Source organism: Pinus tabuliformis, chromosome 4_2 (assembly GCF_031772625.1).
Source record: "Pinus tabuliformis cultivar Carrire ecotype Pingquan chromosome 4_2, CPIR1, whole genome shotgun sequence".
Lineage (NCBI taxonomy): Eukaryota > Viridiplantae > Streptophyta > Pinopsida > Pinales > Pinaceae > Pinus > Pinus tabuliformis.
The window spans coordinates 304,709,263-304,781,351 of record NC_142304.1 but is presented as its reverse complement, the minus strand read 5'-3'; positions in this window follow the sequence as shown (position 1 = coordinate 304,781,351).

Genomic DNA, 72,089 nt, shown 5'->3' with positions numbered 1-72,089 from the left:
TAAGTTGTAATCCTTTTAATTCTCATATTTATAACAATTTTAGTACATGTGAGATAGAATTGCGATACTTGTGAGTTTGCCATTGCAATCATGTCTGACTGAATATTTGTGATTCTCGGTAGACAAACATGTTTCTAGCGAAGTCATCGTGTTTATAGACATGTAAATCCTAGATAAGGAATTGCAAAATTTTAAGAATATTGTGTGAAATTATATGCAGGGCAAGTTGATTGACATGCATTTTGATAGCACTGGCAAAATTTGTGGTGCACATATTCAAACATGTGAGAAAATTTTAAGCTTCTTTTTTAGTTTTGACTGTTTTACATCTTTGTAACTGACTTCACCATTCCTTTTTGCACTATTTAATCTGAAATAGGTTTGTGTGAGGTACTAGGATAATGAAGAGAGGTCATTTAGTGGGACTATACCCTAATGTGTGAACTGTGATTTAACATAATCCTTTTTTCTGCTCGACAGGTTTGCTCGAGAAGGTGACGAGCACATGATCATATTGTTTGAGTTTGGTTGAATTTATTTGATTTGATATTGTATGCTTTAGAAGCTACAATGCGATAAACTACCTATTTGTATTGTACAGTCAATAGTAGTGCAACGGTTACAAGGCAAACGATCTAATCATATATTTTATCAGCTTTTTGTTGGGGCTTCTCCCGCTCATAGAGGTATACAAATAAAAATCAATTCTTTTATGCAATTTTGCTTCTTGTCAGTTTGTTTTAGCAATAATTTTGTTCCATATATAAGCTATTGTTTCTCTTCATAGCTTGTATTGTAATAACATTCTTAATTTTTCTTTTTCACTGGGTATTAGGCATGTTGCATAATAACCTCACTCTACATAGCACTAAAGTAGGCAGCATGCATTCATTCAATATGATGGCATCATTTTTATACAGTAGCAAATTGGCCATCAATAATTCATGAATTGCATCTACCAACCTTCAACATCCTCTATGAATTATAAATATCTTTGCTTCTTTGCAGAATTTTTCATTCCTATCTATGATTTACTCTTCTCAAGACTCCATTGTGTTTCTGAAGCCAACACTCTATTTGCAATATTTGTTTGATTTACTTACTAGACACTAGTGCAAGATGATGTATTTTCTTTCACATATGATTATATTGACATTATGTTGATTGAAAGCAATTAGGAAAAAATCTTAGTTGCTTAAGTGTTCATCTAATTCAGTCTCCAAGACCGACTAAAATCAGTTCTAAAAGGTGCTCCTCACAAACATATCTACCATAGTTTTTGACTGAGATTTTTAATTTTTAGATGTCCCTACTACTTCTGATCTGTCCAATTAACAGCCAGTGGAGAAGTTGTTGAAACTAATTATCTACATATTACAATTGAATACTTAAAACATGGCATAGGTTTCTTGTTTTGTTAATAGTAAATTTTATTGAATGAGGTGGCATGCCTCAATTTTCAAGTGACACAGAGTTCACATATTCTTGTATTTTGTTGAATTCACACTTGAAACATGTTTAGAAATTTTCTTTGAAGATTTTTTCCTTTTTATTAAAAGGCTACTATGGTTTTGAGAAATGTAATATTATTCTCACAATATTATCTTGATTGACGAAATGTCTGACATGAAAGATTCTGCTTCTGAAATATTTTAACAGAAACATTTTTTTTTTGTTTATTTATCATAGAGGGGCTCTTTTTTTAATTATTAAAGGGCCTAAGATGAATTGGATAGCCACATCTTACATGTATTCTCCAAAATAAAAAATATAGTTCTGAAATGTCTGGGTTATCCTTTGTCAAAAGCGTACAAAAATTGTAGATGTAGAACTATACAGTTAAAAAACCTTGAATTCACTGAACTCAGAAAAACAATATCAGAATAAGTGATTACAATTTCAAATCCAGGTCTATGATCCCTGGGTGTTGGTTTCCTTTTCTTGTGTTAGGTGAGGATACAAAATAGAATCCTGTACAGATGCATTAAAGGCCAGAGAATGCATCCTCGAAGGAAGGGTGTGAAATTTGAAAATGTCCATGACATGCTTCAGTTGTTAGTTTTCACATCTCAGCTAAGAAATTTCTATCCCATGAGCCAAGAATGTATGTAGAATTAGTCCAATTTACTTCCCATAAACTCTCAATGTTTGAAGAATTAACCTAATTTGCTTATCATTAAGCTGAGAGGACCATTCTATAGCACAATTTGATGTGTAAGGATGTCTATCTATGATCAAAGTTTAAATTTTACATGTATGCAAAAATAAAAATTAAAAACATTTGCAAGCTAAGAAATTAAATCCCTCTGAGCTCATCTTAGATCCATATTTAAAATTGACCTATGCTAGTTAAGTTCCAGCTGAATGTCTTGGTTATTCATTAGCTGGAAAAATTCATTCCATGTTGCACAACTTTCTCGTCTCAGCGCAAGTAGACATGATCAATGATTCAGGGTGTCCCCCTATGGAAGCCTTGTGCCACATTGAATAGATGGAAAAGGAAGAACACAAATTGAACTAGAAATCCTTCATCATTCAAGGTGAGGTGGGGACTAAAGGGGCAAGACTGAGCTAATGCAAGAGAGAGTGGAAGTTGACCTTAGGGTCTAGGAAAGGAATTGAGACGGGGCAGTCGGAACTTGGCTAAGTACACAACCGAGGAAGGAAGAGGCCTAGATCAGACTAACAAATTGGGGGGCCTTGAAGGCCAGAAAACCTGACCATCCCTTAGGGAGAAGGAAATATCAGAGTAAAACCCATATAGAGTGTACAACTTAACCATTTGAAATCCCACCTTGAATAATGATCGAGGGCATTATCTATTCTTCTTCGGAGTGTTTGGTTGGAATTTGGGTCAAATAATTTTTGAGGAGATAATATTTTTTTGGTTTTGTTGTTTGACTTTTTTTAAATGTATAGTAAATTAAAAAATATGACTGAATAATCTCCAAAAACCTAAAACACATAAACTACAACATTAAAAGGAATTGTATAAGTGCATCGGTGGTATGATTAAGTAACTTCTGGTCCTCTGATTAAAGGCAAGCTTGGAGTTTGATGTTGTAGAGAATGTTTTCCATTTTTAAACGTAAAGTTTTGAAATGTTAAAAGTGACTAGTTTTGAATGTATGTGATAGGTGAAAAAAATTTGAAACTGTAGATTTGAGCTATAAGTATTTAAGTTGCTATTAAAAAAATTCAATGAGTGCTTCAAACAGAGGTGAATTTAGATGATTTGTTGGGGTGCAATGCCTATTTCTTGTCACGTATAAGTATTTACGTTGTCTGTAATAAATTTTAAAGAGTGCTTTAAACAGAGGTGAAGTTAGATGATTTGTTCAGGTGCAATGCCTATTTCTTGTCACCATTCCTTGGTGGAATGATGAAGTTAGATGATTTGTTTGGGTTCAATGCCTATTTCTTATCACGATTCCTTATGGGATTGATTGGAAATGAGATTCCTTGGAATTTGATGTTTTCCAGGATTCTAAATTGGATACCAAAGAAGTGGTAAGTTATTTCAATGAAAAGTCTTAACTTCATTTGTCATTGTTTGATATGTTTGCATTTGTATAGGTTTTTCTAGTATAAATATTATGTTTTATGCTTAGTTCAAGGATTTTTATTCCAATATGTATAATAATAATTTGTATTTTCTATAGTTGTCACGCTCAACACTTCTATATTAAGTGGTAAGTAATAGGTATAGAGCTCATTAAATTTTATTTTTCGAATTTAGTCTTTCCTTGATGTTGCTGAGAAGTCAAAGCACACATATATTATTCTAAGCACTTTTATGCTTGTACAGGTCACCTCCCATATGTCTTTCCATATGTACCTTGTACCTTGTTACCTACAAACTTTCAAGTAAATTGTTACCTTACATATAAAGAATTATCAACCACTGAGACAAAAATCAATGTTTCACCTGCCAAAGGTCCCAATGTTCAATCAAAAGCAATACCCATAGCAACAACTCCACCTCCAGCACTTCTCCTAGATCTTCTTGTTTATTTGATAGGTTTAGGCAATGCACTTGTCCCTAGAGATTAGTGAGCATTAGGCTTTTGGTGGGTATTAGATAGTCAATTCCATTTCATTTTGTAAAGAACAAATGGAAAAAATTGGCTTTATTGTTGTTAGATGTGAATTTTATTTACTGAGCGTCAACTTGATTAAAGCAACTTGTGATATTTGGTTAATGCTTTGTATAGGCCTCCATTGCCTGTTTTACTTGCATCATCAATATGTCAAGGCCTTGAGATCAATGGGAAACTTATATGATGTGATGGTCAAACTTTTTACAGCTTGAAATTTTAGAATAACTATTTTGGTCTTGCCGCTATTGGACCTCTACTGTTGCAGTTCATAAAATGTGAAAATAGTTGAGTTATTAGTTCTATATATTATAAATATTGCTAGTTTAATAGGATGTAGATGCACATCTATTTTGATTCCTTTTTCTAATTTTCATTCCTAGTAAATTAGGTGCCACCATTGTAGCCTGGGAGCTTAGCACACACACTGCTGCCAATGTTATTGCTTCAAAAGATATCTCCTCAATTGGTAAATGCTCTTTTGTAGGTGGAAGTAAAAAACAATCAACAACTTGTTTTATATTTTAATGATAATATTCCATTTGAAGTTTTCTTCACCGACGATGGTAGGATGGAGCGTGCAATGTTTCTGGAGGTAATAATGAATGTTAGGATCTAAATTTTAAGCTTTGCAATTTTTCTTCATTGAGGATGGCATGATGGAGTGTGCAACATTACTAGAGGTAATAATGAATGCTAAGACTATTCCCTCTCTGCCACTTTGCTTGTGCCCTCGACTCTGTTGGATTTTTAGGACTTTTGGGTCAGAAGGACTGGGTAGGATGGACATGTCCAAGAGATAAAAAGGGGAAGAGGAAGAGCACATAGACGGTGAGCTTGTTCTCTCCATTAATAAGCTGCAGGAAATCTAGGATGAGCTAGAGAGGGTAAGTTCTCATGCACTCTAAAAATTGCTTTTTGGGGTTATTTTATTTTATTTGTTTATTTTTAAATTGGTTTTCTTCTTATCTTTTTTGAAAACCTTTTTCCCATTCCTTTCTCTGTATTTTTTATTTATTTATTGGTGCATCTGTGGATTGATTGAATTTTTGCTTGTTCGTGGGCTGCTTGAGAATGATTTTTTATAGCCCTTAAGAATGTGTTTGAGGGAAAGAATGATTTGTTTTTAGTAAACCCACAATTCATCTTCGTATTCTTTCAGTCTTTTGGATATGGAAATTTTTATTGGTTTACATATGTTGTTTTTCTAATAGTGTCGGGGAAATTGTTTCAAGGAAAAATTGAAACTAGAACATCCTCAAACTAGTTATTTTAGTTTTTTTTCCATATCCATTTATTGTTTGGGCATGAGTTGGTAAATCTCGGGGTTCAACAAATGTAATATTTTGCGCGATAGTTCTTGATCAGTTACAGTCTTCCTGTTTACAATTAGGTTCATAATGACTTGGTGACCTGAGGTTCTCTCAATCTAGTATGCTGCACTCCTAAATCCCTTTTGGTCTTAATTACAGTCTACATGTTTATGATAAGGTCATAATGGCCTAGTCACCTAGGGTACTCTCGACCTAGTCACTGCCCCCAAAGGATCTAACAAGGTTGCTGGACTTAATAGCAAAAGCTCACAATTCTATTCGGCACCTGCCCTTAGGGAAGGGTAGACCTACCTTACCTATAAGTTTGTTGAGAGTTGGGTTATTCTTACATTCATTATTTTATTATTTGTTGGAAATATTTATTGGAGGAATTAGTGGATAGAGTTTAAGTTGGATTCTAGGTGACAAGCAGAGTATTCCTACATTAAGTATTTGTAATTTCATAGTTTCGTTCACATTGAGGAAGAACCAGATTCATTGTATCACTTTTGTTTTCCCTTTCCCCACTTACATAGTGACGTTGTAGCTCTAGATTTATGTTTTCCTTCCACTTTTGCTATCTGATATTGAATCTAAAGTTTCTAGTACCTAGCAAAGTCTTTTTCTCTTCTATCATAAGATGCACGTGTGTGTAAACCTATGTAGTTGATGAAATAAGTTTGGAGTGGATTGAACTAGTGAGATTTTTCTGTGGTGGTGGTGATGAATCATGTTTTTCAACTGAGCATAACATGTCTATATGATATAATGCAGAAACATGGAAAACAAAGTGAAATTTTCATAGGGTGCATTGAGCTGCTCTCTTTTTGCTATTCATCTCTAGTTGTGTTGAATGTTAGAAATGGATTTCAAGTGAAAAATGCTTTTTCTTTCATGAGAGTACATAAATCAATCTCCAAATGAATTGAAAATGTCCTAGTGCACTTTGGCTTGTTCTATCACTAGTCTTACATCGGATGTTTGTATTCAGGTCATTGAGGTTATTATTATTTTTAGTTATTATATCATGTCCAATTGTGTGGGGCCTTCCAATGGGTAAATTGTACTTGGGTATTATGGACAATTGAGTCCTCAATTATTTTTTGTGCTTTTCCTTTGACTACAGGGTCTTTAACATTCATTACTGCTTTATCCGTTGGCCATTTTCTTCTGGTAGATTTGATGGGTGATGGCACTATGTTTTCTAATCTATTTATTTTATTGAGATACATGTGTTTGATAGGCTAGGAAATGTCTGCTCTGATCCAAGAGGTATTTTAAGGTGAATGTTATATGATTTTTTGTAAATTTTGCTTGACAAAGTAAGTGCTTCTAATCGATTGTAGAATCTTTAAAGATATCTGAAGGGTAGACATATTTAATTTCCAATTGTTTTTTTTGAAGGAAAATGTAAGTGTCTGTTTAAAATTTTGAAAATAAAAAATTCATAGCAAAATTTTGCACTTCAAATGACTTATCATCTCCATCTATCGTTTATAAAGAAGAAAAGAAGGCAACTTGCTTGCCATTTTTCACTCTACCTTTGTTGAAATATACATTTTTTTGTTTGAAATTTATTGTGTAGCTGCAATTTTTTTTTGTTTGTTTTAAATCAATGACTATAAATGTAATTTTAAAGATTTCCATAACTCTTCACATAATTTTTTAAAGTGTGCTAGCTCAATGGAAGAGCGTCTGCTTTACAAGTAGGAGGTTGGTGGTTCGATTTCACTGTTGGCTAACATGAATTAATCAATGATTTTGTATTTTATCTTTAATTAAATGTTTTTTATATCTATTTATTTCAATGGTTAGATATTTATGGATCCATTGTTTTATATTGTCTATAAAGAGACAAAAGTGATTTTTAAATAAAAATTTTATCGTCTATAAAGAGACAATAGCTAGTATTAAAGACATATTGTCTCTATTCCGAGTGTTGTCTTTAGAGAGACAAAAATGAAATTGTCTTATAAGAAACAATAATGGTTGTGTTATATACTATCTATATAGAGAAAACATTTTTAAGACAATAATCTTTAAAACAATAATCTTTAAGACAATATTTTTTAAGACAATAATCTTTAAGACACTATTGTTTAAGACACTAATCTTTAAGAAATAATTTTTGAGACACCCGCTTAAAGACAATATTTAAGACAATACACAATTCTTTTTTGTCTTAAGTTAAGACAGTTTACCCAAAAATTGTCTCAAATATTGTCTTAAAACCCTCCTTTATGTAGTAGTGTGAATGATATTTGCTGATGACTGTGTTGAATGCCACTACAGGAGCGAGATTTCCCTTTAATGGATTGAATCGCTCCAACCAGGAAGAAGAAGTTTGCAAATGTGGACATTGGCCTTGTTAATATTCACATCCACAGATGGATACCTTGCCCCATATATATCTCTTTTATTATGCAGATATTGCCACTTTGAGATAATCTTAATTGATGCTTGTTTCATTAATTTTAAAAGTTGTAAGAACAACATTGTATGGCACTATGATAGAGATCAATGGTATTATTTTTCTCAGCATTGAATCACAATTTCATTGTATCAACAATGTCCTGTCATTGTCAAACCAGTTGAATCTGACACAGTAAATGGGCCCCACCTCCAAGATTTTTGATGCACATATTCGCTTATTGCTAGGCAAAGAATTATTGCAGTTGTTAAACCCATTGTGCTATTGTAGCTTTTTTATAAGCATTGAGGATTCCAACATTAAGATTGTAGTTTGCACCTAACAATCCATTGTATAAGTAATTAATTGTTTTGAAATATAGTATTATGTTATTTTTTTAATGCAAACAAGAATATTATTTTATTTGAGTGTGAAATATTTTATGTTTTTGGCTTGAACATATTGAACAATTTTATATCTTTTTTCTCTAAAGTGTTGATATTAATAAAACAATTCCCATACACATTGAGGATTCAACATTTAATTATATTATTTAAGAACATCATAGTATTTTCTAACTAATATGTGTCTCATCTCTATAGAAGTAAAAGAATTAGTTTGTGACTCTAATATATTATTTTTGGAAGATCATTACAAAACCCCTTTTCTTTTGTACAAAAGAAACTACAAATAATAGTAACCAAGATCTGAAGGCTGTACAAACAAGTTAAAAGAGTTAACTTTAAACATAATGGAATATAAATTTTTGATGAAATCTTTGTTTTTATTTATTTTTGCTTTGATTTATGCATATTTAAACTAAGTTGTGATAGCTACAATGTAGTATCGATTGAGGACATCTTTATTAAAATATTTTATTTACTAACATCAAGTAAACAAAAAATAATAAATGATAAATACATCAAAAGATATTACATTCTTTTACCTAAGTATAATTGTCTTATCGTTACAGGATAATGTATATACAATTCATTTTTTTATTAGTTTTTATTTTTATTTAACTATATTTAAATTAAACAATTATATAACATTTTTTAATAAAAAAAATATAATATTAAAATTAGAAAAATATTTTTTCAATGTAATTCTAAATTCATTACATATAAAACATTGTAATTTTCCATTACATATAAAATATTGTAATTTTTTTATATATAATTAAAATAATAAATTTTATTTTAATAATAATTTAAAATTTAATAATTTTAAAATAACAAAAGTACAAAAATTAATAAAATATAATTTATAACGAAATTTACGAAAAAATCTCCCCTTTGAAAAGTAGAGTGTCATTAAGGAATGAAATAATACTGTGTCAAAAATATACTTTTATGTGATTTAGTAGATGATTTTCAAGATTTAAGTTATTATTTACGTTTTATGTGATTTAGTAGATGATTTTCAAGATTTAAGTTATTATTTACGAGACTCCATTTTGCGAAGAAAAAGTTATTTTTATCTTACTTTATAAACCAAATTATTTAATTTAACAATAAATTTTTTGAATGTAATATTAAGATTTTTTTTGGTTATGGTTATATTTTAAATTAGATTAGTAAGATATTAAGAAAAAAATAAATTTCCTAAACAAAACATTATTATGAAATACATTATAATATTGTGAGGTTGAAAAACTACAAATAAACTAAAATGATAATAAATTTCTCGTCGTTCTGTAACTTATAGGAAATTGAATATGGGTGGGGAGATTTCAAACCAAGCACCAAAATAATTTTAACTAGTATTTGCACCAGATGTTGCAAAAGAAACGCCGTAAGGCATAAATTGAAGAACGCAAATACAACAAAAAAATACTTTCATAAACAATAAAAATAATTATAATGAATTTATTATTAGATATTCCTATATATTGCACTATATATTAGCGCCACTAATAGTTTCCCGTTCTTAATGTAACCTTTCACCATTATGGTCACTATAATATCAAACACAATATGCGTCTCTTAACCGAAAACCATTATGAAAGTCAAAATACTTATATGTCCCATATCCCATATAATCCATAATATACTTTGATCACTCTTGGAGAATTTCAAACCCTTCCAAAATGAAACTTCTAACCACTATTACCATTAACATAGTGAAGGTAAAGAAGAATCAAGTGTCGCTCTTCAAATTCAATCTCGCGAGAAGCGGATATAAAAAATGCTGACTATTATGTAGATGATATTTTCACTATTGACATTGACCCCAAAACCCTTTTATGGGAGAAACCTATGGTAATTATGTTGATGGGTACTCATTATTCTCCCATTAGATGGTATAATGGTGGCCTACATTTTGTAAATAATTTAAGGTCTACCTGTCTGCCGCTGGGATAGAGGGATTCCAACAAAACAATGAAATGAGAAAGTAGGGTTTGGGCTAGACAAGAATGGAGCCACGCTAATATGGGCCTTAGATTTGGAGTGAGGCATCACAACTGTTTGTTCATCCCAAACACAACCGAGAAGAATGAAAGAACATCGAGTTTCTGCAAACCATTTCTGCAACGAATTGGTAACCACCTTAATCGAACGACTGAAACTTTTGCAATTGTCTAACATATAATCTTGTGACGCACAAGATGACAGGTGTGTAGAGAGGGGAGTTGATTTCAGAGGGAAACGCATTACCGCATAATTAACCAATTATGATTTTAAATAATAAATAAAGTAAATTTAGTTTTTTATAACTTTAAATTAAAATTATGTCAATTTTATTATGATTTTATATTTTAAAATAAAATAAAATTTATATGTTTTTTTATTATCAAAATATGTTTTACATAACTTTTAGGTGAGTTGGATATGTGTTTCATGGCAAAGGGATTAAGGGGAAAGCTCCTAAAAACTCCGCAAAAATATTGCTCAAACCCTAATAGCTCAATAACTCTTTATCTTGCTCTTCCTATGGTGAATGTTAAATGATTATTGTTATAGCCTTTTCCCCATATTTTCAATTAAAAAAATAATTAAAAAAACTTTTTCATATATATATATATATATATAAACTATGATTGATGGAATTGTAATTGAAAATAGAGGAAAAGCAATAAAATTCAAATTAAAAAGTAGTGTATATATATATATATATATATATATATATATATATATATATATATATATATATATATGTATACACTACTTTTTAATTTGAATTTTATTGCTTTTCCTCTATTTTCAATTACAATTCCATCAATCATAGTTTTTTTTCTTGTTAATTTTTAGTTGGACTTTATTTTTTCTCTTTACCTTTCTATAATTTTCTTTTTCGAAAGCAACAAATATACAATAAAACTTGCATTTCAATTAATATAATTAAAATAGTAAAAACACAATTCTAAAGATAATAAATTAATAAAATTAAACAAAATTTGAGTGTAATTTTCTCTTGTTTTTCTTATATATACCCATCTCATTCTTCATTCTACTCAAATCTTAAACACCTCTTGCCATTATTTTCTACACTCAAATATCAGAGATTTGGAAAATGATAACTTCTAGAAAAAATATGAGGGTTCCTCCAAACAAATGTCCTATAGGCACGTCTTGTATTACAAATCAGTGTGATATCATTTTCTGTTGCACAAGTGACCTTAATAAGCTCACTTGTTTTAATATTATATGAGCTACTACTATGTATTGCACATTAATAAAAGTATTACTATTAATTTACATAATATTTATTTGTATAGTGATTTTTCATCAACATAGTTTGTTTTATAGAAAGTTATAACTCTGATTTAAAAGATCGCATTGTGGACATTGGAAATTTCATGGGACAACCATGGGTTGATTGTAGATTTTTTCCAGTCATCTTTTGCATTATACATTGGTGAGATCATGCATATTTTTTTTGGAAATTTAATTGCATAAATTCCAACCATCTATTTCCTCAAATATTTTTTTTTATTATCTTTTGCATCTTCTTTGACTTGGAAATCATATCATTTATGATGGAAATTTTATAGAATAACATGCTAGAAATTGTATGGGACTTTTGCAAATTTCATTTATTTTTAATCTTTACTATAATTGCACTGTTTTCCTTTTCCATTAGGGGATAATGTCTTATTTAGTGCATAAAATAGAGATTTCCAACTTAATATTTCAAAATTTTCACTTTGGCAAATATAATTCATTGAAAATTTAAAATGTTACAAAAATGGTGGTATCATTTCTATTTTCTCCATCTATCCATCAACAAATCTTATTTTGCTCATTCACACCAATTGAGATAGGGTCCATCTTATTTCAATTGATGAATGCCATCATGAATAAGTTCACAATTAAAAAATATATTCATTGTAGCTTTTTTGCATCCAAATATGATGCATCATAAAAATAGTAATGGCAACATTTTATCTGGAAGTGAGATTCAATTGTAAAATTTCATAAAAATAGCAATGGCAACATTTTATCTAGAAGGGAGATTCAATTTCACTTAAGTCGAATGAGTTATCAACAACTTCTTGTTGAGATTATAACTTATACATGTTTAAATTATCTGCCAAGGATATCCTTGGGATAATACATTAGCTTTCAAGCATTAAGATAGCAATTACTTTGCACCCAAAAAACAATTCTATATGTAACATGGGTATTTAATTGTTGTCTGATGTAGTATTAGGTTATTTTCTTATTCAAGCAAACACGATTACCCCATTGAGTATTAAATAATTTTATGCTTTTTTCTTGAACATATTGAACAATTTGATATTTCTATCTTAAATGTGTTGATATCAGTAAAAGAGCTCCCATATATATTGATGATTCCAACATTAATATAGTAGTTACTTTTCACCCAAGAAATGATTGTATAAGTAAAATTAGTCATTAATTTTTCTAAGATATAGTATTATGTTATTTTCTTATGCAAATAAGCATGATTATCGTTTTTTTTAACTAAACACATAGAGATTTGTACTTAAAAAATCCGGATTGCAAGGCCAAAAACTTTACATATTCTAATCTTCTTTGAGGGTTTGAGATTGATCATAAAGGCTCAGTCCGAACCCTAAAACCAATTCCCCATGAAAAAAATACTTCAATCCCTTTCCAAATAAATATTTTCCAAAAAACCCCAAAATACAAACACATTTACATTCCATTTATTAATTTGATCTAGCTTGACTTCTTGTTTTTCTTGGAGATATTTTTTTCTTTTCTTCCCAACTTGAATCCAACCCTCATTTTCTTCAAATTCTGTTGGATGGTTCTTCGAGAACTATACAATATTTTCCTTGAAATATTCCAGATTCTGGTGGATCGTTCTTCGACAACTATATCGTATTTTCCTTGAAATATTCCTGGTCTGCCTGACCTGACCAATATTTTTCCTTTTCAATGAGATTCCTTATGATTTTAGGAGAATCCGTTTTCCATGAGGATTTGCTGCTTTTATGCTAACATTACATTCAAGCAATGAAGGATCGACATTATCAAGAGAACTTTCTTTCTTAGTTTCTATTACCGCCAGTGTTGTTTCTTTGTCTAGATATTCTTCCTTCTTGTATTTTAATTCTTTCTTGCCATAAATCTCTTCTTCTTTGAATACCATATAATGGTCATCTTGTGCACCTTCCCACCATTTGGGACTTCGGGGATTTTTCTCATCTATGCTTGGGGAAATTTTTAATTACATTCATGACATAATTTACATCGAAATGATATATTCTCATAGTCAATATTTTGGACCCAAACATAGTTTGGAGCCATCAAATTAATCTCCTCGAGAAAACCCTTGGTGCAATCCATCTTCACACAAATTTAAGCATAAGTAATCTTGAATTCTTTTTATTTTTATTTTTTTTAATGTTTCAAAGTAACTTGGATAGAATTTTCCCAATGAGTTCCCAATGGGGGAAAGTGACTTTTGATTTTAGATATGGAAGGGAAGATTGGACAATCTTACTCAAACTAGGGCTGAAAAAATTGATGCCATTACTGGATCAAAAGTGGGAAGTGTTGCATGTAGAGGTCAAATCTCTCCCAAGGGGATTCCCCATAGGGTAAATATTTAGCTTGTCCATCAAAAGGGGATTCCATGTCTTAGAGATCCATTTATGCAGATTGACTAGCCGGGACCATAACCCATTAAATCTGCAAACCAAACCATTCTTAGAAAATTATTTTTCATAGTCCAAAGCTTCCTCATCCATAGGAACATTAAGGGAAGAAATTTATCGCACTATCGGAAGACCAAATCCAAACTTCAACATGGAAATGTACAACACCTAATAAGAGCTAGCTTGACCGACAACCATACCTACAAAGTAAAAAATATTTATTTTCCACATCACACGAATTCATCGTTGAACGATCTGCATTAGAGATATGCAAAAAAATCCATGTAAATAGAGAAAAAGTTATGCGAATAACGTTTTCATAGCCCCTTCCATCTTTTTCCTCTTGAGGTATAAATTCCTGATTGAGTAAGGATGATTATCTTATTGAGTATTGAGCATATTATGTTTTTCACTTGAACATGTTGAACAATTTTATATTTCTTTCTTGAAGGTGTTGATATTAGTGAAAGAGCCCCCATATACATTGAGGATTCAACATTTAATTATATTATGTAAGACATCATTGTATTTTCTAACTAATATGTTTTCGGTCTATACACAAGTAAAAGATTTGGTTTGTGACTCTAACATATTATTTTTCTAAGAACATTATAAAAAGCCTTTTTTTTTTACGAGAGATACTAAAAGTTAACATGGAGTTAACTTTAAACATAATGGAATATAAACTATCTATGAAATTTTTCTTTATTGTTTTTTTCTTTTTCTATATTTAAAATAAGTGGTGATAACTATAATGTAACATTGTTTGGTCACATCTTTATTAAAATATTTTATTTACTAACTTCAAGTAAACATAAAAGAACAAAGATAATAAATGATAAATGCATCAATGGTTATTACGTTCTTTTGCCTAAACACAATTATCTTGTTATTACAAAATAAGATATATGCAACTTTCTTTTTTTTATTGTTGTTTATTTTAATTTAGTTATATTTAAATCAAGCAATTATATAACATTTTCTTTAATAAAAAATTAAAATGAGAAATTTTTTTTTTTCAATTTAAAAATAAATTGATTACATATATAAAATATTGTAATTAAAATAGTATTTATTTTTATTTTAACAATAATTTAAAATTTAATAAATTTTAAAATAACAAAAATATAAAATTTAATAAAATATAATTTAACTAAATTTATTGAGAATTTTTCCCCGCCCCGAAAAGTATAGTGTAACTAAATTTATTTAGAATTTTTTCCCCTCCCTGAAAAGTAAAGTGTAACTAAATTTATTTCGAATTTTTCCCCTCCCCGAAAAGTACAGTGTGTTATGAATGAAATAATACTCTATTAAAAATTGACTTTTATATGGTTTAGTAGATGATTTGATTTTCAAGGTCTAAGTTCAAGATCTAAGTTGTGATTTGTGAGACTCTTATATGTTATTTTTATCTTATCTTATATATATAATTATTTAATTTAGGTTTATTTTTAAATTAGGAATAATAATGTTTTTTAAAATCATATTAAGATTTTTTGGTTGTGGTTATAGTCGAAATTAAATTAATAATATATTAACAAAAAAATATTAAACAAAATATTATCATGAAATAAATTATACCATTGTAATGTTAAATTCCAAGTAGAAAACTTATAAATGAACTAAAACTATCATAAATTTCTCATTTTCATGTTACTCATAAAGAATTGAATATGGATGGGGAGATAACAACCATTCTGCCCAACTACCAAAATAACCTCAATTAACAAATTATAATTTTATATACTTAAAAATTAAATTTAAAATTTTGTAACTTCAAACTAAAATTATGTCAATTTTATTATGATTTTATATCTTTAAGAATATATATATCAAAATATATTCTATATAACCTTTAGGTGAGTTGGATATGTGTTTCATGGAAAAGGGAATAAGGGGAGAGCTCCGAGGAACTCTCTAAAAATACCGTTAAAACCCTAAATGTTCAACAACTTTTTGCCACCATCTAGGAAGAAATTATGAATCTTAATTATTTTACAAAATAAAACCTTAGAATCTAATTACGCTAGTTAAATTTCACAAAAATAAAAAGACATCGAAATAAACTTTAAACTATTTAGATATAGTCTCAAACTTCAAATTTAACCAAAATTAAACTAACTCAGTCATATATAGGTTAAATGATTGTTGAATCTAGAAGATATTGATGCGAGTAAGAAATACAACTAAGAATAAAGTTGAAAGAAAGCTTAAAACTAGACTACATTCCTGGAAAAAACAGTTGATATGTAATTCCATCCATGTTCAACTTTTATATATATATATATATATATATATATATATATATATAATAAATAAAAAACGTATGCTATAATAGAAAGAGCAAATGAATATACATGTTTTACTTTCATTCTCAACCATAATTAAAATATTTAGAGAAAAGTAACTAAAAAAAGTATTTTTACTTTTAGAGAGAATTTTACTTTTTAAGTGACTTAACTAATTTTTTAAATAAAATCATTTAATTTTTAATATCAAATTAATAAGTAACATTTAAAAAAGATTATTAATAATAAAAAATCAATGTGACTTATAAATAAAATATTTTGATATAGATGGTTAATTAATACTGGAGTGTATTTAAAAATATATTATTAACAAAAAAAATTCATTTTAATATGGTCAATATAACCCATGAATAAAATATTTCACTAAAAATAGTTAAATTTGTATATATTATATATATGATTAAACAAAACTATATATACATTACATACAACAATTGAAAAAAAAAAAAATTTTATGGGTAAAATATTTAAAGCAATTTCATTCTTGTCCTTTTTTAAATCTACATTTTTGTCAATTTTATTTAAAATAATGCAAAGATATATTTGAATTACAATTTTAAAACATATAATGTATACCATCTAAATTTTCAAAACATTCCATCAATTTTTAATGTACTTCGAAAGAAAAATGAAAATTTAAAATGCAAACTACTTTTAAAATAATTTTTTTCATTAAAAAATTGTACATCTTAATAAAATTGGATCGCTGTAAAATCTTAATAAATATGTAATTATCATATATATGTACGGCGCCTAGCCACAAGTTTAAGGGACACTGCCTAAAGAACACCAACTGCAAAACTGAGGGATTTGAGGATGGCAGCTGCCACCGCACCCATTTGCTGGAGACCAAATGTTTATGGAGAGCAAACCCTGGTAACATCATTCTCCGCCGTTTTTCTTTTCACGAGTTCAGAATGTTAAGTTCATTCTCCCCCATCTTTTCTTTCCGTTCAGTGTGTTGCCTCCTCCGTTAATAGCAATCAACATAACGTGATTCTCCGTCACGTGACGTGAGATTACCATGTTACAAAATTCCATGTAATAAATATCGCGTAATTAGGTAATTAGCAATGTGGCTCGAAGTTAGGGTAACAGGACACTAGCGTCCAGTACAATTAACCCAGTGCATTCAACAACACCTAATAACAGTAGAATTTAGCTTGGTCCGGAGGACAATGAACGTGGTGGCGGACAGACTGGCCAATGAAGGGACTGCTAGGTTGCATATGTTTATGGAAGTGGCATGGTCAGAACTCCACGAGGGACAACTAAGCGATGATGGCCGAAAGTTGGTGGAAAAGGACAACTCCACGACGACCGACATTGAGTATAATGCAGTGGCAGGCTAGGGCTCCGGCAGAGCTCCATCTGCTCACACGATCGGTTAAATCTTGTATTATGAAAAGGAGAGGAATAACAAAACAAGGTATAACAAGGGACACACGAGAGAATTGCATGGACAAGGCGTAGGCTAAACAATGTGAAATTCTGAACACCTCCATCAAGGTGTGTCATGCAGGGTGGTTCAAAAATCATAAGGAGGAGTGAGAGAGGTGGGCAGGTACAATAAACGCAGAAATATACGAGGGGTGGAAAATGGTGATGATGAGCCTGTTAAATTTGCTGAGAATGGTGAATGAAAGGGAGGTATGGAGCAGGCTCGCACAAGAGGACAATCCTATGGCAGGCAGATCATAGTTTAGCTGTGAAGGCTTTAAATTCTTGGCTAGATGCCTTCTCTTCTCACCTGTGTTTGGTAATTGAGCATTGTTGGAATTTTAGGGAGTTGATAAGAATCGAGTTCGACTTGGAAAGGGCAACTGAGTTGAGGTTGGGAAGAGTTATATATTCGGTGGGTAGGCCAAGAGTGAGACATAGGGTGGAGGCTCAAGGTGAGGGTTGCAATAAACACACCTGCATGGAAACAACTGCAAGGGTTGTAGTGAAGGCTTTTGACTATAAAGTCCCACCAAAACGAAAAGAAGTGGTGGAGGTTTGGGAAGATGAAGTTCACCAGCAGAGGAGGGCTACTCCCTACAACCAAGTTAAGGAGGAGGTTAATTGGATCATTGTCACTCGTGAAACTAGGATCGGCACGAAATTCTATCACAAAGCAATGGAAAATGCCTGGCATGTGAAGCTAATTATAGGAACGCTGCAGGAAGGCTCTTAAGGAAGGGCGAAAAGTCAGGATGATACCTTAGGTCAATTGAAGGCCATCAATCAACGACATGGAGGGATTGAATATGTTCTGAAGTCGTTGGTGAACATTGAGAAGTTGTGGGATGGCCGTATCAATGACCTACTATTTATTTGAAGTATGTTCTTAACATTGACATAACTCTTGGGGTACCCAAAGGATAATCTGCATGCCTCACGAAGTTGAAGGCAAGAGATGTAGGAGACTCTAGCATTCCCATGACAACGACTCGACCGGTGTCTCTTGCAAGTGCTCTGACTTGCAAGGTTCCTGCAGAATGAGGTTCGGGAAAGCAAAAAAATACGTTTGTCCGGTCTACTGTGATAATAAATGACATAAATAGTGGTTTTAGTATGCAATCTAGTAGATCTTTTGTTAAATTTATGTCTAGAAATTAGGGATACCATCAAGGTAGACCTAGCAGGAATTATACCAGTAATAGTAAGTTTTTGGTTTTTTTGGATAAAGGTTGTATTAAGACAATTTATTTCTGTATCTGCTTTGGTCTCTAATCTGGCAGATCAACTGCTATTTTGTAGTGTGATTTTGTCAAAGTAATATAAATCTTTTCTCGAGGCTTAAAAAAAAGATAATTTAAAAGTTAGTAATCTTTGCAATGAAATTATAAAAAAATTTAAAATAAATCCTTTTTACTCATTTAAAAAACAAAGCTAATTTAAAAATTAGTAATTTTTTCAAATGAAATTATAAAAAAAGTTTAAAGAAAATTTAAAATAAATAAATATTTAATTGATTTTTTTTTAGCTTTTTAAAATGTAAAAATTAGTAATTTTTTCAAATGAAATTATTAAAAAAGTTTAAAGAAAATTTAAAATAAATAAATATTTAATTGATATTTTTTTTGTTTTTAAAAATGAGATCATCCTTTATCAAAATATTTTTATTGAATTTTATGGAAATTCATTTTATCATAAAATTAACTAAATTTATTTTTATGCGATTTAGTGAAGGATTTGATTGTCGAGGTCTAAGTGTTTTTTTGAAAAAAAAAAAGCCAAGAAGCTTCTATTAACATAAAAGTTGTTTACATATGCATAATTACCAAGATATATCACATATCTCATATAGTCTAAGTCTTGGAATACCTATACATCAAAAGACACTTTCACACTTTCTCACACTATACATCTATAAATGTAAATCTCCATTCTTCTTTCAAAATAACATTCCTATCATATATATCATTCTGCCACATATCGCTTGCGTCATTGACATTAAAATGTTTCCATCAAAATCTAAAAGGGAAAAAAATAGCGTTATTGATTTTTCTAATATATCACATATAAGATTGTATATGAGACATGAATTCTCCTTGTTCTTTTAAGAGTATCATTGGAAAATGTTGAAAAAGTTATCTCTCCCAACAACTTGTTGCATCCCTCCTTAGCTAGTGTATCAACTACATAATTCTAATCCCTATAAATATGAGAGAATCTCAATCTATGAAAACTATTGATCAATACTCTAATTCACTTCATCCTATTAATGAGCATGGGTGGCTCAAATGTTGACCTCATCAAGACCCATTTGATAACCACTTTGGAATCTCCATAAACATGCAAGGTTTTAATGGACAACCATTTTGCACAATACAAGACCCTCCAAAGCGCGATAGTCTCAACTCAGTTATTGGAGCGAACCCCATTGTTCGAATAAAGGTAATAAAAAGTACCAGGCTCCAAAATAATATATGCCCTATTGCCATAAGTTTTATTGGATGCCACCCCATCAAAAGAGCTGAGAGGATATTTGGACCAAGTATCCACGGGTTGGATATTTCTCATTGAATTTTTCTTTGATTTAGGCCCAATTTCACCGAAAATGTAGTTATATTCAAAGTTGTATTTCTAATGTCTCCTAAAACCTCATAAAAAACAAGTGCATTACGACATCTCCATATTCCCCAGAAAATATAATAGGGGAGGTTGTGAAAATCCTTATAGTTCAAAAACCACTTTAAAAAAAAACCTTTATTGAACTATTGTCACATTTATTAAAAATATGTAGAATGTTTAATACCTTTGTCCAAACAGAGGTCACAAAAGGATAGGTAAGGAAGATGTGCACCCCACCTTTATGTTCTGATTTACATAAGACACACCTCATAGGTCCTATGAAGCCTCTCTTAATATAATTATCCCATGTTCTATGTCCTACCAAACTAGCCATGCAAATCACTTGAGCTTGAGGGGGAGTTCCCACTTCTAGATTTTTTGAATCCAAATTCGATCCACTAAAACATGCCAAATAGGGGATATATAGATATAGGCATATTTAACCAAGATCTGTCCTTTGTTATTTTTTCCATCCCATATAAGGATATCTACATTATCTCACAAAGAGATACCCACCATGTAAAAACTGTGAATGTACATTTGCCAAACATAAAATAGATCGTTAGTTAGACGAAACTCCCTTACTTTAGTCTATAAATGAGTCATTGAAAAGAAATCATGTTCCACATAAATTTGATTGAAGTAAAAAGAACTTTGTTATGAATGTACTTGGTGAGTGGGGAAGACAAAGATTTATCCCCACTAAACCCCACTAAATCCTTTAATAGGATTTGATCTAATCTCCACCATTATTCCTGAATCAATCTCCCATCTCAGATTCCCTATCAACCAATATTTTATTTTCATCATGCTCTTCAATATATATGATATCGAGGTTTGAAATCATGTCCCTTCTTTAGTACACAACATAAACGATTGATTTGTTGGATATTTTTATTTGATGATCAAGTACCAAATTCATTTCCATTCAAACATTGACACAAATTCTTTACCTGCATCGCCCATCCAAACTGCTCAATATTTTTGACGCCCCATCCTCCATCTTCCACCCACTCAGAAGGTTCATCAAGTTTCATGAGTTGGATTTTCTTAACATCCCCTGTATCGGCCCATAGGTATTTTGAGATGTAAGAATTTATCTATTTGAAGATGTTTTTAGGAAACATGAATAAATGCATCCAATATATGGTGATAATATGTATAATCAACTGAATTAGAATGATTCTATCCCCCATCTTAAGCCATATATGAGACCACAACAACAACCACTTCTCAAGTTTATAAATCAACCAATTTAATTCCATATTTGTTAGGTTTTAGAACAAATTCAAGGTACGTGAAACCACAATCCATAGGAATAGTTTCTACTTCAACATTTTTTGAAATTTTTGATATCAGGACCTCATCCTAGGATGTTTCAATAAAAAAAATTAGCTTTTTTCATGTAGAGGTCTGACACATCTCTAAAGGAGGATAGAATCTGATATACAATTTTCCATTCATTAACATAAATCTCTCCTAATAAAAGGACATCATCTAGAAAAATGAGGTGAGTGATTGATCTAGATTTATGATGAATGAAATGAAACAAATATATAAATAGAAACATGGAGCTACAATGAGAACATAACTTCAATTCATTAGTAACAAACTAAAAAATGTTTACATTCAAAATGGAAATAAACTAGCTCAAACGATGGTATCTTATCTCTAAGAAACGATGTGGTGGCTACATGCCTTCTGAATTGTGTTACAATGAGGCTTAGAGGCCTATTTATTATTGAGAAAAAATGGAGATGAAGCACCAAAAGTCTATGGGCCTCGTTGGGTCAATTGGTAGATCAACTTCTCAGGGTTGTAGTTTTGGCATACAATCTTTGTTTCATGCATACAATACCTTGTTAGAAATATCTATCTCAAAACTACAAGTTTTGATTGAAAATAATTATGGTAGGTTCCAAGTTTTCCCGTTTTCTAAAAAACTATAATTTAGGACCTCCAAAATGATTTCAAAAGTTTAGGACCTGAAAAACTGCCAAAAATAGTAAACTATGCTATAATTAAGGAAATTGAAAGAAACAATGATGGGGTTCCAAGTGGAATAGGCGGGTGGCCATCAATATCCACCCGGATTAGTCCTCCCCCCAGGAAGCAATGGTCCCCATTATGTTGAGTGCCTCCATGAGATGGGGAAGCTTCTCCTAAACTTGGTCCTTAGTGAACCACATGCCATGATGTAGGAGTTGGCCAACTTTGATAACCTGATGCAATTTGATATTTTGCTAGCGAGTGTTCTTGATCTATATGTCCATGACCTAGTCAATTGTGTATTGTTCCATGCAATTTGGGTTTAGCTTTGTTGGTGTTAATTGTTTTACAATGTCTGATATGTTTAGCAATGGTGGAAAGTATGCACGAAGGTTGTCCACATTGAACACTGGGTGCAAGCGAAGGAATGGGGGAATTATGAGCTCAAAAATATTGTCTCCCATAATGTTGGTGATGTCGTAAGGTCCGTATAATAGTGGTTTTTGTTATCACTCTGTAATTTCCCAAGGTTATGGAGAGAAACCTATAGGTTACCACAAAATTACTTTAGAAGCTAAGATCTAGCCCTTGCAGCTTCAAAGAGGGATCTCTCTATATGATTTAGATTTGTTGTTTTAAGATATTAGGCTATTTATTGAGTTATGAGTTTGGGTTTTCAAAGATTTGGTTGAAAACTAAAGGGAAAGTCCATTGGGCATTGTTATGAAACCATCTCACAAAAAGATATAAAAGGAATATCAATGCCTTAGAAGTCAGCCTCTTCGAGGGGGCAACCTCCTTTGAATTACATGAATGAACAATTCTTCGATGATACAAATGACAAAACCTCCTTTCTATATATAGGATTATAAGGGGTCACAATATAATCAAAGTTGACATAACAATAATAATATAAGGGCACAACAATAACAATAGTGGCTACAATGTCAATAGTAATGGGGGAATCACTAGTATTATAGGAACCTAACATGTCCCCCTCCTTCAAAAAAGTTTTGTCCTCAATGCTTGAGTAGTTTCATATGCTTCTATATAAAATTCTCATCCTCCCATGTGGAATCTTTAGCGGGTAAGTTCTTCCACTTGATAAGTTACTCCGAAATTGATCGATTTCGTAGCTATCGAGTTCTTGTTTCTGTGACTACTTCAGGTTCCAACATGATTTTTCCTTCCCCGTCAAGATTTAGCAATATTATTTGAACTAGGATCTTGTCACCAATAACCTTATTTAAGCATGAAACATGAAAAATTGGGTGCACTTTGGAAGCTTCAGGAAGCTCCAATTTTTATGCCATAGTACCAATCTTTTGCAACACCTTGTACGAACCATAATATTTTGGTGATAATTTATTATCCTTCTTAGCTTTCTTGAGGGACATTTGTTTATATCTTTGTAGCCATATAAATACACATTCACCTATATTAAAACTTATTTCGCTGCGATGTTGATTTTCCTATTGTTTCATTCTATTATGTGCCAAAGTTAGGTTATCTTTTAAGAGTTAGATAATTTGTTGTTGATGCTCGATGTGATCTTCCACTGCTTAAACCTTAAAATTTTCTCTTAAATATGATGTGATGGACGGTGGGTGATATCCATAAAGTTCCATAAATGGGGTCATGTTTGTTGCAGTATGGAAGGAAGTGTTATACTAGCATTCAGCCAAAGGCAACCATTTGACCCATTATGTATATTTATCATATACAAAGCAACGAAGATATCCTTCCAAACATTTTTTTACTATATTAGTTTTCCCATCAGATTAAGGATGATGAGTTGAGCTATGAGCTAACTAAGTACCAAGACAAGAAAATAATTCTGTCCAAAAATTTCCAGTGAAAATGAGACCTCTTTCGCTTACAATAATATTTGGGTTTCCATGTAGCTTTTGAATTGTTTCCATAAATGCAATAGAAATTGTACTGGATTTAAGTGGATGAGATAATTCACAAAAGTGTGCATACTTGGTAATTTTGTCAACTATCATCAGGATGACACTCTTTCCTTTGGACTTGGGCAAACCTGTGATAAAATCCATTGAAACTTCCTCCCAACATTGACTTGGAATGGATAAAGGTTGTAATAGACCCGAGTCCTTAATTATTTCAACTTTATTTTGTTGGCGAATTAAAAATTCTGCCACAAACTTTTGAATATCATATTTAAGCTCATCCCAAAAAATTTCCTTCTTAACCGTGTGGTAAGTTTTTAAAAATCTCGAGTGCCCTCCTAAGGGAGAGGTGTGCAATTCCATAAGAATATTTTGTTTGAGTTGGGAATTCTGACATAGGTATAAGCGATCTTTGTACCATAACAAAGAATTTTTCCAGCTAAATGTATGAGATGTACTGGGATCTTGTTGTAACTTTTGAATGAGTGCCCACACTTATTTTTCATTCTTCCATTCATCCCTTGCTTCATTTATCCAATATGGTTGGATAATAGAAATGGCACAAAGAAATGCTTCCACATCCTCATCCTTTCTTGAGAGTGCATCTCCCACAACATTTTGCTTCCCTTTTTTGTATATGATTTCAAAGTCATAATACAACATCTTTGTCACCCACTCTTGCTGCTCTTCTGAAGATAATCTTTGTTCTGAAAAGTATTTAAGACTATCATGATCCGTTTTTACCTTGAAGTGTCTTCCCATTAGGTAGGGTCACGATTTCTTAAGTGCATGTAGTATTGCCAACATTTCCTTCTCATAAATGGCTTTGTGTAAATACTTTCCTTTTATTGGACAACTTTTGAAAGAAATGGTTCTTTCTTCTTGCATTAAAACAACACCAATTCCATTTCTTGAGGCATCACATTCCACAATAAAGGTTTTTGTGAAGTCCGGCGTAGCTAAGACCGGTGCTTGGTACATTGCCTCTTTAAGATGTTCAAAGGCCTTCATTGCTTCTGGAGTCCATAAAATGCATCTTTCTTCAATAATGTTGTTACAGGTGTTGTTATTCTCCCATAATTCTTAACAAATTTGTGATAATACCCCGTCAATCCATGTTAATTTTAGGTATTTTCTATGCTAGAGAATTTTTTTTTAATTTTCCAATATCTTTTCTAGATTAGCAATCACATCGGCATGAAAGTAAACTACAAATAAAACATAAATATAAATCGCAGAAGACAAGCCAAGGCAAGAGGACACAAGATGTGGCACCAGCCAGGGACAAACACCAATGTAGGGAAACCCTTGATCAATTCTTCTTTTATGTTCTTCAAAGTTCATTAGAGAAAGAGAGAGAGATAGTACATTTACAATAGAAGTAAACATTTTGACTTTTGATATTTGCACGAAATCAGTTGAAGACATATTGCTTCAACTGATTCTCTAAGGTGACTCCTTCACCTATCATAGTGCTGCCTCTCATCCATTTGCTACACCTTACCGTGTAGCACCATGTTGTACCTTCACATTGCTGGACCTAGATGTCCGAGCTGCTCTCATCTATTCTCATCATCATGCTGCCCTTTACTAACACGCCCATCATGCTGCATCATAGATCATCAAGCTATCTCATACATCAGCATGTTGTTCATTATGCTGCATCTTCTATCATCATACAACCTTATTCATCATCATGCTGCTCCTTTCCCTGAGATCATCTTTTATACCATCCTTTACGGAGATATGAGAGTTATACTGAGATCAAGAACATGATCGTATAACTACCATAAGACTGTAGGTATATCACGGAGATCACACATTGATCAAATCATGTGATCTTCTATATTGTTCTAGTTAGCCCTACTACTCCAAGCCACTGTTGGTCATTATGTTGAGACTGCTACTGTCTCTATGACCTGTGACTAAATGTTTCCACGAACTGTGATTAAATTTCATCATGACCTGCATAAATGATTCCATGGACTACGTATAAAGAGTCTCCATGATCTGCGTATTAGTCTTCATGATCTACGTATAAGGATCTCCATGACAGTGCATAAGAGTCTTCATGAACTACGGATTACTGTCTCCATGATCTGCGTATTATTGTCCCTCATACCACCGTATAAGAGTCTCTATGACTGCATTAAGATGTCATCATTCACAGCGTTAAAGTGTTTCTATGACCAGCATATACCATCCTCTAAGAACATCGTATATCATCCACTATGAACATTGTATATGATCCACTATGATCAGCATATATGATCCATTATGAACAGTGTATTTGATCCACTATGAACAACGTATTTGTACAACGTATAAGGTCTCCATTATCTGTGTATAAGAATCTTTATGACCTGCGGCTATGGCATGTTTGTATTGCGGCTAGGGCAACATACACATAGCCCAGCTTATTATTTTTGTGTCTCTCCTTCACCAAAAACCCAAAAAGCAGAGAGGAGGAGATCACTTGAAGAGTATGTTTGAAATGACTTCAAGTCCTCTCCTATTTATAATGAAACGTGGATGATGAATGGACATGTCTATTGGGCTTCTGAGCCTACATACGATGGTGGTTGACTTGACAATTTGTTTTATAAAATAAATAAATTCACAACTTCATAAATACTTATCGGAATTGGATGATATTTAGATCAATCCTACGCCTCTTGATGAGAGGGATCTAATAAAAATATCAGATGACGTAAATAAGATGACCCACATGGAGTTCGGCCCGAGTTGCCAATTTTAACACTCCCTCTCAACTGGGAAGAACTCCATCCACTGATCCATATGTCCGACTGTATTATATCTACCATCAGTGCCCTGCACTGCTCTGCTCAACTCTGCTTAGCTCAATTGGATCTTCTCTACTATTCTAAGCTCTTCTAGCTCTGCTTAGCTCTACTAGCTCTGCTAGCTATACTCAACTTTGCTTAGCTTTTCTTAGCTCTGTAGGCTCTCCTTTGTTCTGCTAGCTCTGTTGGCTCTGCTCTACTCTGCCTAGCTCTGCTAGCTCTGCTCAACTCTGTTGGCTCTGCTCTACTCTTCTTAGCTCTACTAGCTCTGCTCAGCTCTACTCAGCTCTACTAGCATTGCTCTGCTTTGCTTAGCTCTGCTATCTCTTCTTAGCTCTTCTAGCTCTACTCTGCTATGCTTAGCTCTACTGAACCATCAAGAGTAATAATTGATTGAGAATGTGTCATACCATTCTCCACTGACCTGAAGTCAATCTCAGAGTGTGTACCACTGGTCCCAGAACAGTCCTCAACTGACCCGAAGTTAGTGTCATAGTGGGTACAATGCCTACCACTGGTCCCATACCAATACTCTACTAACTCGAAGTCAGTATCAGAGTATGTACCACTGGTCCTAGACTAGTCCTCTACTGACCCAAAGTCAGAATCATAGTGGGTACAACTCCAAACACTGGTCCCAGACTAGTATCATTGATCCCAGATCAATGAAGGTCATCCTAGCACAGGGAGTACGATAGATACAACAATGCATCCATCGGTACTACTATGGTCCCTATCTTCATTTCCCTACTCTTTGATCAGATGAGAGGTACTTCCCATGAGTCCTAGACTGCATGGGTAGGATGCCTCAACAGGAGAACTAATCATCCTGTCCACAGGAGAGCGAATCATCCTGTCCACAGGAGAGTGAATCATCTTTTCCCACAAGAGAGTGAATCATCTTGTCCATAGGAGAGTGAATCATCCTATCCACAGGAGAGTGAATCATCATGTCCCACAAGAGATTGAATCATCTTGTCGTAGTGTGCACCACCAGGGGAGGGTGAGTCACCCTGTGGTCGTATGTTAGTCTAGTAAGAACAAAAAGACCCCAAATGTCCCAGATCTCAAGGCATGCAACATATAGGACCCTTTTACAAGGGTCTCTTGATGACTCCAAGTTGTTCAGGCAAATCACAAATTTGATCTTTCCTCGAGGCTTTGACAAATTGTAGCAACCTGTACATCATCTCAATGCGATGGAGCCTCCTTGCTCATCGACTTACCATATCCCAGATAAGGCAGTATATAATGTCTATCTACTGGAGCAAACATAAAATATGGGATTCATCAATAATCAAATCCCACCACTATTTGTCATGGAGAATCACAATGGTATTCATCATGTGTACTCACTAAAGAGTTTCCACAATCAGGCAACTTCATACGATATCATACTCATAGCTATGTATTCATTCTCAAATTCTACTTCCTGCTTGTCCATATATCGAAGCAGAATCCAAAAAGAATGAGCACTGAGAAGTGCTCTAGTGTTCCTCCACACTGCCTTCCAAGCCAGCATTCGAATAATTATGCAGTTTCATATTTCTGGCAGTGTATCTCAATTCATGGGAGATTGTGCCCTGAAGATATCTTAGAGGATTCTTGGCATCAATCTAGTGAGGCTAAACCAAGTATGAGCTCATCATGCTAACTGTAAAACATATGTTCGGACGGAAGTTCACCAAGAACATCAACGCGAATGAGTTTATGAAACTCAGAGGCATTTCCAAAATCTCATCCGACATTGCTACCATATAACTTCTTAAAGTTAAGATTCTCAAGGTAGTCATAGGCTTGCAGTTTATCATTCCACATTCTAAATCCAACTCCCTCTTAATTCTAAAAATGAGAGGTTCTGTACCTGTCAGAAATAGGTCGTCCTTATAAGGTGTTGGTATGAGAGGTCTATCATCCACAACCTTCAAAAGGTTTGGATCGGCTTCACTCCTAGTGAATCTCAGCTTCATCAGACAACTATCGATGCTCTCATACTACACCTGGGGTGTTTTTCTTCAGGCCATAGAGGGATTTCTTCCACCTATATGAGATTCCTGATCATGAATCTCAAACTCCTTGGGTTGTTTCAAATCTCTGGACCTGCTACATGAGGAGAATGGTCCCCTTATAAGATTTTCCTTTGCTACATCTCACACATGAACTTTCATGCTCTTTTTGAATTCAGGCTTCCTTATCACCATCTGACTCACAGACCTCCGGTGCTATGTGTCAATGGACATGGTCCCTAGTGGACTTCTTGTAATTATACAACCCTAAGCTCAAAAACATCTTTGAAATTTCTATTTTCAAACATGTACCTTTCCATCGACAAGTGCCACCTTGAAACCTTCGACTTCCATTTCTGAAATGGACATTAGGTCCTTGTTGTGATCAGGTACATAAATGAGATTCTAGGGTTCCTTGCTTTCTTTGAAGAGTCAATCATTTCCTTGATGACTTGCATTACTTGTCATTCCTCTAATCATTGAAGATGTCCCTCGAATGATTGTTATCTTCATCATAGATGTGTCTCTATCATTCAAACACTCCTTCACATAATGGCCGAGCTTATTGCAACCAAAGCATCCACCTTTCCTTCCACCCTTAGATCCGAACTTCCCAATGAAGTGATGTTTAGATGGGCCATCAGAAACTTCCATTATGCCATTCCGGATAATAAGCTTTGCTTCGACTTCACCCTTGGTGAACTTAGAAGAGAGATGTAGAACACATTGATCCTTTTGTCCTATCCCAACTATCTTTGGTCATTCCTCTTTCACTATTGGTTGGGCATTGTCTTCACCTTAGCTCTGATACCATGTTAAGTTTAGGTATGTTCTATGCTAGAGAAATTTATTTTAATTTTCCAATATCTTTTCCAGATTAGCAATCACATCGGCATTAAAGTAAACTGCAGATAGAACATAAATATAAATCACAAAAGAAAAGCCAAGACAAGAGGACACAAGATGTGGCGCTAGCCAGGGACAAACCCCAACGTGGGGAAACCCTTGATCAATTCTTCTTTTATGTTCTTCAAAGTTCACCAGAGAAAGAGAGAGAGATAGTGCATTTACAATAGAAGTCAACATTTTGACTTTTGATATTTGCATGAAATTAGTTGAAGGCATATTGCTTCAACTGATTCTCTAAGGTGACTCCTTAACCTATCATAGTGTTGCCTCTCATCCATTTGCTGCACCTTACCGTGTAGCACCATGTTGTACCTTCATAGTGCTAGACCTAGATGTCTAAGCTACTCTCATCTGTTCTCATCATCATGCTACTCTTTACTAACATGCCCATCATGTTGCATCATACATCATCATGTTGTCTCATACATTAGCATGTTGTTCATTATGCTGCATCTTCTATCATCATATAGCCTTATTCATCGTCATGCAGTTCCTTACTCAACATGCCCATTATGCTACATTTTTTATCATCATACAACCTTATTCATCATCATGCTGCTCCTTTCCCTGAGATCATCATTGCTGTACATTCACATTAGCGCCATTGAGATCAAGTTGGAGAGATCATCTTTTATAGCATCCTTTACGGAGATATGAGAGTTATATTGAGATCAAGAACATGATCCTATAACTGTCGTAAGACTATAAGTATATCACGAAGATCACACATTGATCAAATCATTGTGATCTTCTATACTGTTCTATTTATGCCGAGAACATAGCCCTACTGCTCCAAACCATTGTTGGTCATTATGTTGAGACTGCTACTATCTCTATGACCTGTGACTAAATGTTTCCATGAACTGTGATTAAATTTCGTTATGACCTACATATAAATGATTCCATGGACAGCGTATAAAGAGTCTCCATGATCTACGTATTAGAGTCTTCATGATCTACATATAAGGATCTCCATGACCTGTACATAAGAGTCTTCATGAACTGCGTATTACTATCTCCATGATTTGCGTATTAGTGTCCCTCATACCACCGTATAAGAGTCTCTATGACTGCCTTAAGGCATCATCATTGATTGTGTATCTGCTCCTCTCATTGATTGCGTTAAAGTGTTTCTATGACCAGCATATAACATCCTCTAAGAACAACATATATCATCCACTATGAACAATGCATATGATCCACTATGATCAGCATATATGATCCACTATGAACAATGTATTTGATCAACTATGAACAGAATATTTGTACAATGTATAAGGTCTTCATTATCTGTGTATAACAATCTTTATGATCTGTAGCTAAGGCAAGTTTGTACTATGGCTAGGGCATCAGACACTTAGCCTAGCTTAATCTTTTTGTGTCTCTCCTTCACCAAAAGCCCAAAACGTGGAGGAGATCACTTGAAGAGTATGTTTCAAATGACTTCAATTCCTCTCCTATTTATACTAAAAATTGGATGATGAATGGACACGTCTATTGGGCTTCTCCACCTACATAGGATGTTGGCCGACTTGACAATTTGTTTTATAACATAAATAAATTCATAACTTCATAAATACTTATTGGAATTGGATGATCTTCAGATCAATCCTACACATCTCGATGAGAGGAACCAATAAAAATATCAGCTGCCATAAATAAGATGACCCACATGGAGTTTGACCCTGGTTGCGAATTTTAACAAATCAAGAAATCCTCGTAGATGCTTCATGGATGTGGGGATTTTCCATTCCTTAATGGCTTTAATTTTGCTAGGTTCTACCTTAACACATTCATGAGATACAATATGACCCAAATATTCTACCTCTTGTACTCCAAAGAAGCATTTGGTGCTTTTTTCATATAATTGTTTCTCCTCCAATAGTTTGAGCACCCTTTCAACATGTTAAACATGATCCTTCTATGACTTGCTATAGATTAATATATCATCAAAAAATACTAACACAAATTTTCTAAGGAAGATTTTGCAAATGGAATCATCAAACCTTGAAATATCGAAGGTGCATTGGTAAGGCCAAAAGGCATGACCAAAAATTCATAGTGACCCTCATGAGTTCTAAATGTTGTTTTCAGAATGTCATGATTCTTCACTATGATTTGATGATATCCTAAACAAAGATCCAACTTGGTGAAGTAAATTGATCCATGCAATTCATCCAATAGTTCATCAATGACAGGAATGGGAAATTTGCATTTAATAGTGAGCTTGTTGAGCTCCCTATAATCCAAACACATGCACCATGATCCATCCTTCTTATGCACCAATACTACTGGAGCAAAGAAAGAAATTTGACTAGGTTGAATTATACTAGCTTCTAACATTCAATTTGACTAGGTTGAATTATACTAGCTTATGCAACCATACATTCAATTTCACTCTTTTAGGCATAGGGATATCTATAAGGCTTGATGTTTGGAGGAGCACTTCCTCGAATGAAATGAATAGCATGATCATGATCATGAATAGGTGGGAGACCTTTGGGAGTCTTAAATATCTTGGAATGATTGTCCAAGACTTTTTGGAGATCTATAGAAATAGATGATTTCAATGTGGGAACCTCTTGAAAACATAATTGTGCAATCATGCCTCATTGTTCTTTATTTAGAAGCTTTGTCGTTCCATTAGAGCTAATTATCTTTCTTGGTTTCCCTATGATACCTCTTAATTCAATTTCATTTCCTTCCGTAGAAAATTTCATGAAAAGTTCTTGAAAATTAAAAGCTATTGTACCCAAGGATTGTAGCCAATGGAATCCTAGTACAACATGAACACCACCCATTGTAATGGAGAGAATTGAGCTATTCAATACATATTCTCTCATGGATAGCTTGATATTATAGCGCTTTCCAAAGCAATTTATAGTTCCTCCAGTTGCAACCATGACTTGACACTCTAGTGCTGGATGTAGGAAGAAATTCAATCCTTGGCTATCTTATAATGAATAAAATTATGGGTACTACCCGAATCAATCAATGCTATTACCTTTTTCTTCTTGATATGTCTTTCTATCTTGATAGTTTGAGGAGTGGCAATTCTAGCCAATGGATTACAATATATGGTCGGATTCATTTCTTCTTTCTCTAGGGTTTGTTCTTGGTGTATATCCTCTTCTTTTGACGTTTTTGATTCCTTTTCTTCCTCCTCTCCACAATTTATCTAAAATAATTTCTTCTCAGCACACTTATGACCTTCAATGTATTTTCTCTCACAACTGTAACAAAGCTCTTTTTCTCTTTTTTCTTTCAATTGTTGGGGTGTCAAGCTTGTAGGTTGTGGAAGGCTAGGGGAAACAACACTTCCATCCTCATAGTTGTGAGTGGTAGGCTTCCTAGTTGCCATAATTTTTCTTTCCATTTTTATTGCCAACGTAAATGCCTTCTCCAATGAGTCAGGTTCCCAAAAGTGAACCTCATGTTGCATGTTATCCTTTAAAGTCCCTATGAACACATCGATCCTATGCTCGTCTAGAATATCTTTTACCCTAATATTCAATTTTTGAAAGTCCTCAATGTGCTCCATCATTGAAACCTTTTGTTTGAGGTTTATCAATTGGCTAAAAGAAGTGTTTCTTTTTGTATCCTCATGATGTGCTATCATTTCTTCCGTAAAAATTGCCCAAGTGAAAATTTGTTTATGACAGAAAAGCCACTGATACCATACAAATTGATTTGGTTCCAAATATAAAGTCACAATGCGTACATTTTCTATGTTTTGTACATTATGGAGATTGAAATATTGCTCCATCAGTAGTAACCATGTTACAAGATCTTTACCATCAAATTTCCTCATATCGATCTTTGTAACATGGTGGGTCTTCAATCCAATGTTAGAGTCTATGAAATAATGATTAAAATTTCTTTTGTTCTCATCATGAGTTTCCTTTACTACCCTTTCACCATTAGTAAGCATTTCTTGTAGCAACTTAGTCAAATCTATCTTCAAATCTTCCATGTTTCCTTTCATTTTTTTCTTCTATACCATCTATCTTAGTGTCCATGCCATTCATCTTAGCTTCCATGCCATCTATCTTAGTTTCCACACCATCCATATTAACTTGCACACCATTCATATTAGCTTCCACACCATTCATCTTAACTTCCACCCCTTTCTTAAAACCATTAATCTTAGCTTCTGTTACCTTTTTTGAGAGTGAAATTTGTTGCACTTGTTGTCATAATTTTGATATATCATGTTGCATTTCTTCATTTCTTCCTCCTCTTCATGAGTCATGTTAGAGCTTTCAGGTTGCTTATTAAGTGTTTTCATTTTATTTCTTCAAGGCATCAATTAATGATAATTATGCTTCACTATGCCCTTTTAACTTCAAACTAATTTTTCAACCCAAACTTATGAAATTTTTTTAAAAGACTACATAATTTGTTTTTTGTAGAAGCTAAATATTGAATTTGTTGTATCTATGTAATTGTGAATCTCTAAGGTCTGAAATTTCTTCTTGCGCTAGCCCTCCGAGTCCTCTTTCTATTGCCACCAGTTTGATCAAAATTGGATTCTCCAAGAATGAGCTATGCCCAATCTCCCAATATGACATGATTATATAATTTTTCAGTAGAGTGAAATTGTACGGCATGCCAGGTGTCACTATTTCAACCTTCGGATCTGAAAAAGATATGAGAAAAATTATGTTCCATCCTCTTTCTGTAACTACTTACAAAATTTCATTCTGATGCTCAGAGAGAATGATATGACTATTTTCTCAAGGTCACATGTTTAGAATGTAATTTGAGAGTCTGCAAACCCTAACTTCCTCAAATCATATCTCTGAAAGTATAGAGAGACAAGATTTTAAATCAGGACCCGCGGTTTAGAACGATTACTATTCAAATGGGATTTTTTTTAGCTTCTGAAACATCATAGAAAAAATCTATAGTGAAAATGCCACAATGACCTATTTGGAGCAGCGAAACCCTATAATCCAAACCTTTAATCCCAAATGTTATGAAACCAGCTCACAAAAAGATATAAAAGAAAGATCAACAACTCTTAAGTCAGTCTCTTTAAGGGGGATATGTCCTTTACATTACACAAATGAACAATTCGTCGATGATACAAATGACAAAACCTCCTTTCTATATATAGGAGTCTAAGGGTTCATAATATAATCAAAGTTCACATAACAATAATAATATAAGGGCACAACAATAACAATAGGGGCTACAATTACAATAGTAATGGGGGAATCACTAGTATTATAGGGACCTAATAGGGATGGAGTCATGAGTTTGTGGGTGATCAAATACAAAAAAGACAAAAAATATGTAACAGGGTAAGGTAGGAAAGTTTTTGGATCTTTAGAGAATTTATGGAGTGAATGGGATGAGAAGATTTAGATTCAATTAAATATAGAGCATGCTAGGATGAATTCTATACTTAATATAAGAGTGAAAACATAAATTTTGTTTATAATCTAGAGAAAAGTGTATTTAAAAAAATTCATGCCTTAATATTCTTCAAACAATAGAGATAGTAAAACATATGGAGAACTGGAAAAGAATAATTTCACATGAGAGTAGACATCACCAATTTCCTGACACAAGAATCCTGGAACAAAATTTCTGTATTAATGAAATTGATCACTTCAGTACACGCACAACTTACATCAAATATCTTCTTTCTTCATACATGTTCCAACAACCTTTAAGTCTTATTTCTAACTATTGATAGAAATCTATTACATCTCAGATCGAATTTAAAAAATAAAATATATTTACAATAATATATGTTTGAGGTATAGATATTTTTAGACATAGAAGAAGAGAAAATAGGAAAATATGCTAAAAACTTGCTACACTATGAAGGCTATCTAGGAGTTTTCTGATGACTATTTCTAGTTCCTTACAAAGGATGTTCCTATTATTCTAAAAATTTTGTGCTTTTGGTTACACTTCAGTCGATCAATTTTAGCAGTCGGTCCCACCTTTATTCACATGGAATAGAAAAGCTAACCATAGTTTTGAATCTTTCATCCACTTCAGTGTAAGTGTCAAAAGTGGATTTAATTACAAAAAGGTGGTGGATCTTGTGCTCGATATTCAAATCAAATTGGACCCCCTGTATGATTTCTTCTCCACTGATAACATGTTTAGCTTTTGCAAACATGGAAGCATCAACACCTATGTTGCATAGTTGTTCATGGTAGTTTTCTAATGGGATTAATTTTCCATTAGAATTCCTGAGAGTAGGCAAGTCTTTTTCCTATAGAAATGTAAATTTCCTGTTGAACCTTCTGACCTACAACTCAAGATATTTACATTTAGTTTCCAACTATATCATCAAACTTCTCTTTTTCAAAACCATCTTGAGCTCCATAATCGTTGTTGTTCTGTCTGGAATATTCATGTCTTCTAGTTACACCTTGGTTTTGGAATTTAGCATCTTGATAATATTTTGTGCTTCCTCTGGTCTGTGCTACAAATTTACCTTTATATTTTCTATTGTTGTCTTGAATCTCTGTACAAGTTCTTCCTTCTCAAAAGTAATCTGAATTGAAGGCCACATGTCTGTGATGTTTGCATTTATATATTGCCAAATGTTTTTCCTAGCCTCTACCAACATTTGAATGACAAAGGATTGATCTTCATATTTTTGTATCTGCTGGGTGAGTTTGTAGTTTTTCTCGAGTTCAAAAAAATATGCATTATTAGTTTTAAGCTTACTCTCCTCCATCATGGGAAATGTTGTTGACAATATGTATTTCTCTACCTAAATTGATGTTAATTCATCCAGAGCTCTAGTGAGCTCTTCTGTAGATTTTAAAACTGTGGTTTTTGTTGAAGTCTCTGCAACTGTACCTGTGCCTATTGTAGATGCTCCTGCTACTTCCTATTGTTCTTTTTCTTTTAACAATGCTTCCATGCCCTGCTCCATCTTTTGTATCTGTGCATTTTTCTCAATCACTAAAGTAAATAGTTTTTCTTTCTCCATTTCTATATTGGCATCTCTTTAGCTTGAGGATGTTCTATGGTGGGAAACTTCAATTGTTTCCTCAATGCTTGAATGTCTACTTCCTTGTCCTTGATGAGATTTTCTATTGATTTAATATCCTTAATATCATGTCCTAACCTTATGATGAATTCTTCCAAATATTTTATTATGTTGTCCTTAGCAAATGATGACATCTTCTCAATTTTTAAATGAGAATTCATGTTATTCAAAGATGATTGCAACTTGAAAGTAGTCATTGCTGAACTGGTGAGGGTTGAAAAAATGAGCTCCCCTATGTCCTTTTGTAATTTTATCAATTTCATTTATTTTTCTAGAGTTATAGTCTTCAGCACCATGGGGGCTGGCACTAGGGGTTCCATGAAGGCCATCTGGAATTGTCCTTTCTCTGAATCAAATGTAGAAAGTAATTTGTGTTGTGTCTTAGTGGTCTCCTTCAAAAATTCAGAGTAGGTGAAAGCCTTTAAACATTCATTCTTTAATTTTATCTCCCTGTTTCCTGAGAAGATACTTTGCTGAGTTGAAATCTATGAGCTCGATCATACTGGAGACTGGATTGTTTCTTCTACAGTATTTTGTTGTATTGTTTCTTCTATTTGAGTAGAAGGAGTGATAGGGGTCCCTGATATAATCAATGTGGTAGGCTGATGTGTGTCCCCTTCCTCTGGAGTTTCGTCTTGAATAGTTATTACTTGAGGCCTAAACATAAGATTAATTTCAGAATCTGACTTTTGAGTAGTGGTTGGGTCCTTCTTTCTTTAAAAACAACAAATTCCACATCCAAATTTTCTAAATTAGTAGGACACATATATTCTCTTTCACTTTTCAAACCCTTCTCTTTAGGAATTGGTGTCTTCATATATGATTTACTGAGAAGTTGTTCTTCAACTTCCTGTAAAGTGCTCTCTATTCATTCCTCTTGATTTTCATATTGTTTAATTTATACAATTGTGTGTGTGCATAAGAGGTACTCTTTTTTTCTAAGATGACCTTTGAAATGATGCCCAAAATATCATAGGACCAGGAGAGACTTAGTTTGAATTTCATCTAACTCAATATAGCATCTGCTTGCCTTCATGTAGCTCTGGTTTTGATTATGTAGGGCCCTATGTGAGTTTTCATCTTGAAATTTGCTTTCTTCTTGTGGGAGACAAAATGCAACTCATCCATATTAAGCATTTTCCTTGTCTATTCTAATGCAAAGATCTTAACAAGTATAAAAAATGGCAATCTATAAGGAGGAATTTCTGATCCATAAACTACAATCTCAGTATAGTTCTAGTATAAATACTAGTCTCACACTTTAGCTTGATTTGATAAATGCAAAAAATTCTTTATTTCTGGTGAAATCCTTGGGATGACACCACTGTTCAGCAAACATAGTGAGGTATACAAAAACTTATCAACATAATCAGTATAAGAATACTCCTCTGAGTTATTTCTAATGAGAGAAGTCCAGTGAATGACTGACCAAAGGTTACCTTTGCTATCTGTCTTCTGTAAAGGTAACTTAAATTTGTCTGACTAGTAAAGTAATATAATGTAAACTAGGATTAACTAATAGTTAAAGACACCTTCTGCTTTGAAATTGAAAAACTAGTCATGGATAGAGTTGGCCAAAATTTGACTATAATATAAAATGATGTATGGTAGTTTTCCAATTGAAAAAATAGATTAAAAAACCTAACACTATTTTATCTGCCCACTTGTCATTATGGTACCCAAGCAGTTGGGTTACCATAGAAATGACCTCCTTGGACATTTCAGGAAACATTGAAACTAGATATGGGGGATTGGTCCTAGGTAATTCAACATTTTCTAGAATAAATACTAAAAAAATTGGGCTCTTTAAGGGAATGTTATTTTTTATATAATTCCATTAAAATATCAATAGAAAAAGGATGGTGAGAGGTTTGATAGTCTACTTTCAGTGCCTGGAAGATGCTTTCATGGGAAATGGAATAAATAACCTCATTGTCATAGGAAATGACAACTCTTTGACTTGAAAAATATCTAAGGTGGCACCAAACATAGAACTCGGAAAAAAAGTGAGCTCGGGGGATAACGTTTTGTGGGAGAAAGGATTCCTAGAAACTTAATTCATCACTTTTATCTAATTATTTTTTCCTTTCCTAGTTATGTAGCTCATATATATCAAATTCTTATTAGGTTTCAACAAGCTTAGACCCAATGTCTATTAAGGGGGATTTATCAAAATATGGGACTGGAGGAATAAGGGGATTTAACTCTATCATCTTCCCTTTTCCTTTACGATTCGACATTCTAGAAAATGAACATAGGGAATGGAAGACCAATGCTATAGAAAGCTTGATAGAAGAAAAACAATCAAAAAAGGGTCTGAAGAACAGGGTTACCATGAAAAATGGTTGATTATATGCAAGGAATTTGTTGTTGAAGACTCACAATTGGTAGTAGTTTGTTCTTTGTCTTGTGGGTTCAATGGCGATCCAAAAAGGAATGAAGTATTGGCCCCAAGGATTTATTATAATAGTTAAATTAGTTTCATAACGAAATCATTTAACAACTATGGAGTGGAGAGGATTTATTGGTAAAATGAGTAGGGTGAGGGAATTTAATAATATAACATTCAATTAACAATTGGCAGGAGATTTGAACATTCAATGGGAAATGACATGGAGGGGAGTGACATGATAGGACAGGTGGTAGAAGCAAAGTGGTGGGGGGAAACGATTATGTGTCGAGCTATGAGTGATGAGGGGGAGATACATGGTGAAAGGCGAGTGGTAGAGGGACAGATTGTTTGCGGTAAGCAAAGGTGGTATTTCGTGTGCGGGGTGCGGGGGGGAGGGGAGGTGTAAGAGGTAGATGGAATAGGGAGGGGATCGCATGAAATGCCCTAGGAATTTCCACATTAGCCTAGGGTGTTTTGGTAGAAATAACTTTTTCCCCCCTGGGTGTTAACTATCGGGAGTGCGGGGGGGGGTTGAAAACACCTTGCAGTCATAGATCTAGGGGAAGTAAATTGCCACTGTTGGTTCCAGCACGGCCTTTATTCAGAAAATGACAAATACCTTTGTCACACTATGCCATATCAAATACATATGGAAAACCATAATCAAATAAAGCATAAATACTAAGGTTTTAAACCTTATAAAAATTATATTTTTTGGAATTAAAGTAGCATGTTAGCTAGCTCACTTATTGGGGCTTATTTTTTAATCTTTTAATTTTTTTAATTTTTTAATTTCTTTTTCTTTTTCTTTTCTCTCTCTCTCTCTCTCACACACACACACACACACACACACACACACATATCCACTATTTTATTTTTCTTCTTTTCTCTTTTTTTTCTTTTTTTCTTTTTTCTTATTTTTCTTTATCATATATGTTTTTACTTTTTTTTTTCTTCTTTGGAACTTTTGAAAATAATTTGCAGAATGAAATCATTATTTACAACATCTCTTATGAGAAAATCAACATATAATCATCGATTGATCCTATAAATCATAGGGCCCTAATAGTGGCTCCAATGGGGATGGCATCCTCCTTGTGAGGTGTCAATAACACTTTAGATCAGTAGCCTTTGTCCATTGAGTACTTTGTTCTTATTCTATAACTGAATTAATTAGCTGTTGTTATTATAAATATTGGCATTAACGCATCAAAAGCTTAGGGCCTTCTCTGCGGACTTCAATTCCTGATGTTAGCCACCCTCACTTGCAGTAGAATGATAAAGTGATATTTACAATGACATGTATGAAAAACTTATTTATCCTTGAGCGAAATAGTGCTTGAGTAGTATGTTGTTGACAGGACCTCTTGGCAGTCCTTCTCCAATCAAATATTTAAGCAAGAATGCATTGTTACCTCGAAAGGCTTCAATTTTATAGGGTCCTTTCCATAGATTATCAAATTTCCCATGCTTAGATTTCTCTTCATTTTTGGAGTCCCATATTAAAAAAAGTTCATATATTTGGAAGTTATCTTCTTTGGTATTTATGTCATGAATCTCCTTGATTTTCTCCTGAATTATCTAAGTTTTGTTGTAGAACTTCTCCCTGATTTTCTCCAACTGAATCATTTTATTTAACCTTCTTTGTACATCATTTGGCTCCACTTGTGATTCCTACAATAATTTTAGCACTGGAATTCCCAGGGAAGTGGGAAAAATTGCATCCACTCCATATACTAATTGGAAAGGAGACATTCCAATAGATTTCTTAGTGTTAATTATGTCAACCCATAGAGTATTATTCAACTTCCTATGCCACAATTTCTTATTTTACTGCAACAATTTCGTTATAACGTTGACTAAACTCTAATTAGAAGATTCATTTAATCCATTACCTTGAGGATAGTAAGTAGTAGGATGCCCTAATTTTATCTGCTACTTGTGACATAAATCAATCAGTTTATTTGATTTGAAAGTAGTTGCATTTTCAGTATTGATTTTATGTGTACATCCAAATCTTGATAGAATATTACGTTCTAAGAACTCAATTATGATAAAATATGTAGCCTATCTGGTCGGAATCACTTCAATCCATTTCGTGAAGTAGTTAGTAGCATTGAGGATCCATTTATGTTGATTTGAAGAGCTTGGATGGATTTCTCCAATAAAATCTAAACCCCATTGTCAGAAAGGAACCTCCACTGAAAAGGCTTTAAAGGTAAGGGAAAAAAATTTAAGCTTTGGCACTAATGGCAGGTTGAAACTCTCTTATGAACATCTGCAAACAAGGTAGGCCAGTAGAAACCGGCGCTCATGATTTTTTTGGCTGTGGCTTTCCAGTATAAATGTCCTCCACAATCCCCTTAATGAAAGTCTTTCATGAGTTTGTTTTCTTCATATTTTAATAAACAATTTAGAAAAATACCTCCAGTATCTTTCCAATACATAGCCTGATCTAAAAAGCAGAATTTCACAACTTTTAACTTGAGGAATCTAGATTTGGTATTTGTCAAACCAGGATGAGCTCTTAAATTTTGTAAAATATAGACAATATATGCATACCAAGGAGAGGTAGAAAAATACTTTTGATACCTGTGGAGTCACCATCTCTTCCTATTCATCAAGTGCAGCTATAAAATTTATGTCTAGTGCGTAGAAATTTGACTCAACCATTAGCTTAGCCAATCCCTAACCTTTGATGAGTTTAGTATGCATTTTCTCAATGTCATATTCTAAAATTATTGCAATCCATTTGCCTCTTTTCCCATGTGGATCAGTCTGACTGAGGTTATCTTTCACTACAACACTTGGAACAAATGCAATTATGTGGGAATGTAGAATGTACACTTCGAAGTATTTCAATTCCTTTACTAAAGAAAAGGCTTCATTTTCCATGATATTGTACTTTAAGGAAGCATATATTAAAGCTCTCCTAAATAATGATATAGGTTTTTCATGTTCCTCCTTATTTTTCTGCAACAAAACTACTACAATAATGTGTTCTGATGCAAAAGATAAAATCATGTAATGTTTAGTAAAATTAGGGCTAATTAAAACAAGAGCACATGTAAAAGCTAACTTTACTTCATTGAAATATTTTTTAGCCTCACTATTCCATTTTATCTCAGTATATTACTTCAACATGTTTGTGTTTTCTCTGACAATATCTCGGCCAAGTTTTGAATGAATCTTCTCAAGAAATTGATCCTACCAATGAAAGACTCAATTTCTTCTTTTTTTCCCTGGGAGGATCAATCTTCATTATGGCTTCAACTCTGCTAAGATCTATTCTGATACCAACCTTTGAAATAATGCCACCAAGTAGCTTTCCTTCTTCTAAACCAAAAATAGGTTTTTTGGGGTTCAAGGAAAGACCATATTTCCTAATTTTTTCAAAAGAACTCCTTAAGTGGAGCTGTTGATCTTCACATGTTTTGGAAAATAAATTAATATCATCCAGATAAATCATAATAAATCTATCCTTCTCATTACTGAAAGAAATATTGATTTCTCTCTGGAAAGTGGCCCCTGCATTCATAAGGCTAAAAGGCATATTGAGATACATAAAGGTCCCCCAAGGTGTTGTGAAAAATATTTTATGTTGATCATTAGGATGCATCATAATTTGGTTATATCTTGAAAAAACATCCAACAAAGAAATTCTACTAGAACCAACTACTTTCCATAAAATATGATCTAGTTTAGGTAGAGGCTAGTTATCCTTGAGAGAAACTTTGTTCAAATTCTTGAAATCCACATAGAGCCTTATTTCTCCTGTCTTCTTTCTAGTTGGCACTAGATTTGACATCCATTTTGAAAATCTTAAGGCACAATGATTTTGGCATCAACGAGTTTTATAACTTCCTTTTCTATCAAAGGTAACAAAACTAGATTTACCCTCCTTAATTTATGCTTGAAGGGTTTTTGTTCCTCTTTTATGGGGATGGTATGTTGTATTATACTTGTATCATATTTTTTTAAATATTCATAATTCCAAGCAAACACATCAGAAAACTCTTTTAATAGATCTATGTAATTTTTTTTTCTTTGGGAGGAAAGGAATTGAACAACTTTACAATCCTAGGATTTTCCTCAATAGCTATATTGTAGTCTTCAACCTTAGCTCCTACAGGTTCTATTGTAGTCTTCAACCTTATCTCTTCTAATCAAAACAAACCTCTTGGTAACACATTCTCTTTCAATTGTAGAGCCTAAAGTTCTTCTAGATGTTATCAGTCTTATTTAACACTATTTCATTTATATCATCATCTACATAGTTATCTACATCAATATGTACATTCTCGAACTCTTCTCTTAAGTACAAAAAACTTTCTATCTTCTCATCACTACCAAAAACCTTCCAATATCTAACATTATTTGGGACAGATGGCATGTGTTTCACTTCAACCTCATATTTTCTATTGGGATTTAAAGGCATCCTACAAGTGATGACTGAAGTAGCCAATGCATCAGAAAAGATGTTTTAACCTCTGCGAATCAGAGACAATTGATATTCTGAGAAACACTACAAAAAATTGAAGACTTCATTTCTGTAGGCCCTCAGTCTAGTGTGTTTAGCTGAGTACTCACTTTTAATTTGGCTTATGATGAATTTAGAATCACCATGTAAAGGAATCCTTTTAGCTCCCAACCTCTTCAAAATTCGTAGTCCTAAAATCAGTGCTTCATATTCAGCTATATTATTTGTACATTGAAAATTTAGCTTTTAAGAATGTCCCTTTGCTACACCTGTTTTTGAGTTTTAGATCCAAACACCTGCCCCTACTCCTTCCTTACTCACTGTCCCATCAAAATCCATGTTCCAAAGGGCTTCACCCTCTTCATCTTATTTCCTATCATCTAATTTTGTCTTCTCTATTTTTCTAAATTTAGTGTCTAGGTCTGATACCTGTCTTTCTTCACATATGTCATTATACATGATGAAGGAATCCATATCTAAATGCATATAATATAGGGGTTAATTATTTGTTTTTCCTTGGATACTAACCATATACTTCTTTAAAATTTTCCCTGTATAGGCTCCTCTGCTGACAAAAAATAGGAATGGTGGCATATGTCACATCCATCTGCAAAGTACCCTGTAACTTTCCTCCCCATGATCTTGATAGCAACATTCCATATTTGGGAGGTATGTCTACCACTGCAATATCCATTACCACACTCTTTGCTGGGATTTGGGCCAAAGTAACACATAAATATTTGACGAGACCTAAATATCTGACTTTGCTAGAATCAAAAGAATATAAATTTTTGTAGGTACTTGTTATGTCTAATCCTAGCTTTTCCATGATGGATCTAGGCATAATATTCTGTGAAGCACCATAACCAAGCATAACATTGTGAATAATTTTATCATGAATGTTTAAAATGATATAGAAGGGTAGCACACTACCATCCTTAGACTTCCCTTCAAGTTCAGGCCCAAACAATAATTTAGGTTGGTCATCAATTAGGTTGATTGTGTCTATTCCGTCTTCTATCTTCAAAGCCTTCATAACTTGAGATCTATATGCATTCTTATTAATCAATTTTGTCATAGGAATACAAATTTTCACCTTGGATAATTCATTTTCAATATTGAAAGATGTTTGAGGTTTATCTATTTCTTTGACATTTACACCATGTTTTGGAGGAGTTTCCTTTTGAGAATCATCCTTAGCCTGGTTGGTAGAAGGGGTGTGACTTTGAATTTTCTTGGGAGGATTTCCAACAGTCTTTTTAATTCTCAAATCGTACTACTTGTGCACCTCCATGATAGAATTTTGGTATCCCTTTCTATAATCATATGTCTCTGTGGGGATGACTTATGGCTGTGATAATAAAAAATAGATCTTTCTCTTCCTTAGTTAAGAAAATGTTGTTAATTTCTCCTTCCCCAAATAAGTTTATTTGATTTTCTTCAGGATCCTCTTGGTAACTTAGCTTCTTCATCTTCATAATTTTATTGTAATGGAGGTCTAATATGGTGTTGATTAGTTGGGCCTCTTTGTTCTCTTTGTTTGGTTGGGGGTGGGTTTCTCCTAAAATTAGGATTTCTAATTTGAGAAACCCCTTTGTTTTCCCTTGGAGGAGCCCTTTCAAATATAATTATCCTATCCATCATTCTTTCCATGGTTTTGACTAAGGTATCCCACTTAGCTTCCGATGAAGAAGAAGCAAGTTCTTCTTTAATAATAACTCTTCTCTTAGCCTTCAACCTAGATCTCTTTGCGGATAAATTGTCTTCCACACTGACTGCATTCCTTTGCATTTCCTCTAGGGTACCAGGATTTCTCTCCCTCAGTTGGTAAGACATATTTGGATCAAAACCATATGGAAATTTTATCAAAGCTAGTCCTGGTGGGGGTTGTATTGTAGTTAGAATAAAATTGTAAATATTATTGAATCTAGTGTAGTAGTCTTCGACTGTTTCACCAGGGTCTCTCTTTATACTATGATATTTAGCCAAGATTTGGAGAGGATTCTTCTTTACTTCCCATTGTATGAGGAAAATTTGGTGAAATTATGTGAGATCTGGGATACTAGTTGTTGGAAATGCCCTAAACCATCTCTTAACTTCTCCTATCAAACTTTGTGAAAATAATCTCATTTTCACATCATCTTCATAAAATTCATGCAAATATGAATAATCATTCATTCTATTTATGTGTTGTTGTGATGTGATTGGCCCTATGCCATCAAATTGAGGTATTCATATATGATAATCTTGTGGCATGACATTAAGTTGTCTAGGCAGGACAATGGAGTTATAACGAGATGCCATGACTGGTAAATGTGAATTGGAAGAAGATGAAACTACAATAGATGTGGATATTTAGGGTATTAAAGATGGTAGGATTATAGTTTGTTGAGTTGGTGTTGTAGTAGTAGGGATGGTAGGTGAAATAGGGTTAGTGGTATTGAGAGAAACTACTTGAGGGGTTGTAATAATAGAAGAAACCACTTGAGGGGTTGGAGATGAGGCAGAAGAAGAAGAAGATTTAGTTGATTTATCAGTAAACATTTTCTATGCAGCCTGGTTTAATTCATTCACCAAAAATTCAAGCTTTTTAAATTGTTTTATAACATCTTCATCTGAATCTGGATTGATAGGTTGATGTTTTGGGATATAACGTTCTAAAATATTTTCATCAAAAACTGTCTCAAGAACAAATTTTTCTAATTTGGTATGAAAAAGGCTATGCTCAAAAGGTAAATCAAATTCAATATCCTCTACAATAATGAAAATTTTAGGGAGAGAATTAACTCTAGGTAGTGGATTATTTCTAAATTGACTCTTAGTAAAACTCTTTTTCTTGACAATTTTCTCAGGATTATCTACTATTTTAGGTGGTTTAGGATCTGGATGGGTTCTGATGTATATCCTTTTAGGAGCCAGATCTTAAATATATTATTTACAAATATAAATATGTACAAAATTTTGGTGGAAAAAAAGAATTAATAACACCTATTTCATAGTTTCATACTGGAAATAGTTGTGATCTTTGAAAGTAATATTTATGAGGGAAAAACACAATTTATATTAGATTTGTTTGAGTCCATAGTATGGTCGCCATAATGTTATCACTCTGTAATCACCAAAGTCTATGGAGAGAAACCCAGAGGTAACTAAAAAACCACTTTAGAAGCTAGGATCTAGCCCTTCCATCTTCAGAGACAAATCTCTTTATATGATTTAGATTTGTTGTTTTAAGATATTAGGCTAGTTATTGAGTTATGAGTTTGGTTTTTTAAAGATTTGGTTGAAAAATGCAGAGAAAGTCCACTGGGCATGGAGTCATGAGTATGTGGGTGATCAAATACAAAAATGACAGAACATATGTAATAGGTAATTGTATTTAATATTTTGGATCTTTAGAGCATTTATGGAGTGAATGGGATGAAAAGATCTAGATTCAATTAAATATAGAGCATGCTAGGATGAATTCTATACTTAGTATGAGAGTGAAAACACAAATATTGTTTATAAGAGAGATCAAAGTGTATTAAAAAATTCATTCCTTAATCTTCTTTAAACAATAGAGACAAAAAAACACATGGAGAACTAGAAATAACAATTTCACATGAGAGGAGACATCACCAATTTCCTGACACATGAATCCTGGAACAAGACTTCTATATTATTAAAATTGATCACTTCAGTACATTCACAAATTACATCAATGATCTTATTTATTCATACAAGTTCCAACAACCTGTAAGTTTTATTTCTAAATATTTATTGAGAACTATTACATCTTAGATAGGATTTCAAAAATAAAATATATTTACAATAATATCTGTTTGTGGTAGAAATATTTTTAGACATAGAAGAAGAGAAAATAGGAAAATTTGTTGAAAACTTGCTGCATTATTGAGGCTATCTCGAAATTTGGTGATGACTATTGTTAATTCCCTACAAAGGCTATTCCTATTACGTTGAAAATCTTGTGGCTTTGGTTATACTTTACTTGATCAGTTCTACCAGCCAGTCCCACCTTTCTTCACCTGGAATTGAAAAGCTAACCATATTTATAAATTTTTCAACCACTTCGGTGTAAGTGTCAAAAGTGGGTTTATTTACAAAAAGGTGGTGGATCTCTTGCTGAATATTCAAACCAAACTGGGCCCCCTGTATGAATGTTTCTCGATTGATAAATCCTTTAGCTTTTGCAAACTTGGAAGCATCAACACCTATGTTGTGCAGTTGTTCTTGGCACATTTCTAATGGGGTCAATTTTCCATTAGAATTCGTGAGAGTAGGCAAGCTTTTTCCTGTAGAAATGTAAATTTCCCATTGAACCTTCTAACCTGCAACTTAGGATATTTACATTTATTTTCCAAATGTATCATCAAATTCCTATTTGTCAAAATTGTCTTGAGCTCCATGATCATTGTTGTTATGTTTTTTACATTCATGTCTTCTTGTTCCTCCTTGGTTTTGGAATTTAGTAGCTTGATAATCTTTTGTGCTTCGTTTGGTCTGTGCTCCAAATCTACCTTTGCATTTTCTATTGTTGTCTTGACTCTGTGTATAAGTTCTTCCTGCTCAAAAGTAATATGAATTGAAGGCCACATGTCTATTATGTTGGCATTTATATTCTACCAAATGTTATTCTTAACCTCTGCCAACATTTGAATGACAAAGGACTGGTCTTCATAGTTTTGTATATGTTGGATGCGTTTGTAGGTTTTCTTGAGTTCATACAAATATGCATTGTCATTTTTAAGCTTACTCTCCTCCTTCTTGGCCAATGTTGTTGAAAATATGTCTTTCTCAACCTAAACTATTGTTAATTCATCCAAAGCTCTAGTAAGCTCTTCTGCAGATTCTGAAGTTGTTGTTTTTGCTGAAGTCTTTGCAGCTGTACCTATGCCTGATGTGGATGTTCTTGTTGCTTCCCACTATTCCTTTTATTTCAACAGTGCTTCCATGCCCTGCTCCATCTTTTGTATATGTGCATTTTTCTCAATCACTAAATTAAATAGTTTTTATTTCTCCATTTCTATGTTGGAAACCTCTTTAGCTTGAGGATGTTCTGTGGAGGGCAGCTTTAATTGTTTCCTCAATGATTGAATGTATGCTTCCTTGTTCTTGATCAGAACTTCTGTTGCTTTAATATCCTTAGGATCATGTCCTAAATTTATGATCAAGTCTTCTAAAGATTTTATTTTTTTGTCCTTTGCAAATGATGACATCTTCTCAGTTTTTAACTGAGAATTAATGTTATTCAATGATGGTATTAACTTGGAAGAATTCATTTCTAAACTAGTGAGGGTTGAAAATATTAACTCCCATGTTTGCTTATGTAAATTGATTTGATTGATTTCATGTGTTTTTCTAGTACCTATTGAGAAAATGGAGGATTTATAGTCTTCAACACTCCTAGGGTTGTCACTAGAGGTTCCATGAAGGCCATTTGGAGCTGTCCTTTCTCCAAATCAAATGCAGAAAGCAATTTTTGTTGTGTATTAGTGGTCTTCTTTCAAAATTCAGAGTAGGTGGACGCCTTAAAAGCTTCATTCTTTAATTTTATCTCCCTGTATCTTGAAAAGATACTTTGCTGAGTTGAAATCTGTAATTTTGATGATACTCGAGACTTGAATGTTGCTTCTACAATAGGTGATTGTACTATTTCTTCTATTTGAGTAGAAGGAGTGAGAGGGGTCCCTGATAAAATCACTATGGATGGCTGTTGTGTGTCCCCTTTTTCTGTAGTTTCATCTTGGATACTTATTACTTGAGGCCAAAAAAAGGATTAATTTGAGAATCTGACTTTCTAGTAGTGGTTGGGTTCTTCTTATTTGTTTTAAAGATATTAAATTTTTCATCTGGATTTTCTAAATCAGTAGAGAACATAGCTTCTCTTTCCCTTTTCAGCTCCTTCTCTTTAGGAATTGGTGCCTGCATAGATGATTGACTCACAAGTTGTTCTTCAGCTTCCTATAAAGTACCCTCTGTCCACTACTCCTGATTTTCATATTGTTCAATTTTAGGCCTTGGTGTGTGTGCATAAGAGGTACTCTTTTGTTCTAATATAAATTTTGAAATGATGCCCAGGGGATCATAGGACCAAGAAAAACTCAGTTTGAATTTCATCTGACTCAAGATAGCATCTAATTCCTTTGCTTCAACTTCGATGTTGATGATGTAGGGCCCTATGTGAGCTTTCAACTTGAATTGTGCTTTCTTCTTGTAGGAGACAAGATGCAACTCATCCATATTAAGCATTTTCTTTGTGTATTCTAATGAAAATATCATAACAAGTAAAAAAACTCGCAATTTATAAGGAGGCAATTCTGATCCATAAACTATGATATCCATGTAGTTATGGTATAAATCCTAGTCTCGCACCTTAGCTTGATCTCATAAATGAAAAAAAATCTTTATTTCTGGTGAAATCCTTGGGATCAAACCATTTCTCAACAAACATAGTGAGGTACAAAAAAACTTATCAACATAATCAATATAAGCATACTCCTCTAAGTTATTTCTTACCAGAGAAGTCTAGTGAATGACTGACCAGAGTTTACCTTCGCTATCTACCTTCTGTAAAGGGAAATTTAATTTTTACGACTCGTAAAGTAACATAAGGTAAGCTAGGACTCAATGATACTTAAAGACACCTTCTGATTTGAAATTGCTAAACTAGTCATGGATAGAGTTGGCAAAAAATTGACTATAATTGAAAAGGATGGAGGGTTGTTTGCCAACTACAAAAATAGATAAAAAAAACTTAACAATATCTAATCTACCCACTCATCATTATGGTAGTAAAGCAGTCAGGTTACCATAGAAATGACCTGCTTGGACATTTCAGTAAACATTAAAACTGGATATGGGGGATTGGTCCAGGGTAGTTCAACATTTTCTAGAAGAAAATAGTCAAAAATTTTGGCTCTCTCAGGGAATGTTAGGTTTTTATATAATTTCGTTAAAATATTAGGAGAAAAAGTATGGTGAGAGGTCTAATAGTCAATTTGTAGGGCCTGGAAGATGCTTTAAGGGGAAATGGAAAAAATGAACTCATTGTCATGGGAAATGACAACTCTTTGAATCGTCAAATATATAAGGTGGCACAAAACAGAGAACTCAGGAAAAAGTGAGTTTGGGGAAAACAAATTGTGGGAGAAATGATTCTCAGACACATATTTCATCACTTTTATCTAAGCATTTTTTCTTTTCCCAATTATCGAGCTCACACAGATCAAATTGTGACTACGTTTCAATAATCTTATATTGGGTGTCTATTAAGGAGGGCTTATCAAAATCTGGGAGTAAGGAAATAAGGGGATTTGACACTATGATCTTCCCTTTTCCTTTATGATTCTACATTTTGGAAAATGAACTCAGGGAATGGGAGAATAATGTTGTAGAAAACCTGATAGAAGAAAACATAACAGAAAAAGGGATGAAGAGCATGGTTACCATGAAAAAATACTGAATGTATGCGAGGAATTTGTTGTTGAAGACTGAAAATTAGTAGTGGTTCGTTCTTTGTCATGTGGGATCAATGGTGAGCCAAAAAGGAATGAAGTATTGGACCCAAGGACTTATTATAATAGTGGAATTAGTTTCATAATGGCATCGTTTAATGAATATGTAGTAGAGATAATTTATTGGTAAAACGGGTATGGTGTGGGAATTTAATAACATAACATTCAATTAGCAATTGCTGGGAGATTCAAACATTGAATGGGAAATGACATGGATCGGAGTGACATGGCAAGATAGGTGGCAGAGGTGGAGTGGCGAGGGGAAACGGGTATGTATTGGGATATGAGTGGTGAAGGGGGGGACTCATAGCGGAAGGTGAGCGGTGGAGGGACAAACTGTTGGCGGGAAGTGGAGGTGGTATTTAGCTGGGTGGTGTGTAGGCGGTAAGCGGAATAGGGAGGGGATCCCATGAAATTCCCTAGGCATTGCCACATTAGCCTAGGGGGTTTTGGAAAAAAGAACTCCTCCCTATGTTAACTATCAGGAGTGCGGTGGGGGGCGAAAACACCCTGCAACCATAGATCTGGTTAGAGTAAATCATCATCATTAGTTCCAACATGACCTTTATTCAGGAAATGAAAAATACCTTTGTTACATTATGCCATATCAAATACATATAAAAAGAAATAATCGAATAAAGCATAAATACTAAGGTTTTAAACCTCATATAAATTTACATTTTTTGGAATTAAAGTGGCATTTTAGCTAGTTTAATTATTGGGGCTTATTTTTCATTTTTCTAATTTTTTCATTTCTTTTGTTTTTTTCTTTTTTCACATATATGTCATTTTTTTTTTTTATCTATCCCCTGTTTTATTTTTCTTTTTTTCTCGTTTTTCTGTTTTTCCTATTTTTCTTTATCGGATACAAATCGATCTTGCTGAAATACTTGGCACCCTTGAGCTAGTCAAGAAGGTCATCAATCCATGGGAATGGATACTTCTTCCTAACAATGTTTTTTTCTAGTGCCCGATAATCATTGCAAAGCCTCCAAATTCCATATTTCTTCTATACAAGTACAATTAGGCTCCCATAAGGTGAGGAACATGGTTGGATGTGCCCTTTTTGTAGCAAATCCTAGATCTACCACTTGATTAATTCATTTTGTAGAATGGAGTGGCAGTATATTGACCCATTAGGTAGACATGCTATGGGAGTCAGATCGATTGAATGCTTGACCTAATAGTGCAAAGGTATCCCTATGGGTGAGGAGATGATGTCCCTGTATTCCTCCATGACCTTATCCAGTTAGTTCTATTGCATGGGGGAACCCTTCCCGAGGGCAATGGATGTGGCAAGTATTGTTTTAAGAGAGGATCATAAAATTCCTAGTCTAGGAGCTGATCTTACTACATTTCTTAACAAAGATCAAAGAGACGAGGATAAGTGGGGCTACCTCTGCTATCTTGTATAAATAATTGCCCAAAGTAATAATAACAGTCCAAGGCCTAGACTCATACATAGTATGATTCTTCCACAAGTATGGTTAGATTAATAACACATCACTAACTTCAATAGGAGCAACATCACACAATACCTCATATGTGAAGGGCTTGATGATGTAGGGAAGTTGACACGACTAGCTGACATGGAGATCCTATCCTTGGTGGAGCCACTCGATGGTTTATGACTATGGGTGTGGTGTGGTCGGTAGGTCCAATCACTTCATGACAGTTTCTGTAAAGAGGTTCTTTTGGCTCCCGTTGTTGACAATGAACTACAACAAAGATCCCTTCATCCTCATCTGTGAGTGGAACATATGCTTCCCATTTTCTTGATTTCATGCTAATTCTTCTTGACCTTGATGGTGGAATTAGTGGCACTAGGTTCTGCATTAACAATATGTTTCTCCTTGTCATTCCCCTTGTCAGATTTTGTCTAATTCAAAACATGCATCAGATTTTTAAGCTTTCAGCTCGACCACCAATGACTACTTGGTGAAACACTCATTTGTGCTATGGGTGGGGATCTTGTGTAACGCACACCACTTTCCTGTGTCTTTCTTCATGTTTTTGGTGCTTTTATTTTCTTACAGCTTCAATGGGTTGTCTCGTGCCACTCCACCTTGCCTCTATCATTTTTTACGTCGGTTGGGGGCACTCTTTCCCTCATTTTGATTCACAGATCCAAAGTCACGCTTCTTTTTTGAATTTTTTTGTTGAATCTTGGCAGCATATTACTATGCTGCACTGAGTGAGAAGATAACAGGAACTCCATTTCTTCCTAAATGGGTTTTGTGTAGATAGTCGCAGTACTTGAGCACCAAATTTCACTCATAGTCTTTGAAACCCAACCTTTTGTCTAGAATATAAAAAATATTTGTGAACTAATGCACATCTTGGTCCCTTTGCTATTGTAGTGTGGTCAACTATATGTACTTGTTCTCATATCTCACCACAGGGTAATATTGTTCCTTGATAGCATCTCAGAAAGAGTTCTAAGAGGGGGTGTGATGCAATAACATTAGAGCTTCCAATCGATCAGGATTTTTGAAAAAAAAATACAAAAGAGGTTTCAATATTGTAAAGGAATTATAATTCCTCAATTGCGAATATTCTTAGTTTCATTTAATAATTATAGAATAGTTTTATAAAAGCATGATAGATTTATGGAATAAATAACGATGTATTTAGTGAATAAATTATGAGAGATGTATGGAATCAATCAGGTAGTGATTATATAATTTAGGAAAAGTTTATTTATGGAGTGATTTATGGGCGATTTATGGATGTTGTTTTAGGATTTAGAAAAAATATTGTATTTCTTAATTCTATTTATTGTAAGCCTACAACATTGAGAACTAATGGCCAAATGAATGTGGAATCAAGCCAAGAGAGAAATGTATTATTGTGAGGTTACGCATGTACAAATTTTCTTTGTTAATGGAAATGCAGATTTGCCAAAGGTTGTGTGTATGATTCCTTGTATTATATTGTGCTATGTTAAATTCTTTGAGATTGCATGAAAACTTAATTTGAGTTTGCATGAACTCATTGAAGTGGAACAATTTTTGTGAATTTTTGGAGAGGTGAGAGTTATATTATCTTATTTAAAATTATTTTAGGATGTCATTAAATGAGCATTTTCTATTAGGAATAAAACTTTGGTTATGATCATGTTTTACATATGGGTAATATTGCATACTTAGCTTGGTCATATATTAAGCTAAGATTGCAGGTGCGTGGAAGTGGACATTGTAGGAAGAGGTGAAATTTCTTGCATCAAGTGGTATGAGAGCTAGTAATCTATTTGGAATTGAGGATTTCAACCATAAGAAGGACGACTTCCAACAAGTATAGGTTGGGTAGAATTTGTGAGAGGAAAGTTCCATACTAAGTGTGGGTATAATTGCTAAGAGAAAGTTCTAAGGAGAGAACTAGAGAAAATACCAAAAGGTCAAGCTGGTGAAGAAAGCTTGATGTGGTATTGAGTAGAAAGAAGAGGAGACTTCCTATAGAGGAGAGGCATGGTTGAAGTTCATTGTTGAGCATGGAGGATCTCACAAAGATAGAGTGAAGGATGGCCACAGAGGGTCATGAAAAAGGTTTAGGTGGAAGCCATAACAAAAGGAAAGAATATTTCAAGGCAAAAGACATCAAGAAGAAAACGAGTAATGAAGAGTTTAATAGAGAACTCACTGAGATTAAAGTATAATTGATTGTAGTTATGGAGTTGTTATAACAAGAAGTTGAAGACCAAAAATGTAGATGGATTTTTAAGATGAAAGTTAAATGGTCAATTAAAAAGTTGAATGCACGAAATCAAAAAAGATGGATGAGGCACCTAATCAAAGCCTGGTTAAGGATACTTGGTGAAAGTGAGAAAGAGAAAGCATGCATTTTTGGAGCAGAGCAAGGACCATTTCTTAGTGAGAGTGAATATAAGGGGCTTTATGCGAGTCTCATGAACTAATTGGATAGTTTAGATCAAGATGTGGATGTGTTGATAGAGGAGATAAAAGAGGATCACAACACAAATATTTTTGAAACTGATATTTTGCATATGTTTACATGCTATTTTGTCTATGGTGATGAAAATTCACCTAGAACTGTCATGAAGGTGAAGGAAGAAAAATAAATGTCTTCTCAAGGCATAGAAGGAATAAAATCTCATAATTTTATTTTGATGGAGGATGAGATAGCATTCTCTCATGAAGAAAACCATGATGAAAACCGTAAATTAATGAGAAAAGAGATTTCTTATATACATTTAAAGAAACATTTTTTTGCAGAGGACAAAGAATATTTAGCTCATGGAGATAGTCAAAGGAAGCATAAAGAGGAAGCGAGTCATTCAGACGTAATCTTGACAAATTTTGAAGAAGAGCTAAAGATGCTGGAAGAATGGTTAATTAATCCAAGGATTGATGGAAAATACCGCATGAACGTTGTGGGCATAAGAGGAGTTCTTAAGGCATTAGATGAAGGAAATATTAAGAATTCAATAGATATTAAAGAAGGAAACACACAACAAAAAGCAGTGAGGAGCAACAACAACAAAGTTCAGCAAACAAGGAGCAACATGTACCAGCTAGGAGATCAGCTAGACATTGAAATTGACAGGATGAGAACACTGACGATGAAAGTGCATGAGAAATTGCACACTATTGTAAGAAGGGTATTCAATCGTAGAAGGAAAATAAATGTACAAGAGTACATCAACAAAGAGAGTGGGAAACCATAACATAAAGTTTGGAAACCTGTAAGGTTGAAGAAGATAATGAGAAAAACAATAGAGAAGCAACATGAAGAAGGAGGTGATCGGTTACAGTATAAGGTTTGGGATATAGGAGGATTCTACAATTAGTCACACATGACTACGAGGTAATGAATTCTTAGAACCTTGGGAGTATGATGCAGGAGCATTAGAGCTTCCAATCCATCAAGATTTAAAAAAAAAACTACGAAAAGGGTTTCAATATTGTAGAGGAATTATAATTCCTTAATTTTAAATGTTCTTAGTTTCATTTAATTGTTATAGTATAATTTTTGGAAAGCATGATAGATTTATGGAATAAATCATGAGAGCTTTAGTGAATAAATTATGAGAGCTTTAGAGAATAAATCAGGAAATGATTTTAGGATTTAGGAAAAGTTGATTTATGGAGTGTTTTTAGGATTTAGAAAAGATATTATATTTCTTAATTCTATTTATTCTAATCCTATGGGAAATGAGAACTAATGGCCAAATGAATGTGGAATTGGGCCAAGAGATAAATGTATGATTGTGAGGTTATGCATATACAACTTTTCTTTGTTTATGGAAATGCAGATTTTCCAAAGGCTCTATGTATGACTCATTGTATTATATTGTGTTATGTTAAATTCTTTGAGTTTAAATGAAAGGGTTAATTTGAGTTTGCATGAACTCATTGAATTGGAATAATTTGTGTGAATTGTTGGAGAGGTGAGAGTTATATTATCTTATTTAAAAATATCTATGGATGTCATTAAATGAACTTTGGCTATTATGAATAAAACTTTGGCTATGAGCATGTTTTACATATGGGTAGTGTTGCATAGTTAGATTGGTCATATATTAATTAACATTGGAGGTGCGTGGAAGTGGATATCGAAGGAAGAGGTAAATTTTCCTGCATTAGGGTGGTATAAACATAGAGGGTTCCTTGGCCCTTTTCTCATATTAAGTTTCCCACTAGTCATTGACATGGGGGGCAACCTTAAGCAGTGAAAAAGTAATCTTTTACCTATCAGAGAAACTATGGACTGAAAAATATTGTTCTAGCATATTCAACCATTTATATAGAACATCTTTATCTATTTGACCTTCAAATATAGAGATATCGAAGTTCACTTGTACCTTGAAGTTGACGCACCTCCAAAGTGACTAGTGGATGAGGATATGTCATCGGTGGGCATCTGCCGAAGGATTTGGGAAAATTTGTCCATTAACTCATTCCTTTGTCATTCAAGGGCTTCTTAGAATAACAGTTTGATAGGATCTCCTGCTCCTTCATCTTTCTTTTCTTCTGCCATGGGTGGTTGTCGGTGTTAGCGGGGATGGTCTTGCAAAGGGGACATGCACATAAAACAAAGAAAGAGTAGACCAATTTGATACCACTAATCTAGATTTATAAAGGAACGAAATGAAACACATATATAAACATAAACACAAATCTACAATGAAAACCAAACTTCAATTCATTAACAACAAAGTACTGAAAAATGTTTACATGTAGAATTGAAATAAATTAGCTCAAGCGATGGTAGCTTATCTCTGAGAAGAGATGTGGCAGATAGATGTCTTTTGAACTGTGTTACAGTGAGGCTATAAGGCCTATTTATTATTGAGAAACAATGGAAAACCATAGAAAACCAAAAACGGAACCCTCGGAGCTGAAGCGCCAAATTTTTGTGGGCTCCATTGGGGTAAATTTGTACATCAACTTCCTAGGGATGTAACTTGGGCATACGATCTCCGTTTGATGTGTATGATACCTTGTTAGAAAGATATATATGAGGAATACAAGTTTTGACTACAACCTCTTGTTATAAATCATGTCTCTTTTACTAAAAACACCCTTTAGGGCCTTAAAACGGCTCAAGAAGTTCAAGACCCAAAAAATTGCCAAAAATAGTAAATTGTGTTGTAATTTAGGAAATTCGAAAAAATAATAGTCGGGGTCCATGTGGAATAGAAAGGTGGCCACCAATATCCACCTAGATCACCCCCCTAGGAAGTAATAGTTCCTATTAGGTAAGTTATCCCTTACCATATCACTTTATATATATATATATATATATATATATATATATATATATATATATATATATTATATATATATATATATATATATATATATATATATATATATATATATAATTTTTTATTCATTTTATATCATACTTTTAATTTTTATGAGATTATATGGTTTAATTTTTCTTTTTCTTTTTTCTAGATAAGACTATATCTATTATACTAACAGGGTAATGGTAAATTAATGTCCCGAAGTCAAGAACTCTACTCCTGTAGGAGGCAGAACTGTCCAAAACAAACATATTTGTAAACTGTCTAATTTTGTGTCCCTCACAGGGGATCGATCTGTGATACATATGACAGTGAAAAAACTCAAAAAAAAACTAAGGAATACCAAAGATCATAGAACCTAGTCGCCTTACAGTCGTGCCCAGTGCTGAAGGACATTCTGCCAAAAAAAGAAGCGTGGGTGGACTTGATATTCATCAAGGGGCTCTTTTATGATGCGACACCAGCCCATGTCTGGTAATTCCTCTGTTTGAGTTGTGTTTTGAGCAATGGGATCCGGGTCAACCATCATCACTTCCTGAGCTTTACCCGTTTGTTCATTTGTTTCCTGCTGAGGGGCATTTTCAGCATCCAACTGAAATGAAGAAGAGGGAGCTGGGATTTCCCTTGAATTCCTTGAATGTATCCTTATATCTTCTGCTTGGCTTTCTTCCTAAAAGACCACTGTAAAATAGGTAGTGATCCTGGGTTTGTTCAGTGCACTGTCAAAGGTAAAGATGGCAGAGCCAGAGGTAGGGATAGGTCCGGGCCGAGAGCTGGTGGTTCAAGATCTTCCTCTTTTACTGTGTGTTAAAGGCCTGTACCTCCCTGAAAATTCACTGGAAGACGATTCAGTTGGAGCCCTCCTCGGCTTCCCCCTGCGGCTGCCCATCCTTGGTCTCAGACGAGGCATCTTGCTATTGACGACGGCCCAGGTCCAGGAGTATGGCTCCAAAGCACTAACCAATTGTTGGCAGTAGCTTTTCCTTCTTGTCGAGCCTCCTTTACTGAGCTTGAACCCTTCCTTCTGGTGTGCCAAACCTGGATCAGAATAATCCCTGATTGTATACGAAACCAATGACTAAACAAAGAGATGAGTTACCGAGATATGTAAATGAAAATACCAGTATGAAACACCGAAAAGATACCCGGGTGGGAGAAAAACTAGCTTTGCACGGATGGCCAAGCCCATCAACAATAGACCCCTTTTCCCGTCATGCGCCCTGGAATTTGTTGCGAGACTGGAGGTAAGCGGGAAGAGAAAAAGCCAATGAAGTTTCCACCTCCCCAGGCCCTCCTTTGGCTTTATCATTCCTTGTCATTTATCGAGAGGATCCTCTGGTTCGTGCTTTCTGCTCCATGCTGGTGTGTGCGAAGCTCATCTCCATCACTGCAAACCTGGTGTGCAAGCTGAACCGATTGCCTTGCAATCCCAAATAACCATCCAACAGCTTATGCCATGCGCCAGATGTCGTATCCTCTTTACATTCCTTGTACTGGTCAGGAAAGTGGCGTTCTTCCTTGCCCAGCCCCTATCCCATCAGTTTAATTCTCACCGCAGGCACCCGCATCCCAGGGAGCAACATCCTTTTGAACCAGAAGTTTGCATTCCTGTTCATGATCATGGTTTTGGATTATGTCGAGCGTCCCTGTGATTAGAGTGTGTTTAGACTCCACACCCAGGTTGGCTAGGAGGTCCACAACCTTGTTTCCTTCCCTTTTAACATGAGTGAAGATGATGGCCCGATTATTGTGAAGCCATTGTTCTAAGGCATGGAAAATTTTAGGGGCTAATGTTCGCCCAGTGGGCTAATTTTCCATGATTTTTCCACAAAAATGATTCGCCAATTTCCAATTTTATAAAAGATGATTCGCCCAAATTTTTGAATATAAAATTATTTTACCTTAAAAATCGCCAACATTATATAGAGACTATATATAAAATAATTATAAATTTGAATAATTTTACAAATATATCAATAAACATTTATAATTTGCATATTAGGGATTAGTGAGATTCGCCAATGTTTTAAACTTCAAGAAAATTTTCCTTGTTCTAAGGCCTCCAATCTAGCTTCAAGTCTCCAGCTTTTGGCAATTTTCCTAGCATGAGTCCCATTAAGGATTTGCTTGGCCATGTTGATGAGGACGAGGGAGTCACCTTCAATTTCCAGGGGGTGAAAGTTGTGTTTTCTGGAAAGGAGAAGTCCTTGCCATAGTCCCTCCAATTCTGTCGAGTTATTGGTGTCCCATCCTATGTTGCCAAAGTAGATAAGGAGGGGCGAGCCTTCATGATTTCTGAAGATTCCCCCATATCCAGCATTTTCGGGGTTTCCCTTTTATGCTCCATCAAAGTTGAGCTTGAAAGTATTCTTTGGAGGGGGGTCCAAGATTTCGTCTTTTCTTTGCTGCTTTCTAAGGCGGCTTGAGATGGATTTCCCTGTGGGAGAGGAAAATTCCAATTAGCCCAAATGGCCTTCTCATTTTCCAGAGTGGGAAAATCATCTAGCATCCACGTGTGGAGCGCCGATGTCTCCTTGAGGTTCAGACAGAAGTTGCCCCAGATGATCTCTAAAGGAGTTGTTTGGTCTTTGAATATGCGCTTGTTCCTTTCCTTCCAAATACACCAAGTGAGGATCCCAGGTATTAATCTCCATAATTGGTTGAGAACTTCACTTTTGTATGGATTCTGATGCCATTGGCGAATTGAGTTGGTGATATCGTCTGATACCCTGCATCTTCTTTGGCATCGAAAGCTGGCTTTCTCCCACATCTGGTTAGCAAGGGTGCAGGAATCCAGAAGGTGCTGAAGGGTTTCCTCCTGCGATTTACAATTGACACATATTGAGGGACCATGATATTTTCTTCACCTGAGTTTGTCCCATGTTAGTATTTTCCTATGCCCCACCAGCCATAGGAAGAGTGAGACTTTGGGCCAGGTACCTGCTGACCATATTCTTCCCCATATAGGATCCAGGGGCGAGGTATTTGAACTTATGATTTTGTATGCTTCTGTGGTGGTGAAGGTTCCTTTTGGCGAGTAGCCCCAACGCAGGATGTCTTTGCCCTCGGAGTATCTCACCCAGCGTTTTTGGAGCTCCCCTTCCAGTTCCTTGATGGTTTGGTGATCCACTCTACTGATTATCGTTTCACTTTGCTGCCACTGCCTGTATCCTCGATCTGTTTCCTGAGTCCAGTAATGCCATATCTCTTCTTGATGATGCTCTTCCGCGGAGTGGCCTGGAAGTTGACTGAGAAATCCGCTGAGCTTTGGCAGCTAGTTCCAAGGATCCGTCCAAAAACGTGCTATTTTTCCATTTCTGACTTCCCAAAAAGCTGTGTTGTTGTATCATTAGGAAGTGTTGTTTAGCTGCATTCCAAATGAGTGAGCCTTTTTCATTGGCTATTAGTCTAATGAGCTCCTCCTATGGCCGCCCACAGTTTGTTGGGGGTAGATAGCCATTGCCACCAGATTTTTGCGCACATTATAGCATTACTGTGACTGGGGTCTCTCAGTCCAATAACCCTTTGCTCTTTAGGCTTGCATGCAGTGGTCCATTTTACCAAAGCCCATTTGCGATTTGTTCTTGTTGCTCCCCATAGAAAGTTGCGTTGTATATTCTTTATTCTTTTGATCACCCATTTAGGAGCTGCAAGGATTGAAAATAGGTAGAGCGGCATTTTTTTCAGAGATCTGTGAGTCCATGAGTTGAGTCGGTGTTCAAGCTTCTCAAGGAGCAAGCGCCAAGAGGTATGCTTGATAGGCGAGTCAATAAGGGGGGCTCCAAGGTATTTGGAAGGCAGTGAGTCTATAGAAAAACCCAAAATTCTAGCAATGGCCCATTGAACAATAGGAGGAGTGTGGAAGAAAAAAATTTGAGATTTGGTCTTATTAATGCTAGTTCCTGAAGCCTCGACAAATTCGTTCATCAAGGATTTGTACATTGAAGCTTCTTGAACAGATGGGTACCCAAAAAGCATGTTGTCATTGACAAACTACTGATGGGTTATAGCTGGGGAGTTGTGAATTGATAGGCCTTTGATTTGCTGGGAAAGGAGAGCCTGGTTAATGTGGCAGCCTAAACCTTCCACCATGAGAACAAAGAGGAATGTTGAGAGAGAGTCGCGTTGCCAAATGCCTCTTGAGGGACTAAAAGGACGGGATGGTATGCCATTGACAAGGATGGAGAAGAAAGTTGAGGATATGAGACTCAGAATCCATCGAACCCACATTGGTGAAAAACCAAAAGCTATTAACATTTTTTGTATGTATATCCAACTTAGCTTATCAAAAGCTTTTGACAAGTCCAGCTTGAGAATCATACCTACTTGTTTGGTGTGCTTGAGAGAGTGAATGACTTCGTGCGTGAGGATGATGCCATCCAAGATCTGTCTCCCTTCCACGTAGCCAGATTGTTCAGGCGAAATGAGCAGGGGCAGCAGTGGCTTTAATCTATTGGCTATGACCTTTGATATCACCTTATAGATTACGTTACATAGAGCAATTGGACGAAACTTATCTCGAGTAATGTTGCATTTTTCCTTTGGAATGAGCGCAATGAATGTTGAATTGAGAGAGGGCAGAAGCCACTAAAGTGAGCGTGATTCCTCCACCACCTGCCAAACTTCATCTTTTATCAACTCCAGAAGGTATGGAAGAAAGTGGTAGTGAAGCCATCCGGGCCAGGGGCTTTTCCCTCCTTGAGCTGATGCATTGCAGTGTCTACTTCCTGTTGTAGAATAGGGCAAAGAAGGAGCTTATTGTGTTCTTCAGTGATTATTTTTGGCACATTTCGGGTGATTTTTCAATAGTTGGTAGTCTATCTGTTTGGGGCTCCTGATGAACTTGCGAAAGTACCTTATGAATTCTTGGTTAATCTCATCATGCTCTTCTACTCTTTCCCCATCCTGCTTCTAAATGAAAGGGATAGTGTTGTGCATTCTCCACTGTACAGTTGTTCTGTGGAAGAACTTGGTGTTTCTCTCCCCTTCCTTCAGCCACCTTATCCTTGATTTTTGCTTCCATAATATTTCCTCCTGCTTTCTCCTCTCCTCCAATTGATTGTGAATGCATTGCTCCTGTTCCAAAGTTTCTTCATTGTGTCCCCCGGTGATTATTTTCTGTTGGAGCTGTTTCATTTCCCTGTTTAGGTCCTGTTGCGCCTGAAAAATGTTTCCAAAGGTTTCTTGATTCCAGAGCTTGATGCGATATTTGAGATATTTGAGTTTCTGTTGAAACTGGAACATTTTGGATCCTTTAGGTGGATGGAAGTTGTTCCAGGTATTTCTGATGAAGTCTTTGAATGTGGGGTGAGTAAGCCAGAACGCTTCAAAGCAGAATGGTCTTTTATTGGCATTGCCCGGTCTTTGCCACTGAAGGGAAATGGGCCAGTGGTCAGAGCCTGCGTATGGGAGAATTGTTGCCGCTATATCTCCTCCTAAATGGACCGCATTATCAGACATGAGGAATCGGTCCAGTTTGGATGTGATTTGTTGCCTTCCAGTCCGGTGATTACTCCATGTATGCATTCCATTACAAAACTGAAGATCGATTAGAGCGTTGTTTTGGATGAACTCCTTGAAGTGTTCATTTTCCTGCTCCATCCTGGCTTGTCCTCCTTGCTTTTCCTCTAATTTAGTTATCATGTTAAAGTCTCCTCCAATAATCCATAGGGGATGGACTCTATGAAGATTCAGTGCTTCTTGTCTAGTAAATCCATTTTATTACCTGCCTCCTGTGGGAAATAGACATTTGTAAGATGGTCGTGGATGTTAGTACCTAATATATGAAAAGTGGCCTGAATAATGTGGTGGGATGCATGTATATCTGAGAGCATTATCGCTTGCGGATTCCACGCAATAGCCAGTCCGCCTGAGGCCCCGGAGGCATCCACTGCTACTGAACTACTGCCTAACCAAGCTATGGAAAGTATATTTCCCAGAGTGTTACTATTACACTTTGTTTCTTGAAGGAAGCAAATCTGTGGCTTTTCCTGCTTTATCATGTTCTTTATCATTCTTTGTTTCCCTGGGCTATTGAGCCCCCTTAAATTCCATGAAGTGAGCTTCATGATTCACTACTGGCGGTGGGTTTGTAGTACTTAGTCAGCTTCGCATATCTGCCTGCGTCAACCAGGATTTTCCCTAATGCGATTGTTCGTTGGAGATCAGTTCTTCTCCCTCTCTTCTTGGAGTCTCTTGGTGTGAGACTACAGTCCCAATGACTGCCCGGTTGAATGCCTAGCTGATGTTGCTGGTACGCCCTGGCTATGATGACTTCCAGTGTGCTAAGCTGGTGCTCTGGAATCTTGTCAAAATCCTTCTTTTTGCATGCTGATTCGAGCTCCAGAATGTCAAGTCCTCCCAGGTCGAAGCTTTCCGGTTCTTCGTCCATCACCTGTGGCTGGTTCATGTCTTCTGGGGCTGTGGCTATGCTCATAGATTGGTTGGGAAAGCCATCCACATCCATATCCTTTGCTTTCCCGCTCGAGATCTTTCTGTTCTCCTTAGGAGGCCCACGGTCCTCTTCCGGATGGCTAAGAATGGGAGTGGATCCAGAGGGAGGAGGGTTGGCGGAAGCAGAGAAGGGCGGGAGTCTTGATTTCGAATTCAGGGGCTGATCTTCAGAGGTATTGGCTAGAATCTCGAAGCTATTGCTGGTAGAAGGAAAGGATGCAGCTTCCAGCTGGGGTTTTTTCCCATTCGAGGGTTTTTTATGCGATCTTTTGCGATTAGTTACCTTGGTGAAACCATCTTGGGTCTGCATGTCAGAGGGATCAGGGGATTGAGGCTTGGCATTCAGCAGGCAGTCCCTAAAGAGATGCCCATGAGCATGGCATTTGCGACAGCGAAAGGGTACATGTTCATAATCCAATGGTTGAGTCCATTCATAATCATCATGAAAGAGACTTACCGAGTCTGGCAAGGCCTTATCCAGGCGCATGAAGACACAGATGCGGGCATAGGATGTATATTTGCGCAACTTCGTTTCTTCTGCCACTTTTATATATTCCCCCAGCCCATTTCCTATATCTCTGAGCGATTCTTCATCCCAATATTCCTCTGGCAGTGAGTACATCCTGATCCACACTGGCGCCCAGCTGAGATCCTCCTTGTCCGGGTTGAATCTTGCTACCCATTCTCTTAGATAAAGGCCTGCAGAGTTGAAAAAGTATGGCCCTTCATCCATTATTCGATTCCTGTCTTCGATGCAGAGAAAGATCACCGTGAAGAACCCTTTTGGTCCTAGCTGCAGAGTGACATGACCCTTGGGTTTCCATTTAGCCGAGATCCATCCATGCAATGCTTTTTCTGTAGGCCAGAATCCAATAAATTTTCCAATGAGTGCATGATCCCTCATATACTGGATTCTCCCATTGATTCTGTGACTGGGTAGTTCTATCTTGGGCCTTTCAGCTACTATGGGTTTGCATGTCTTCGAGGTGACCTTGGGTGCTTCTGCATGCACTGTTTTCCTTTCTGGTATCTCGTTGTTTCTTTCTGACTGGCTGGGGGGCGCATTTGTTTTGTCTTGTAGAGGGGGTTCTCTATGGTCCTCTTCCTCATGTTCTGACCCTGAAGGTAAAGACCCGGTTTGCGCTGAGGGCTCTCGATCAGATTTGGGGGAGGGCTTTGAGGCCCCCCCCTAGGATTTTCCCATTTCTGCTCTCGCTATACCAGCGGCTTATTGTCGTTCTTCGTTCGGCTACTGCTGTGATGCGGCTGGGGAGATGCACTCTATGCCGTTGCAAGGTTTTTCTCAAACCATAGTTGCAGAGCTCTTGTCTAGCATTATATGGTTTAAATTTTTACCATGCTATAGATATATTAATAAATTTAAAATGTGTATTAATATATTTTTCTATTATAAATTAATTAAATATATTTAAACAAATAAATGTAAATAATTTTTTGTTTTTGTTTTTATTTACTAAAATGCTATAATTCAATTTAAATGTTTTGTTTTTTCTCTTATAGAGTATTCCAAGTTTTGAATCTTAACCATTTTACAAGATGAAACTCTTAAAATCTAATTACACTAATTAAATTTCATCAAAACAAAAAAACAAACATCAAAATAAGCTTATCAAAATAAAACAAACATCAAAATAAGCTTTAATGTAGTTATGTGTGCCCTCAAACTTGAAAAATAACATTAAACTAAATTAGACATATAAGTTAAATGACTTGAACACAAATTTAGAATATTGTATTGCTACAAGTAAAAAAGACAACTAACAATAGAATTGAAAAGAAGCCTAAAAACTAAGGTACATAACTAAAAAAAAACCTTTAGTAATACAAATGATCCCAAATACCAATAAAAATAAATTAATAAATTTATTCACAATATTTAATTAGATAGTGACCACCAAATATATAAATAAATTTAATCACAATATTTAATTAAATGGTAACCATTTTATTTGCTAAAAATATTATTATTCAATTTGAGCTCATTTTTTTCTCCCCTATAGTATTCCAAATTTTGAATTTGAACCATTTTACAAGATGAAACACTTATAATCCAATTACAATAATTCGATTTCACAAAAAGAACAAACACGAAAATAAACTTTAATCTAATTATGTGTGTCTGCAAATTTGAAATTTAACCAACATTAAATTAACTTAGTCATATAAATTAAATTATTTGAACTAAGATTTAGGATATTGATGCAAGTAGGAAAGGCAACTAGCAATAGAGTTGAAAAGAAGCCTAAAAACTAGCCTACATAACTAAAAAAGAACTTTAATAATACAAATAATCCCAAATGCCAATACAAATAAATCAATAAGTTTAATTACATAACTAAAACAAAACTTTACTAATACAAACAATCTCAAATGCCAACGTAGATAAATTAATAAATTTAATCACAATATTTACTTAAATAGTGACCACAAAATATATTGTTTTTCAACAAGAACATAAGATTTAGGATATTGATACAAGTAAGAAAGACAAACAGGAGGAATAGAGTTGAAAAGAATCTTTAAAAACTAGAGCATATAACTAAAACAAATTTTAATAATAGAAATAATAGCAAATACCAAGAAAATAAATTAATAAATTTAATCACAATATTTAATTATATAGTGACCACAAAAGATATATTTTTAATAAGAATATAAAATTTAGGATATTGATGCAAGTAAGGAAAACACCTAGTAATAGAGTTGAAAATAAACCCTAAATACTAATGTACATAACTTTAAAAAATACAAATAAACCCAAATGCCAATACAAACAAATTAATAAATTTAATGACAATATTTAATTAAATAATGACCACAAAATATAATATTTTAAAATAAGAATATAAAATTCAAGATATTGATAAAAGTAAAAGAACAATTAGTAATAAAGTTGAAAAAAAACCTTTAAAAACTAAAAGACATAACTAAACAAACTTTTAATAATATAAATAATAATAAATACCAACACAAATAAATTAATAAATTTAATCACAATATTTAATTAAATAATTACCAAAAAATAAATAGTTATTTATAATAAAAAACTCAAATCTAACCTCATTTTTTTCGATATAAAGACTATACTCACTCTACTTTTACATTTTCAATAACTTTCACTAAAATTTTAGCTTTCAATAACTTTCACTAAATGACACATAACATATAAATAATGCTTCTTTTAATATGTAAAAGCATCTTACATTCTAAGACAAATTCTGACCGAGGAGTGGATACGCTGCATATCAAAATGGTAATTGTTGCAGTCGTTTTCCTTTTAAATAATATTTGCATTTGCAAGATAGAGATGCCACGCATTAGGGTGGACTTCAAATGAACGATAGCAAACGGGAAGAAGGAAACAAGGTGGGTTCGTTGGAATGTCGAGCAAATATTTTAAACTATAACATAATATATATAGTTTTTTATACGCAGGGCGGTCATAAATGAGTTGAATGTAGACTAACCAGCGCCTAATGCATAGGCGGTGGAATCATCTGGAAGGTCACACTCCCTATAAATGAGCGCTCATACTCGCCTTCCTCTCTACAACTCCACCTGACTAGTCGTAAGGAACGGGAATAGTAATCTTGTGGTCGATTATTGATATTCAGTAGAAGCAGCGATATTGAGAAGAGGATGGCCACTATGACTCGTGTTGCGTTTGTTCTTCTCTTGATATTTGTCATAACCCTTGGTATTACTTTTTCTCGCTTCTAATTCCTTTCATTCATTTATTTTTGGTAGGCTTATCCACGTTTAAATTTTCGGAGGAGTCACTTATATAATATAATGAGTTTTATTATTAAGAATATTTTTTAAAAGTCATTGCGGTTTTGGATTTAAAAGTTATAGGATTTTGGATTGAGGGTGACTGAGTGCATTGTTAAAACATTTTTTTGTGATATGTCACTACTTTAAATCCCTTTCAGTAGATGGTATTTTTATTTTTTCATTAATAAAATAACTGATAGCCATTTGTGTTGTGTGGTGCAACATTTTCAGAGATGCAGGTAGATGGCGTTGCAGGAGAACGAGAATGTAAAGCGACTAGCCACAAGTTCAAGGGACGCTGCGAGAAGAACGCCAACTGCAAAACCGTTTGCAAAACTGAAGGATTTGAGGATGGCAGCTGCCACCACACCCACCTCCTCAAGAAGAAATGTTTATGCACCAAACGCTGCTAAGATCGTTCTCTTCATCTTATCATTGTCCGCCATCTTTTCTTTCGTTTAGTTCAGTGTGTGTCACGTTCATTCTCTGCCATTTTTTTTGATAAGTTCAGCGCGTTACGTTCATTCTCCGCCATGTTTTCGTCATGTTCAGTGTGTGGCCTTTTCCGTTAATAGCAATAAACATCATGTATTTCTCCGTCACGTGACGTGAGATTGCCATGTTCCAATCCATGTAATAAATTACTGTTTGTAATAAATTATCAAGATTTGGTTTAAAGTTGAGTTATTCTACTGACTAGCGTATCTTGTACAATGGTGATCGAAAATGTCAAGGTAATCTAGAGATATTGTGATTATATTTTTGGTACATATTTTATTTTTGGCCTCTTTATTTTAATATTGTGAATTTCATTTTTGTTATTGAAATTTTTTTATTAGCTATAAACATTTTTTTTTTCATGAATTATAGTTCATACAATTTTTTAATTTAAAAAAATAATAATAATAAAAGAAAATTCCAATAATTAAAAAAAAAAAAAAATTAGTTTTATTATATATATATATATATATATATATATTCTTTTTTTCTCTCTTTTCTTCTATATTTTTTTCTAGGATTTTTTTTTTAACTTCTTGTCATGCACTCAAATATAAGAGATTTGGAAAATGACAACTTGTGAAAAAATATGAGAGATTCTTGCCAAAAATGTTCTGTAGACATTTCTTGCATTACACATTAGTCCCATATCATTTTGTGATGCACAATTAGACCTCAACGAGCTCACCTCTTTTAATATTATATAAGCTAACTTTTGATATTACATGAACTACTTCTATGTATTGAGCATTAATATAAGTATTATTATTAATTTACATAATAATAATTTGTATAGTGATTTGTCATGAAAGTAGTTTGGTTTATAGAAAACTATAACTCTCATTTGAAAGAGGGCATTGTGAATTTCATTTTTAATAACATAATAATATTGTGTTTTATTTTAATATTGTGAATTTCATTTTGGTTATTGAATTTTTTTTATTAGTTATAAATATTTTGTTTTTAGTTTTTTTTTTTAAATTTAAAAAATAATAATAATAAAAGAAATTTTCAATAATTTTTTAAAAAAATTAAATTTTTAGTTTTTTTTATTATATATATATATATATTCCTCTATTTTTTTTCTAGGATTTTTTCTTTTAAACTTCTTGTCATGCACTCAAATATAAGAGATTTGGAAAATGACAACTTGTGAAAAAATACACACACACACATATATATATTTCATTTTTCCTAGGATTATTTTTCTTTTCTCTCTATTTTCAATTCCAATTCCCTCAATGAGCTCACCTCTTGTAATATTACATGAGCTAACTTTTGATATTATATGAACTACTTCTATGTATTGAGCATTAATATAAGTATTATTATTAATTTACATAATAATTATTTGTATAGTGATTTGTCATTAAAGTAGTTTGTTTTATAGAAAACTATAACTCTCATTTGAAAGAGGGCATTGTGGACATTGAAAAGTTCATGGGACAACCATAGGTTGATGGCGTATTTTGAATTTTCCTGTCATCTTATGTGTTATACATCGGTGAGATTGTGCATATTTTTTTTCTTCTAGAAAATTAATTTTAGTAGCTGGAAATTGTTTGGTATAATAGGGTTTTAACTGCAGAAATTCCAACCATCTATTTCCTCTTTTTTTTGTTTTTTTGTTTTTAATTTATCTTTTCCATCTTCTTTGAACTCGAAATCATATTTTTTATGCTCGAAAGTCTATTGGGCAACATGCTAGAAACTGTATGGGGATTTTTCCAGTTTCATTTGTTTTTTATCTTTATTATAGTTGCACTGTTTTCCTTTGCCATTAAGGGCTAGTACCTTATTTGGTGCATCATAGTTGAAAATTGTTTGGTATAGTAGGGTTTTAATTGCAGAAATTCCAATCATCTTTAATATATCTTTACCATCTGCTTTCAATTGAAATCATCATATTGTTTATGCTCCAAATTCTATGGGGCAACATGCTAGAAACTATATGGGGATTTTGTCAATTTCATTTGTTTCTTATCTTTACTATAGTTGCGTTGTTTTCCTTTGTCATTAAGGGTTAGTATGTTGTTTGGTGCATCATATCATCAGCAACTTAATGATTACTATAATTTTTCTATCACAGAAATGGAGATTTCCAACTTATTTTTTCAAACTTTTCACTTTGGAAAATATATTTCATTGAAAATTTAAAGTGTTACAAAAATGGTGGTATCGTTTCTATCTTATTGATGAAAGGAGATGTTGGGGGTAAACCCATTTCCCTGTGGGTTGTGGCCCACAAACCTATCGAAAGCATTTAAATAGCGAGTTGGCCTTAAAGCTAGGACGATACATTTATTTGAAACCACAGGAAAACACGGAAGACATGGGGAAACACACCCCGAACACATATTCTGGATCTCAAAAACTATCTGATTGCATCCATAATTATTGTCGGGCCCGTTCTCGGCCCATCGCCTTTCTGCTGCACTTTCCTTTCTCCGATCGCTGATCAAACCGATCTTTTCCATCCATTTATTTATCCAATCCAACTGCTATCGGCGCATCACTTAATCACCATTGGCGTATTGCAATTCCATCTCCGTCATCCCTTGATCACTGTCTATTGTGATTTGTGATTAAATCGCGACAATCGATCTGGATCCTGATCCAACAGTCGTTGATTCAACCGATCAACAAACTTGCTCGACAGATCCTCCATCGTTGATCTACACTTCGTGGATCCAATGGTCCATGATGATTTTAGGTGGACAAGCAACATGAGGATTAACCGTCCGAAAAGTGGTTTTCTCTCTCCTCCTCCCTGGTACGTGTCACTTGGTTAATGGAATCGGGCCGTCACACAATATTACCACTTACCACCTTTGCCTTTCCCAATATACCTCTTTCCTATATAAATCCACTGATGCGATATCAATTCCTCTATCTCCGTGATATGATCCTGTCCATTAATCATATCGATCCAACGGCTCCTCTACATTCTCATCTGTTTCCTCCTTAATTTAATCTCGCTCACCTTCGATGGATTTCTACATTAAAACACAGTTCTTTGCCATGATCTATTCTCACAACACACCATACATAACAATATTTCGTTATCCTTGGATCGCCATTGATTCAACAGTGATCGATGGTCGATCAACAATCTCGCAACGCAGGGTTTAAGCCACCACCGCATATATATATGGATAACACAAAAATACCTTATTACATAAACACACACATGCACACAATTCAACACTGAAAACACTTTATTTCATATTACACACGACATGGTTACAGATCTAAGGCATT